The following is a 68,788-nucleotide window of genomic DNA, read 5'->3' on the forward strand; positions in this document are numbered from 1 at the left end:
AGAAGCGGCGCCGGAGCGCGCGGTCTCTTCCGTAACTTACGGAGGCACGTTGGGGGAAACGGCTTCCGGGGACGAAGGGCTGACAAAGGTGCACCTAGAGCTCCTGTGCATGCTGTCAGACACACTACTCCTCCACTACTCTGACTAGCAAGCCATGCTCTGCCATGGAGAGTTTGGAGGAAAAGAGACTTGAAAGCAGCGTTACTTACGTGACGCTCAGATGGCTCTCTCTCCACCCTCCCTTCTCAAAATGTTCCACTTGAGTTTTAAGAGTCCTCTTCAGGGATTTTTTTGCCCCCCCAACTCCCCTCCAACGTACTCCAGTTTAGTTTTAAAACTTAAGGGAGTTCCTGCCCTCCCCCCAAAAATATCCAGTTTTAGTTTTAGGAGTCCTCTTAAGGGATTTTTGTCTCAAAATATTTGGGTTGTAGTTTTAAGAATCACAGAATTGTCAGGGTTGGAAGGGGCCTCAAGGATCAGCCAGTTCCAACCCCCCTGCCATGGCCAGGGACACCTCACACTACAGCAGCTTGCTCACAGCCACATCCAGCCTGGCCTGAAAAACCTCCAGGCATGAGGCTTCCACCACCTCCCTGGGCAACCTCTGCCAGTCTCTCACCACCCTCATGGGGAAGAACTTCTTCCTAACATCCAATCTCAATCAACCCATTGCTAGTTTTTTTCCCCCCAGTCCTATCACTCCCTGACACCCTAAGAAGTCCCTCCCCAGCTTTCCTGTAGCCCCCTTCAGATACTGGAAGGCCACAAGAAGGTCTCCTCAGAGCCTTCTCTTCTCCAGACTGAACAACCCCACCCCTTTCAATCTGTTCTCATAGCAGAGCAGCTCCAGCCCTCTGCTCCTCCTCGTGGCCCTTCTCTGGACACCTTCCAGCACCTTCCTGTAATAGGGGCTCCAGAACTGGATGCAGTACTCCATGTGGGGTCTCAGCAGAGTGGAGCAGAGGGGGAGCATCCCCTCCCTCAACCTGCTGGCTTGCTGCAGCCCAGGCTCCTGCTTGCCTTTCTGGGCTGCAAGTGCACACTGCTGGCTCCTGTTGAGCTTCTCATCCAGCGGCACCCCCAGGGCTGCTGAAGAGTCCTCTTAAGGGAGTTTTGGGTTTGTTTGTTTTTTCCCTAAGAGGAGTTTCATGTCTCATGCAAAAACTGATAACAAATAAAAAAGAAAAGAACAGGAGAAAAAAAAAAAAAGAAGATCACATGCTAGGGGCATCTCTCCTGGGCAACAAAGTGAACTCGGATGGCAGCTCCTCTCAGAACTGTGCCACACTGATCTCTGCGACCCGAGCTCGCGGACTTTGTAGAGACAGAAGTCATGGAGTATGAGACCGGTTCTGAAAGCGGGCAAGCGGGCAAAAGGGAAGGTGAAAAAGCTTTGCAAACCTTCCAGACTTGTCCTTGCTGGGGAAGCAGCATAATAAAAACAAACAAAAGAGAGAAACAAACAAACAAAAAAAATTACACACAAACAAGTCACTCTTCAGCGCTACAAACCGGTTACATCGCAGTCAGCTAGGGCGCTGTTACCTACATCCAAGGGGAGGCGAGGGCCGGCTGGGTGTTGCTCTAAGCAACACTGGGTGGAGAGGAGTCTAACACTCACAAGCAACTCGGCAAGCACTTAACAGAGCTTGCCTCTGGTGCAAGGTGCTGGGTTGGGAGGTGGGACTTCTAAGAGGGTTTCCAAACTAAGTTCGGGGGGGGGAGGGGGGGGGGATAATGGAATAACAAAAGGAGTTAACAAGCATCACATGCAACTACGGGGGGGGGGAGGGGGAGAAAAGGAGAGAAACTCAGTGAAGTTTTACATACCTGAAAAAGAAACGGGAGCCAAGAAAAAAAAAAACAAAAGAGTCATTATTAGAAGTTTCTAACACCCCCTGGCAGCAGCATGTGGCCATCATGATGGTCTAGGCGTGAGGTCTACCCAGACAGGTTGGACTCGATGATCCTTGGGGGTCTCTTCCAACCTTAGTTATACTGTGAGACTGTGCTCGTGTGCTAACACCCACACTGGCTGGGGATTTTTTTTGACACACCCCCCCCCCCCCCCCCCCCCCCCAAATGCTAAATTTTATCTTTACAATTACAAGAGGAATTTATCAGCAACATGCACAGGATCAGCTAGCGACCAAATGGTTGCTTTGATTCTCAGCACGTGCCCCAGAGTTGAGTCTGTACACATTTTTAAAGCCTTTAACACAATTGCCAAGGCACAGATAATCACAGAAACATCCAGGTTGGAAAAGGCCCTCAAGATCACCAAGTCCAACCCAGAACTCTGCTCTGCAAGAATACAAAATTAACCAGGTTGGAAAAGAGCTTCAAATTCATGAAGTCCAACCTATCACCCAACAACATCCAATCAACTCACCCATGGCACCGGGTGCCTCATCCAGGCTGGTTTTAAACACTGCCAGGGATGGTGACTCCACCACCTCTCTGGGCAGCACATCCCAATGGCCAATCTCTCTTGCTGGGAAGAATTTCTTCCTCACATCCAGCCCAAACCTCCCCTGGTGCAGCTTGAGACTGTGTCCTCTTGTTCCATCACTACTTGCCTGGGAGAAGAGACCAATCCCCACCTGGATACAGCCTCCCTTCAGGGAGTTGTAGACAGCAATGAGGTCTCCCCTGAGCCTCCTCCTCTCCAGGCTAAGCAACCCCAGCTCCCTCAGCCTCTCCTCATAGGGCTGTGCTCCAGACCCCTCCCCAGCCTTGTTGCCCTTCTCTGGCCACGTTCCAGCAACTCAACATCTTTCCTAACCTGAGGAGCCCAGAACTGGACCCAGGACTCAAGGTGTGGCCTAACCAGTGCTGAGGTTCAGTTGGCCACCGAACCTTATCGCCGCCTTATACAAGCACCACCTTTAAATCCATCCAGGCTTGGGGACTCCACCACCTCCCTGGGCAGCACATTCCAATGCCTGAATTGTTAATGCTGTGAAGAGGTGGCAAAAAGCTAAACAAGGCACATTTCAAACTGAAGTCTTAATTAAGTGGGAGTCGTGGGCTCATCAGAATCTGTGTCAAGAGTGTTTCCATTTGCTGCTCTTGGCCACGCGTTATCTAACTTCATGGAAAGAAAGAGCACAAAGTAAGAAAACAGCTTCACAGACAGAGTGTATTTGGGGCCTGTTCCACTCCAGTTTGGTGGCTCTAATACAGGAGATGAGAAATCTGCCACAGTTAATACTTCCCATACTTTTCAGTCCAAATTCAAACACTGCTTCCACAAACAAGCCTCATTCTTCCTAGCAACATGGGTTTTTTTTTTCCTCTCCTATAAATCAGCTCTGAAACATTGACTAAATATCACAGAACCAACCAAGTTGGAAGAGACCTCCAAGATCATCAAGCCCAACCCATCACCCAACCCAATCTAATCAACTAGACCATGGCACTGAGTGCCTCATCCAGGCTCTTCTTAAACGTTTCTAGGGACATTGACCCCAGGCACCTCCCTGGGCAGCCCATGCTCTACCCAAGCCCTCAGGCACAAATCATCCACACAGCAGCAGACTAACACACACAGCCCTGCATGGCCCCAGGAACTCTGTTCCTAGAGATGATGAATATTATGCTCAACCTCACTGGCAATTCCTTCCATAACTATGAAACTTCAACAGAGAGCTTCTCTCCTTCCCATCTTTTGTTTACCAACACCACACTTCAGACAACTGCATTCTTCCTGCTAAATAAACTACACAAGATTGACCCACAGATAGGAAAGGAAACTGCTGTGAGATGTTAAAGGGATCCTTGATACTTTCCAACATTCTGAAGGGCTTGGGGGTGCAGGTGGATGAGAAGCCAGCAGTGAGCACTTGCAGCCCAGAGAGCCAAGCAGAGCCTGGGCTGCAGCAAGAGAAGTGTGGCCAGCAGGGCCGGGGAGGGGATTCTGCCCCTCTGCTCCACTCTGCTGAGACCCAAGCAAGGATGATCAGAGGGTTGGAGCACCTCTGCTATGAGGACAGAGCGAGAGAGTTTGGGCTATCCAGTCTGGAGAAGGGAAAGCTCCAAGACGACCTTCTTGTGGCCTTCCAGTATCTGAAGGAGGCTACAGGAAAGCTGGGGAGGGACTTTTTAGAGTGTCAGGGTGTGACAGGACTAGGGGGGAATGGAGCAAAACTAGAAATGGGTAGACTGAGATTGGATGTCAGGAAGAAGTTCTTCCCCATGAGGGTGGTGAGACACTGGCAGAGGTTGCCCAGGGAGGTGGTGGAAGCCTCATCCCTGAAGGTTTTTCAGGCCAGGCTGGATGTGGCTGTGAGCAAGCTGCTGTAGTGTGAGGTGTCCCTGGCCATGGCAGGGGGGTTGGAACTGGCTGATCCTTGAGATCCTTTCCAACCCTGACACTTCTGTGATTCTACCTTCTAAAAAGATGTCTAAGCCTACCTAAGTGAACTGAAGAAAAAGAGGACAACAGACACCACTGAATGAGCAGGTCAATGCCTTCACCTTCCCTGGCCCATATTCCACTGCAGCTCAGCTCCTTTCTAAGAACTGATGCTTGACTGCTAGCTGTTATTGCATCAATTCAATCTGCATCCATCCTGCTTCAGCATCACCGTGTCAAGAAGTCCACGTAGACTTAAATCTCTCCTAGAATGCCAAACAGACCTATGGAGCACAAGCTCCTCACAGTTTACTCAAGAAAGCACAGAAGGAGGAAAAATATCAACCTTAATCCTAGCACTTTAACCCAAGTGTGTGAAAGTGTGATAAGGCACATAACCACAATTTGGCACTGCAGACAGAACGAAGACATTGAGGCCAATGGTCTCAGAATGGAGATAAGAAAGGGAGCTTCTGCTTTAATTGTTGGATTAGTCACTAGAAAATCCCTTGTCAGGACTGTGATACTGGCACATATGTGATATTGACCCTATACCTTGGGGTGCAACACAAAAAAGATCCCTGTCAATGCTAGAGAGCTGGAGATGGCAAACAGAATTTTGGGTCAGACAAATGCAGCAGCAGCCCTCTCTCAAAACAGCCTCAGACACCACTTTTTCCTCCAAGTATAGGCTGCAAGAAGCTTTTGTAGTTTCTTATCTAGGAACACACACCAAACAAACCCCCCCACACACACACACAAAAACCCCCAAACAAAACAAAAACACCAACAAGACAAAACAAAACCCAAAACTCACAAAAAACCCCAACCCAACCAACCAACCAGGGACCCCAAAGAAACAAAAATCCAAAGGCAATGGAGCAGAAAGGTCACACTTTTTGAGCACTGGGAAGAAATTCAGGAGTTAAAACAAAAGCTCTTGCTAGTGCAGCATTCATGGAACACAGCTCTGAAGCTATGGGATTCCAGCTGCTTCAGCCTGGCAATCTTACACTGAAAGAATCTCCCAGCAGTGAGCTCTGAATTCTTTTGCACATAACTGAACAGCTGTCAAGCAGTTATGCAGAAAAAGATGCTGCAAAGCTACCATCAGAGGCTAACCTAAGACACTAAAAAAACCCTCCACCCTAACATTAAAAATCAAGCTACACTGCACTGCCTTCCACAGCACTTCAGAACTGGGATCCTGCTACAACAAGCTGTCACCTAAGTGAATATATACACAGAATCACAGAAACATTCAGGTTGGGAAAGACCCTCAGCATCACCAAGTCCAACCCAGAGCCCTACTCTACAAGGATCACCCCTAAACCACAGCCCCAAGCACCACATCCAAACCACCTTCAAACACATCCAGCCTTGGGGACTCCACCACCTCCCCAGGCAGCACATTCCAAGCCCTGACCACTCTTGCCATGAAAAAGTTCTTCCTCCTGTCCAGTCTGAAGCTGCCCTGCTGCAGCTTGAGGCTTTTCCCTCTTCTTCTATGGCTAATGACCTGTGAGAAGAGACCAGCACCAACCCCTCCACAACCTCCTTTCAGGGAGCTGTAGAGAGCCATGAGGCCTCCCCTCAGCCTCCTCTGCTTCAAACTAACCATCCCCAGCTCCTTCAGTTGCTCCTAACCAGATTTCTTCTCCAGACCCTTCCCAGCTTCCTTGCCCTCCCTCCAGCACCTCCACATCTCTTTTGTATTGAGGAGCCCAAACCCAGGCACAACACTCAAGATGTGGCCTCCCCAGAGCTGAGTACAAAGAGACAATCAACAAAAACCTGCTTGAGGTCTACATTTGTAAGGAGCCTCTAAAGCACAGCCCAGAATCTAGCAGAACTGTCTTTGGCCCAAAAGATGCCAACTTTAAGAAACACAGGAGAGATCTTTTGCTCCAGTACAATTACAGCTATCACCACAAAACCCAAAGCTTAACATTTTGTTTCTTACTTGAAGGCAGTGGATATTGGAGGACACACAAAGGAATCGATGAACAGAACTCCAACATACATTGAGCTGATATGACAGGAACCAAGGGATGGTTGCATTCAGGTACAAGCACTATCAAACCTGAACACCACAGCACAACCTACAGGGTACAAACTTGCACTTAGAACACTTGAACTTCACTCATGGCCTTTACATAAACCTGCCACAGGTCTTTGAGTAAGATCATTGGGAAGCATTACCTGAGTTATATGGTGTAGGATGATTAAAAAACCACCCAAATATGCTACAGTGTTATGGAAATGCCTTTTATCTCATGGCAGCATAGAAGTGTCAGGGTGGGAAGGGACCTCAAGGACCATACAGTTCCAACCCCCCTAGCATGGGCAGGGATACCTCACACTACAGCAGCTTGCTCACAGCCACATCCAGCCTGGCCTGAAAAACCTCCAGGGATGAAGCTTCCTCCACCACCCCCCCGGGGCAACCTCTTCCAGTCTCTCACCACCCTCATGGGGAACAACTTCTTCCTAACATCCAATCTCAATCTCCCCTCCTCTAGCTTGGATCTATCCCCCCCCAGTCCTACCACTCCCTGACACCCTCAAAAGTCCCTCTCTAGCTTTTTTTGTAGCCCCCCAACAGATACTGGAAGGCCCCAAGATCTCCTCAGAGCCTTCTCTTCTCCAGACTGAACAACCCCAACTCTCTCAGTCTGTCTCCAGAGCAGAGCAGCTCCAGCCCTCTGCTCATCCTCGTGGCCCTTCTCCAGACACCTTCCAGCACCTCCAGAGCCTTCCTGGAATAGAGGCTCCAGAACTGGACACAGAGCTCCAGCTGTGGTCTCAGCAGAGTGGAGCAGAGGGGCAGAATCCCCTCCCTGGCCCTGCTGGCCACACTTCTCTTGCTGCAGCCCAGGCTCTGCTTGGCTCTCTGGGCTGCAAGTGCTCCCTGCTGGCTCCTGTTGAGCTTCTCCTCCCCCAGCACCCCCAAGGCCTTTTCTTCAGGGCTGCTCTCAAGCCAGTCCCTGCCCAGCCTGTATCAGTGCTTGGGATTGCCTGTTGCCAGCTGCAGGACCTTGCACTTGGTCTTGTTGAACTTCTTTCTTTTTCTTGCTAAGCCCGGCCTATTTCAAACGATTAGCAGGGCTGTTTCCCACTTTGAGAGAAACAAGTCCTATATTTGTCCCCCAAAACCTCCCACATCAGCAGATAATCATGAAGCAAGTCATATTTTGTTTCAATTTAACATGGGCTTATTGCTTCTTGATGTACTGCTGCTGCAGACTCGAGATAACACACTGCTGAAGCACAGTTCCACTGGGCTGTGACAACACATCCTGGGAGCCCACCTTCAGCCAACAAATCACCTCACCTTCAGGTTTCACTTACAAGTGAAAAGCTGTGTGGCTTGAACCAATTAAATTGATGGGATCTTAACAACAGCCCAAAAGATGCCAGCTCCTGAGCTTGCAATTCCCACAACTAAATGGGAAAAGCTCCTGCACATTTACTACAGCACATTCTCCTGGCACACAAGGCAGGCAAGCACAGGAAAAGTGTTCTGCTGTCCTTCTAAGAGCTGCTGGTAGCAAGGACTTCACCCTAAAAAGGCATCTATAGGTTTAAATGCCTGGTCTGTGCTATGTATCCTAGAAATTACATTAATAGCTGGCAAAGAAACCTTCAGAGAGAGAGACAGGTTGATTATGGCCAGTAGATTTCTGCAGGATAAAGCATATTATTTGTTCTTTGTTTCTGGCATGCATTTAAAAGAAAAGAGATTGTCAAGTGACAACCTCCACTCATAAGAAGGAGAGAGAGGTGAATAATCAATAAAGACTTGATCTGAGTGGTAAATGTATAAGGAAATAGTTCCTTTTGCATTTTCCTTAACATGTATCATGAAGCCTACCTCCTACAACTGCTTTTTAGCTCTTATGGAAGCCTAAGTTTGTTGAACAAGCTGGACACAGAGAAGCTTTGAGAATGAAGCCTTTGGAAATTTATTGTATTAAACCAAAAACCAACTACCCTAACCACCTACCACCACCCCAACCCTCCTACCCACCAACCCTCCTACCCACCTACCCACCAACCCTCCTACCCACCAACCCTCCTACCCACCAACCACCTACCCACCAACCACCTACCCACCAACCACCTACCCACCAACCCACCAACCACCTACCCACCAACCCACCTACCAACCACCTACCCACCAACCCACCTACCAACCCACCTACCCACCAACCCACCTACCAACCCACCAACCCACCAACCCACCTACCCACCTACCCACCAACCCACCAACCACCTACCCACCAACCCACCTACCCACCTACCAACCACCTACCCACCAACCCACCTACCAACCACCTACCCACCAACCCACCTACCAACCCACCAACCCACCAACCCACCTACCCACCAACCCACCACCTACCCACCAACCCACCAACCACCAACCCACCAACCCACCAACCCACCTACCCACCAACCCACCACCAACCCACCAACCACCTACCCACCTCATGTTTAACATCTTTGTTGGTGACATGGGCAGTGCATTGAGTACACCCTCAGCAAGTTCACACCAAGCTGGAATGTGTCCCAGACAAGGGCCACAAGGATGAGCAGAGGGCTGGAGCACCTCTCCTATAAGGACAGACTGAGAGAGCTGGGGTTGTTCAGTCTGCAGAAGAGAAGGCTCCAAGGAGGTCTTGCTGTGGCCTTCCAGTATCTGAAGGGGGCTATAGGAAAGCTGGGGAGGGACTTTTTAGGGTGTCAGATAGTGATAGGACTGGGGGGAATGGAGCAGGCTGCTCAGGGAGGTGGTGGAAGCCTCATCCCTGGAGTTTTTAAAGCCAGGCTGGATGTGGCTCTGGGCAACTTGATGTGAGGTGTCCCTGCCCATAGCAGGGGAACTGGATGATCCTTGAGGTCCCTTCCAACCCTAACAATTCTATGATTCTAATCTTGATGTAGGTTGTTAATGAAAAGAATGACTGGAACCAGAGTTAAGACACACCCCAGTGAGAGCCAGCTGAACCACAGTCTGACCACAAGCTCTTGGTAAGAGTTCCCTAATATGGCTGTCCATCTGCCTTCATCATTACCATTTCATCCAGACTGCACTTCCTCAGATTGTTCATGAGAACAATCAGATGAGGTCACATCAACAACCTCGCTGAGGCCAGTGTGTAAAACATCCACCAAGCTGTCCAGAGATATATTCACACTGTCCTCTTGTGACCTATTCATCACATATGGGGCAGGTGAAAGACAAAGAACAAAAAAGCAAGGAAGAGAATTTTCACTGCCACAAAACTTTGCTTAAATGTAATTTATAAAGCAACATCTTACTAAAAGAGAGAAATGCCCAGCCTGTTCTCAATCCAAAATGGAAACTGTTACAGACTTTTTAGCTCTCTCTCCCCTGCACACAGTCCTACAAATCTCTTGCAACTAAAGCTGGATTTGTTTGGGTGACAAGGCAAACGAACAGTAACTGAGGGAGGTGGGGGGCAGGTGATCTGCAGTTCACAGGATCAGAGTATGGTAGGGGTTGGATGGGACCTCTAGAGATCTTCCAGTCCACCCCCCCAGCCAGAGCAGGAGCAGAGAATCCAGCACAGGTCACATAGGAACACATCCAGACAGGGATGGAAAGCCTCCAGAGAAGGAAATTCCACAACCTCTCTGGGCAGCCTCTTCCAGGGCTCTGGGACCCTCACAGTGAAGAAGTTCCTCCTCATGTTGAGGTGGAACCTCCTGTGCTGGAGTTTCCATCCAGTGCCCCTTGTCCTATCCCAGGGTGCAACTGAGCAGAGGCTGTCCCCTCCCTCTTGACCCCCAGCCCTCAGATACTGATAGACATTGATCAGATCCCATCTCAGTCTTCTCCTCTCCACACTAAACAGCCCCAGGGCTCTCAGCCTCTCCTCCCCAGGCAGGGCTCCAGTCCCTTCAGCATCCTTGCAGCCTTCCCTTGGACTCTCTCCAGCAGATCCCTGTCCCTCCTGAACTGGGGAGCCCAGAACTGGCTGCAATATTCCAGCTGAGCTCTCAGCAGGGCAGAGTAGAGTTGTAGGCAAAGAATCAATGCAAGACAATTCTGGGCATCTATCCACACACGATACAAAAGCATAAATCCAGCTGGCATTCCCTCCATATATTTTAGAAGATACAGAATTCACCAGGTTGGAAAAGACCTTTGAGACCATCAAGTCCAACCTATCACCCAATCCCATCTAATCAACTAAACCATGGCACTGACTGCCTCATCCAGGAGGGTTTTAAACACTTCCAGTGATGGTGACTCCACCACCTCCCTGGGCAGCACATCCCAATGGCCAATCTCTCCATCTGGGAAGAATTTCTTCCTCACATCCAGCCTAAACCTCCCCTGGTGCAGCTTGAGACTGTCCTCTCCTTCTGTCACTGGTACGCTGGAACAAGAGGCCAATCCCCACCTGGCTACAACCTCCCTTCAGGTAGTTGTGGAGAGCAATAAGGTCTCCCCTGAGCCTCCTCATCTCCATGTAACTGGATTTTTTTTAAGGTATTAAAAGTCTTATTCTTTACAAAATTAGTTGCTTTTCTGAGTTAAAAAGAAGCCAAAACACAAAGAAATGTGAGATGGCATCACTAGTTTGTGCTTGCTTCCTGAGCAAAGGAATTCATGTGTGGTTTTCCTTTTTCTTTTGCCATTGCCAGCAGTGACACAGTTAGTTTGTGGCTTCCTCCTCCTCCTCTTATCAGCTGCACAGGATTCTGAGCTGCTCTTCCAAGATCACAGCCACAAAGCAGAAGAACACATACTGTCATCTTAACCTTTAAAGCAGCGCTGGCATCTGTCAAGCACTGGCAGAAATACTGCTCCAGTGACCTGGGGACATTACCCTGCTTTCCAATACCAACCTTACATTTCAGAAGTAGGATTATTGGTGAGCTTTTCCTCAGAGCTCAAAGCTCAGTGTCAAAAGGGTGATCTAATCCAACATCCTCCCAAACTTCAGAGCTCTGCAGATTGGAAACTTCTCCCTGTTCCGTCAGCCACCTAAAATATCTTCAACTTTTTACCTCATGAAGCACTTCAGTGCCTGAGCAAAATGGATCAACTGGCTCTGTTAAACAGACCTGGCTTTTACCACCATCCCTTGCAATCATTTAGAGTTTGCCAAGAAGACCTGTCCAGTTTTGGAATTCTGGGGGCCTTTTTCTTCACCCCCAATCTCATAAGCAATGTAAAAAGCTGAGTTAAGACTGGACTTCAGCTCAGCTGTGGCTGATCTGACCAACTTGCCATCATTTTTCCAGAGGAGACTTGATGCAGCCCTCCTCCCTCCCTCCTCTTGCTATTTTAAGAGTATGTCCTTTAACTGCTGCAGAAGAGAAAATCAAGAGGAAAACAAGAAGTCCTCAGTCTTTAGAATGGTAAGAAAGTAACACAGAATCACAGAATTGTCAGAGTTGGAAAGGACCTCAAGGCTCAGCCAGCTCCAACCCCCCTGCCATGGCCAGGGACACCTCACACTACAGCAGCTTGCTCACAGCCACATCCAGCCTGGCCTGAAAAACCTCCAGGGATGAGGCTTCCACCACTTCCCTGGGCAATCTCTTCCAGTCTTTCACCACCCTCATGGGGAAGAACTTCTTCCTGACATCCAATCTCAATCTACCCATTGCTAGTTTTGCTCCATCCCCCCCAGTCCTATCCCCACCTGACACCCTCAAAAGTCTCTCACCAGCTTTCCTGTAGTCCACCTCAAATACTGGAAGGCCACAAGAAGGTCTCCTCAAAGCCTTCTCTTCTCCAGACTGAATAACCCCAACTCTCTCAGTCTGTCTTCATAGCAGAGCAGCTCCAGCCCTCTGGTCGTCCTCATGGCCCTTCTCTGGACACCTTCCAGCACATCCAGATCCTTGTAATAGGAGCTCCAGAACTGGACATCCTCACTACAGGTGAAAATCCAATATTCCCATTACTGCCTCTTTAAACAACTAACTGGCAATTAATCACCTTCTAAATGACTTTAAATCTAGCTTCTAGCTTCAGTAGGATTGGGACCACATTGTTCATTTGGAATGATAAAGATAAAGTCACCTAAAGCCCCTCCAAACACTTACTCTATTCCTTATCTATCACTTCAGTTTTGTGGCTCAAACCTAAGAACTGGCTGAAGATTCTCATTTTTCAGATGCTATGCAACCACCAAGAGTGAAACTCAAAAGAGTTTGTTTTGTTAATGATACCTTTAACAAAAAACCCTGCAAATGTACAGCCTGTGCTGTGAAGAATAGGGGGATATTGCTAGCAAAGTAATTAATGCCAAATAAGAGGCTCAGCATGTTTGAATAACACATGCTCTAAATAATTCAAACCCTTAATATTTATCCTTAGCAGATCTGTTGACAGTAGCACTGCTTCGACACTGGGGACTGAGCTGCTGGAGAGCAGGGGAGGGGAAAAGGACCTGGGGGTCCTGGTGGATGGGAGGTTGACCATGAGCCAACAATGTGCTCTGGTGGCCAAGAAGGCCAATGGCATCCTGGGGTGGGTTAGAAGGGCTGTGGTGAGTAGGTCTAGAGAGGACTCGATGATCTTTGAGGTCTCTTCCAACCTTGGTGATACTGTGGTTAATCTGCCCCTCTGCTCTGCCCTGGGGAGGCCACATCTGGAATATGGTGTCCAGTTCTGGGCCCCTCAGTTCAAGAAGGACCTCAGAGAACTGCTTGGAAGAGTCCAGCACAGAGCCACAAAGATGCTGAAGGCAGTGGAACATCTTCCTCTCAAGGGGAGCCTGAAGGAGCTGAGGGCTCTGGAGCTTGGAGAGGAGGAGCCTGAGAGGTGACCTCATTGTGTTGATAAAGATGCACAGGTTGCAGGGTGATGCCCAATGCCAGCACAAGGGGCAATGGTGGAAGTTGAGGCATAGGAAGTTTAATGGAAACAGGAGGAAGAATTCTTTCCCTGTGACAGAGCCCTGGAGCAGGCTGCCCAGGGGGGTTGTGGAGTCTCCCTCTCTGGATATACTCAAACCCCACCTGGATGTGTTGCTGTGTGACCTGTTCTAGGTGCTCCTGCTCTGGCAGGGGGGGTTGGACTGGATGAGCTTTTGAGGTCCCTTCCAGCCCCTAACATTCTGTGATTCCACATTCATCAAAATCCCACACTCTTGATTTGCTCTGCCTAAATCTACACTTCAGCTACTTAAGGATGAAACCTCTTACTGTAAAGACTTCCTGGTATCCAACAGCTTTCTAAACAAACAAAAGCCAGGCCCACAGAGAACAGAACAGAACCACTCCTAACAATACACTGCTCTGACAGCACTGGCAGCATTACACAAAGCTTACCAACACAGCCATGGTCTGCTCTGCAAGGTAACCACAGAACCCAAACATCACCTGAGCCAGGATGGCATGGAAAACAACCCAACAACATTTCCTGCTGTCTTGGATTCACAGAAGTTTAGCCACAGGCAAGTAATACAACTGAGGTCCATGGGAAACAGCCAGCCAGCTGCTAGGCTGGATCACTGAGGATGAATTCTTTAAAAGGAGATCTTTAAGAGTAAGGACTAAGGGTAAGTTCAGGACTAATCCTGGTCTTAAAAGCCAACCTTCAAATTAACAGCAACAAGAAACCCACCTCCACACGGACCCAACCTGATTTTGTCTCATCATCCAGGACCACCTTTCCATATCTTTCCACATCCCTCTGAGGCAAGACCTCCTACATCCACAGACTCCACTTAACAAACAAACACACTTGAGACTATTTCAGAAGACAACATCAGCACAGCAGGTCAGTAAGCAGGAAATGATGAACAGTTAATAAATATAAGCACACCACCATCAACACTGAACTTCATATAGGAAGGTGAAGTATCTAAAAGGAGTGAGGAACTTGGCTTTAATAACTCCTGCAATTCCTTGGGAAGCAGAATTGTCCTGCTTCGTGTCTAAGAGTCAAGAAAGATCTTAATCCTTTAAAACCTCCACTCCCTAGGCAGCATCTACAGCAATCTGCACAGCAGCTACAAATATTCACCTCTCACTTCCTCTTATTAAAACAAGTCTTAACCATTTCCTCTAACCACAATACCACAGATTGCTTGCTTCTCTCTGGCAACTCAAGTTTCGATACCATCTTCACTAGAGGAAGCTACGAGAACCTTGCACAGCACTTTTGGAGTGGGCTGAAGAGAGAGATTCACAACTAAAACACAGTAACCAAACCCGAGACTTCTGGGGCTCACCATTAAAGCATTACAGTTATCACTGCCTGCTTAGTCTGGAGAACAGAAGGCTGAGAGGGGATCTGATCAATGTCTGTCAATAGCTGAGGGGAGGTGTCAAGTGGAGGGGGCCAAGTTCTTTTGGGTGGTGCACAGCAATAAAGGAAGAAACAACAGGTTCAAGCTTGAACATAGAAGGTTTCACCTCAACACGAGGAGAAACTTCTTGCCAGTGAGGGTGACAGAGGCCTGGAGCAGGCTGCCCAGAGAGGTTGTGGAGTCTCCTTCTCTGGAGACTTTCCAAACCCCCACCTGGATGCATTCCTGTGCAGACTACCCTGGGTGATGCTGCTTTGGCAGGGGGGTTGGACTGGATGATCTCTGGAGGTCCCTTCCAACCTCTACTGTACTGTGATACTGTCAAGCAGGCCTAACTGCAGCTTAATGCAACACCTCTTTGACTCACAAATCACTGTATGAATACACAGAGCTGTGCCTGGGGCAGTTCCAGATTCACAGAAGTGTATGTGGCACAGTATGCAGCCACTTGGTCATGCCTCCTCCCTCCCTGTGTGCAAGACCTACGCAATTTTGGACTTGGTTCATGGCATATGCAGGCAAAAAACAGACAGCAGAGGTGTCACCTCTAGTGCTGGTGGCTCCCCTACCAAGAGCCTATCCACTTGCATCACTTCACTGACAGGAGCAATGGCAGAAGCCACCACCATATGGGCAAATGTGCTCAGGACTGCAGATTGCTGCTATCTCAAAGTGCCAGCAGAAACTGTGCCTGTAGGCACTGGACCATGTAATGCAAGCAAACGTCCCTAAACCATCATGCTGGTAACAAGACCAGAGCCCAGGGTCACAATGCTTAAGGCACAGCAACGCCTCAATAGCAGGTTGATCTTTTTCTGCCTCTTTTCCTGCCATCTCCCTCCAAAGCATGACCAATTGCCCTTGCCTGTTTTGCTCCTGATAGATCCCTCAAAGCCTAACAAGCACAGACACAAAGGACTCGCTCATTTTGATGCTGTTCCCTGCAAAGAGGGAGCTTCTGCCTGGCGTTACAAGTGTGATGTACACTGCTACGGTTGTTAAGCTGAGGCAATTTTGCACTGCACAAACCTGCTAACTGCAAGGGACTTGGTTTGTGTCTTGGGAAGACAGGGCACTTGCAATAGCTGAGTGATAATGTTTCATTTATTGCTGCTGGAAGATCTGCCCATCAACTACTGACACTGCTGTGGATCAGCACTGACTTCTACATGCTTCAGCCACTGGGTTGTTGGTTTTTTCTCCTGGAAACAATGTCTTAATTAAATCAACACTGCACTTGGTATAGCCAAGCAGCCCTTTTGCTTTTGGAGTACAGGCCTCCTATATGAGCAAATCAATTTGACCAAACACATCGTCAAGCTTGGATCTATTAGGCAGCAACACTCACAGAATCACAGAGGTTGGAAGACACCTTCAAGATCATCAAGTCCAAACTGTCACCCAACCCTAGCTAATCAACTAGACCATGGCACTGAGTGCCTCATCTTAAAACACCTCCAGGAAGTCAACCCCACCACTTCCCTGAGCAGCCCATCCCAATGGCCAATCTGTCCTGCTGGGAAGAACTTCTTCCTAAAATCAAGCCTAAACTTCCCCCTGCACAGCTTGAGACTGTGTCCTCTCCTTCTGTCACTGGTTGCCTGGGAGAAGAGACCAACCCCCATTTGGCTACAACTTCCCTTCAGGGGGTTGGAGAGAGCAAGAAGGTCTCCCCTGAGCCTCCTCTTCTCCAGGCTAAGCAACCCCAGCTCCCTCAGTCTCTCCCCAGCCTCGTGCTCCAGACCCCTCCCCAGCCTTGTTGCCCTTCTCTGGACAGAACCCGGGGTTCAGAAGTCAGAGTGATGAAGGAAGGACCTAAAACTCCCCAACTCCCTCTGCTCTGACTGCAGCCAGCCGAGCACAGCATGCGAATGACGCTGACATTTTAACGTGCTGAACCTGCTCGTTGCTTGAACATAGCAACTAACGCTTTCTCCTAAGAAAACCCTCACGGAAATAACTGCGTCCAAGGCAAAGCAATTAAAATCCTAACTGCCCTTCATTACTGCCCGTGGATCAAGCAGCCACACACGTGTGTTCAGATGCCGCTTGTCTATCGCACGTAAGGAAAATCGAGCTGCAAGGATGCACAAAGCACCCGGAGAGCAGGGGATGGTCATGAACTACGTTCTTCCGTGCAGCAAAGCGCAACGACTTCCTCCAGAGGAGAAATTCCCCGGAGTACGGAGGCGTAACGCATCCTTTCCCTCACCGCCGAGACCTGCAGCTTCCTGCCCCGCCGAACCCCCTCACCTCTGCCACACACCGATCGAATTCCGTTGGGGAAGGCGGGGTGCTGTTCCGCCACCCACGACAGCTTCAAACATCTGCTGCATCTCACGCTGGGAGCTGCTAAGCAACCGCGCGCCTCGAACTTATTGAAATTAAACTTACTAATTTTACCCCAAACCCTTCCCTCCGGTAGCGACAGGTTTCGCAACTCGGCGTGGGAAAGCCCGGGCTGAGCAGCCAGCTCGCTCCCGTGACTCACGCACGGCGGGGCGGGAGCGGCTCCGGGCGGCACCGGCTGCCGCGGGCGCGGGGGCCGCGCCGGGCCTAGGCCCCGCGGCTGGGGGGCCGGGGCCTGCGGGCGCCGCGCAGCACCGAGCCCGCCTCCCTCCCTCCCTCAGGCCCGCCCTCCAGGTAGCGAGGCGGTGGCCGCCGGGGACGCCCCGGCCCTATCCCGGCGGCCGGGCGCAGCGGCAGAGCTTGGGCGGGCCGGAGCGCCTGACCGCGGCGGCGGCGCGGCTCCTGCCACCTCCCCGCCCTACCTCTCGGGCCCCGCAGCTAGGCCGCAGCGCGACCGGCCGAGCCGCAAGCCGCGCAGAGGTGGCGATGGAGCGCCGGGCCGGCCTGCTGGCGGACAAGCGGGCGGCAGCGGCGGGGATCGCGCCGGGGTGGTTCCTTCCCCGCCCCCCCCCCCCCCCCGCCTCCCCGCCGGGGCCCCCGCACCTTCTTGATGTTGTAGAGCCGGGTGAGCATGCCGACGCCCCGGTCGTTCAGGATGGTGAGCTTCTCCGCCAGCTTCTGCTGGCTCGGCTGCAGCACCGACCGCGACATCTTGCCTGGCTGACTGTGCTCCGCGACCCCGGCCTGGGCCCCGCCGCTCGTAGCCCCGCCGTGGCGCGGCCGCCGAGCACCGGCGCTGCCGCTGCCTTCCGCCCGCTGCCGTCGCCGCCGGCCTCGCTCGCTGCTGCCTCCGCGGGGCGTGGCCTCGGCGGCGCGGTCACGTGGCGCGGCTCTCGGGCACCCCCTGCGGGCGGGCGGGCGCACAGGGCTGGCGGTGTCCCAGGCCGAGCCGCCGCTCCCCTCCCGGCTCCGCGCCGCTGGAAAGCGCCGGGTGGAAGCTTTCGGTCCCGGTTCGTACGGCGGTGAGGCTCTTTCAAGCTCGATTCTTTTGCTGTTGTTCATCGTAGAATGGTAGAGATTGGATGACAGTCTTGTGTAACATCTTTGCTGGCGACATGGACAGCGGCACTGAGGCACCCTCAGCACCAAGCTGTGTGGTGTGGCTGACAGTGGGAGGGAAGGATCCATCCAGAGGCACCTGGACAGGCTGCAGAGCTGAGCCCAAGCCAACCTCATGAGGTTCAACAAGACCAAATGCAAGGTCCTGCAGCTGGGTCAGGGCAATCCCAAGCACCAATACAGGCTGGGCAGGGACTGGCTTGAGAGCAGCCGTGAAGAAAAGGCCTTGGGGGTGCTGGGGGAGGAGAAGTTCAACAGGAGCCAGCAGTGAGCACTTGCAGCCCAGACAGCCAAGCAGAGCCTGGGCTGCAGCAAGAAAAGTGAGGCCAGCAGGGCCAGGGAGGGGATTCTCCCCCTCTGTTCCACTCTGCTGGGACCCCACCTGGAGCACTGTGTCCAGTTCTGGAGCCTCTGTTCTAGGAAGGATCTGGAAGTGCTGGAAGGTGTCCACAGAAGGGCCAGGAGGATGAGCAGAGGGCTGGAGCTGCTCTGCTCTGGAGACAGGCTGAGAGAGTTGGGGTTGTTCAGTGTGGAGAAGAGAAGGCTCTGCCCTGCTGAGACCTCACCTGGAATATTGCATCCAGTTCTGGGCTCCCCAGTTCGAGAGGGACAGGGATCTGCTGGAGAGAGTCCAAGGGAGGGTTCCCAAGGGTGCTGAAGGGCCTGGAGCCCTGCCTGATGAGGAGAGGCTGAGAGCCCTGGGGTTGTTTAGTCTGGAAAGGAAAAGACTGAGAGGGGTTCAAGAGGCAAGGGACAGTTGCACCTTGGGATAGGACAAGGGGCAATGGACGGAAACAGCACAGGAGGTTCTACCTCAACGTGAGGAGGAACTTCACTGTGAGGCTCACAGAGCCCTGGAGCAGGCTGCCCAGAGAGGCTGCGGAGTCTCCTTCTCCGGAGCCTTTCCAGCGCTGTCTGGATGTGTTCCTGTGTGACCTGTGCTGGATTCTATAGTCCTGCTCTGGCAGGGGGGTTGGATTTGATGATCTCCAGAGGTCCCTTCCAACCCCTACCATCCCCTGATCTGTGATCCTGTGGCATCAGCCCATCTCAGTCCTTCGGGGGGGGGGTTAATCTAACAGACTTTTCGACCGCAGAGGCATCCACGTGAGAAGCCGAACCGCAATCAAATTGCCGCTGACCTCGTTCTTCATTTCGGCAGCTGCAAGATAATTTCTGATTCAGAGTAGAACTGGGAAGCAAGCACTCAGAGTTCCAGTCTTGAGTCTGCTGTTGACTCATCCTTTGGCCTTTTATCAGAGGATTTTTTTTCCGTCCAAGAGCAGGGAAAACCTAGCAACAATGTGCTAATGATTAATTGGCTTAGACCCTGACCTTTCACTCCTGGAGTCTGTGGAGAGCATCAGAAATTCAAATGAGTCTTTAAATTCATCAGGCACAAAATGCTAGGCCAGCTCAGAGCACTTAGGGGCTTGGAGCACAAGCCCTATGAGGAGAGACTGAGGGAGCTGGGGTTGCTTAGTCCGGAGAGGAGGAGACTCAGGGGTGACCTTATTGCTCTCTACAACGACCTGAAGGGGGGTTGTAGTGAGGCGGAGGTTGGTCTCTTCTCCCAGGCAACCAGCACCAGAACAAGAGGACACAGTCTCAGGCTGCGTCAGGGGAGGTTTAGGCTGGAGGTTAGGAGGAAGTTTTAGACAGAGAGAGTGATTGCCCACTGGAATGGGCTGCCCAGGGAGGTGGTGGGGTCGCCGTCGCTGGGGGTGTTCAGGGCGAGGCTTGGCAGGATGCTTGGTGCCATGGGTTAGTTGATTGGGTGGTGTTGGATGATAGGTTGGACAAGATGATCTCGAAGGTCTCTTCCAACCTGCTTTATTCTATTCTATTCTATTCTATTCTATCTCCAGTGCTGGGTTTTTTTTTTCCACACAGAGCATCTTCCCTTGTTAGTTCTTACTTTCTTTTAATCCAGGTATCAAATATAATGCATCTAGTTGCAACAAAGATGTAGCTGCACTGCAAGATAAGACCAAAGACTGTTGCTGAAAGGCATGTGCCATATAGAATAGAATAGAATAGAATAAACCAGGTTGGAAGAGACCTTCAAGATCATGGTGTCCAACCTATCATCCAACACCACCTAATCAACTAACCCATGGCACCAAGCATCCTGTCAAGCCTCGCCCTGAACACCCCCAGCGACGGCGACCCCACCACCTCCTCGGGCAGCCCATTCCAATGCCTGCAGGTGAAACAGCCACAGCCAAAATGTTAAGGCTATGTTTAATGATTTTTCAGCCACAGTACTGCTGAAAGATTCTTTTTTATTCTGGTTCCTACCTGAAGGGAGGTTGTAGGCAGGTGGGGGTTGGTCTCTGCTCCCAGGCAACCAGCACCAGAACAAGAGGACACAGTCTCAAGCTGTGCCAGGGGAAGTTTAGGCTCAAGGTGAGGAGAAAGTTCTTTCCAGAAAGAGAGGTTGGCCATTGGGAATTAACCAGGTTGGAGAAGACCTTTGAGATCATCAGGTCCAACCTATAACCCAACACCATCCAGTCAACTAAACCATGCCACTGAGTGCCTCATCCAGGAGGGTTTTAAACACTTCCAGGGATGGTGACTCCACCAACTCCCTGGGCAGCACATCCCAATGGCCAATCTCTCTTTCTGGGAAGAATTTCTTCCTCACAGTATCACAGTATCACAGTAGTTAGGTCTGTTGGAACAGGTTGGACTTGATGATCCTTGGGGTCTCTTCCAACCTTAGTTACTGTGATACTGTGATACTGTGATACTCACATCCAGCCCAAACCTCCCCTGGTGCAGCTTGGAACACTGTCCTCTCCTTCTGTCACTGCTTGCCTGGGAGGAGAGACCAACCCCCTTTCAGGAAGTTGTAGACAGCAATGAGGTCTCCCCTGAGCCTCCTCTTCTCCAGGCTAAACAACCCCAGCTCCCTCAGCTTCTCCCCACAGGGCTGTGCCCCAGACCCCTCCCCAGCCTCTCCTCCAGGCTAAACAACCTCAGGTCCTTCTAGCTGAGGCTGTACATGGCTTGCAGCAGTTGCTCAGAGGCCTTTGAACTTTAAAAGAACGTGGACCTTGGCTAGGAAGGGCATAAAAGAGATGTGCATAGCCTCTTTGAAACAGCTGATGAATAGTATAGCAGCTCTCCTCCTACCAGTCTGAGAATGCATGAGGACACCTGCTCAGACTGGAGGGACAGGTACGATGAGCCTGCTCCAGAGCCTCTAGTCCCACACTATGCCAATGAGCCTCAATCAGTACAGGAGCAGCTCGAGGTAGTTTTAGGCTATGCCTTTAAAATGTTTTCACAGATCTTGAGCAGAAAGGTAGGAAAATGTAAATAAATCACCTTTGGGTGTAAACAGGAAAATAAAGAGAATTCTCTTCCCAGCAAGAGAGATTGGCCATTGGGATGTGCTGCCCAGGGAGGTGGTGGAGTCCCCATCCCTGGAGGTGTTCAAAAAAGGCTTGGATGTGGCACTTGGAGCCATGGTTTAGTAGCCATGAGGTGTTAGGTATTAGGGAAAAGGTTGGGCTTGATGATCTCTGAGGTCTTCTCCAACCTGGCTGGCTCTGTGATTCTCACCTACAGGTGAAAAAACCACAGCCAAATTTTTAAGTCTATAGTGAATTGTTTTTCAGCCACATTATTGCTGAAGGATTTGGTTCATTCTGGTTTCTCACCTAGGGGTGAAACAAAACCACAGCCAAATTGAGAGTCTTTATTTAATCATTTTTCAAGTTTCAAGCATGAACAGTCAACATAATTTATAATTGATACATAGTCAAGCAAGTGGAATCATGGAATCACAGAATTGTTGGTGCTGGAAGGGACCTCAAGGATCAGCCAGTTCCAACCCCCTGCCATGGGCAGGGACACCTCACACTACAGCAGCTTGCTCACAGCCACATCCAGCCTGGCCTGAAAAACCTCCAGGCATGAGGCTTCCACCACCTCCCTGGGCAACCTCTTCCAGTCTCTCACCACCCTCCTGGGGAACAACTTCTTCCTAATATCCAATCTCAATCTACCCATCTCTAGTTTTGCTCCATCCCTCCCAGTCCTATCCCTCCCTGACACCCTCAAAAGTCCCTCCCCAGCTTTCCTGTAGCCCCCTTCAGATACTGGAAGGCCACAAGAAGGTCCTCTTGGAGCCTTCTCTTCTCCAGACTGAACAACCCCAACTCTCTCAGTCTGTCTCCAGAGCAGAGCAGCTCCAGCCCTCTGCTCCTCCTCGTGGCCCTTCTCTGGACACCTTCCAGCACCTCCAGATCCTTTTTGTAACAGAGACAGTATGCCTAATAGGCTTGGCACCTCTGTGCTTTAGTCTTGTTGGGGGAAGGTTTTTGTGGGGGTGTTTCCTGTGTCTTATCTATGTATTAGGTGTTAAGGATTGGCAAGAGTGGTCAGGCCTGTGGATGTGCTGCCCAGGGAGGTGGTGGCGTCCCCAAGGCTGGATGTGTTTCAAGGTGGTTTGGATGTGGTGCTTGGAGCAATGGTTTGGGGGTGATCCTTGTAGAGTAGGGTTGGACTTGGTGATGCTGAGGCTCTTTTCCAACCTGAATGTTTCTGTGATTCTGATTCATGTGTTCTGTATTTTCCTGTATATCCTTGAATACAGTTTCTCTGTTTCTCTCCAATTCAATGAGAGCCTCTCTATTTTACTCCTTTTGTGAGTTAAAAGTATTTCTCTCTGCTCTTTAAACTAAGACATGCTGGAATCCCAATGCCAGCTGGTCAGACAGGACCCATCAAGCTGGTCCTGCACACATTAAAACTGGGGGGGGGGGTGGTGTTTCTGTTGGCCCCACATTGTCAGTATCTCCGTGTGCCTACAGAGTGTCCTTGGCAGGCACACACAAGCTTGTGTGCTCTGACCTACTTTCTTTAGCCTCTGTTACACTTCTCCTGCTCTAGATAAATGGGATAGCACTAGTAACCTCTCCCAGGTTTCTCTGTCTCCTTGATTCCCCTCCTTTCCCTCCTGAGAATCCAGGGGAATAGCAAGTCTCTCTTTGAAGGCAGCATAGCTTTGATGGTCCATCCACCAAAGCCTTTCCCCTTGAACTTACCCTGCATTTAGAGGAGGACATTTTTAGCCAAGGAACACCCTGTATCTAGGAGTCACATTTACCAGTCAGTGGGGATCTTGATTACTGATGACAGTAAAACCCATAGTAAAATTTTTCCCTTTTAAAGTCTGAGAGCAGTCTTAGAATGATGGAATGGTCTGGGCTGTGAAGGGACCTCCAAAGCTCATCCAGTCCAACCCCCTCTTGGGTATCCCCAACTAGATCAGGTTGCCCAGAGCCCTGTCTCCATCTCCAGAGATGAAGCCTCCACCACCTCCACACCTCTTCCAGTGTTCCACCACCCTCCTGGTGCAGAACTTCTTCCTCACATCCAATCTACATCTGCTCTGCTCTACTTTGAAGCCATTGCCCCTGGTCCTGTCCCTGCAGGCCTTTGCAAACAGTCTCTCTGCAGCCTTTTGTAGCCCCCTTCAGGTACTGGCAGCTTGCTCTTAGTTCTCCCTGGAGCCTTCTCTTCTCCAGGCTGAACACCCCCAGCTCCCTCAGCCTGTCCTCAGAGCAGAGCTGCTCCAACCCCCTGAGCATTTTTGTGGCCTAATGTTTTGGTTTGGTTTGGTTTTGCTAGATAAAAATGTGTGGAGAAAAGCCAGATAGTGGAGAAGGATGACACAAACATCACTCCCATTGTCAAACCTAGGAATTATGATCAAACAAGGGGGAAAACCATGGAAGAACTACTAGAGTTATCTTCCCCATTTTCACTTGTAGTGTTTTCTCCATCTGACAAAGAAAAATGACTCATTTGAGGGTATAAAAAGGCTACAACAGTTGTTTCACACACCACAGAAATACACAACTTCAACCAGAAATGGAACCAATGCTGTGATGGATGAAAGTCTCTCTCTGCTATGCAGTGTGAAAGTCTATGTGTGGAGAAGGGCAGCAGGACAGGATGAGGCTGTGAACACTGAGGATTGCTCACACTTGAAAGAACTGTAGCTCAGAATTAAACTTCACAGAATCACAGAATGGTAGAGGTTGGAAGGGACCTCCTGTGATAGGACACAGGGCAATGGATGGAAACTACAGCACAGGAGGTTCCACCTCAGCATGAGGAGGAACTTCTTCACTGTGAGGGTCACAGAGCACTGGAGCAGGCAGCCCAGAGAGGTTGTGGAGTCTCCTTCTCTGGAGCCTTCCCATCGCTGTCTGGATGTGTTCCTGTGTGACCTGTGCTGGATTCTCTGCTCCTGCTCTGGCAGAGGACTGGACTCAAAGATCTCCAGAGGTCTCTTCCCACCCCTAGCATCCTCAAATTCTGTGATCCAGAGATCATTGAGTCCAACCCCCCTGTCAATAGTGTCCTGTGATAGAACAAGGGGCAATGGGTATAAACCACAGCACAGGAAGTTCCACCTCAACATGAGGAGGAACTTCTTTACTGTAAGGGTGACAGAGTACTGGAAGAAGCTCCCCAGAGAGGTTGTGGAGTCTCCTTCTCTGGAGACTTTCCAGCCCTGTCTAGATGCATTCCTGTGTGATTTGCCCTAGGTGATCCTGCTCTGGCATGGGGGTTGGACTGGATGATCTCTAGAGGTCCCTTCCAATCCCTACCATTCTATGATTCTATGATTTCATGATTCCAGACACCAGCAGGCTAAAGAAATCCCATTTTGTTTCTAAAGTACATCAGGAAACCTCACCACATCCTCATGAACTTCATTTAGGCTCTGTGTGTCTACATGTCATAATGAATTCCACTGAAAAAGAATGAAAGAACTTCCAATCTAAAACTAGAGAAGGGCAGAGTGAGATTGGATGTGAGGAACAAGTTCTGCACCATGAGGGTGGTGGAACACTGGGACAGGTTGTTCAGGGAGGTGGTTGAGGCTCCATCCCTGGAGATATTGAAGGTGAGGCTGGTCAGGGCTGTGGGCAGCCTGATCTAGTTGGGGATGCCCAAGAGGGGGTCAGACTGGATGACCTAAGGGAGGTCACAGAATCACACAGAATCACAGAATCACCAAGGTTGGAAGAGACCTCAAAGATCATCAAGTCCAACCTGGCACCACAGACCTCATGACTAAACCATGGCACCAAGTGCCACATCCAATCCCCTCTTGAACACCTCCAGGTCCTTCCAGCCTGGACCATTCTATGAAACTAGATGTGGCAGTTTAGCCTGGATGCCTCCAAAATGAAGCCATGGAGCTGAGAGCTCCAGTGCCCAGAGTGCCCAGCCCAGGGGGTGGTCACAGGGCATAGTCTATTTCTACCCAGCAATCCTGCACCCTTATCAACCTGGCTGCAAAGTTATCTTTCTTCCCTCTCTGCCCCCATGGGAGAGAGACTCTCTCTTATTTGGTAATGATGGGGGAGTATCAGAGGCTAACTTTTATTTCCTGCACAATCATGGCCTGTTGAGGCCTAATGGCAGGGTGAAGAAAGGGGGGGAGGGGGCAGTTCAGGCCTGGCCAGCCCTGAAACCAGCCTAGCACTGGGGGGAGGGGGGGGGGGAGAAAGATCCCTGGGGTTTTGGGTGAACCTCAGGTGGGGAGAAGGGAAGTGTTGGGGCTTTTGGTAAAGGAACTGGTGTGTTAAGTTTAGTCTGGGGATTTCTTTGAATTGCTGTGCTCACCACTAGTGCTTTGCAGTTTTTGTAGCAGCTATGAACTGCTTTTCCATTTTAGCTTTCCATCACTCTCCAAACCATTTGTGTGTGAGCCTGATTCTTTTGCCCCTTTTGGACCAGCAGAGCAATCTGTCCCCCTCTCAACTAGGACACTAGATAAGCTTGCCATGCATGCTGCTGCAAATTGCACCATGAATATTTTATTAGGCCAGGGGGAAGCCACACAAAAGCAAAAGCTATAGGTAAGCTGTTACAACAATTCTGAAATAAACTTCTGGGCTTTTTTTTTTTACCTTCTTTGATTTTAACTTCCCAGGCTGTAGGCTTGGTCCTCTCTGCAAGAGAAACTTCTGAGGACTTCTGATCTAGAGCAGCTCCCATGTCTTTGAATGACCACTGAAATAAACCTGCAGAGAAACACGGTTGGGAGTTAGGTCAGTTGCATTTGTGCAGAAGTTGAAGGGCATAGAGTCATAGAATCAACCAGGTTGGAAAAGACCTCAGAGATCATCAGGTCCAACCTATTCCCTAACACCTAACACCTCAGGACAACTAAACCACGGCTCCAAGTGCCACATCCAAACCTTTTTTGAACAGCTCCAGGGACGATGGCTCCACCACCTCCCTGGGCAGCACATCCCAGTGGCCAATTGTTCTTTCTGTGAAGAACTTTCTCCTCAGCTGGAGCCTGGGACTCCTGGAGAAGAGAAAACTGAGTGCACACGGGAGTGGAATCCAGATCTTGCTTCTGTGACATGGACACAAGTAGTGCCAGACCTTCCTCACACCAACAGGTCCCCAGGAATACTGCCTGTGGCTCTGAAGTGTTTCAGCTTTGCATTCCACCCTGTTCCTTGGTGCTCATTATTCAGCATAATCTGTGACATGCTGTAAAAATGTACATTTTTAGATGGGTGAATCAGCCTGCACATTTGCATGGATTACTCACAAAGTGTGGGGAGAGCTGAAAGGAATGCCCTGATAAGTGTTTGTAGGGCATGGCTTTGCTTCTGGAGTAATTTCCCTTCACTATGAGGAAGAGATCATAGAATTGTCAGGGTTGGAAGGGACCTCAAGGATCAGCCAGTTCCAACCCCCCTGCCATGGCCAGGGATACCTCACACTAGAGCAGCTTGCTCACAGCCACATCCAGCCTGGCTGCAAACACCTCCAGGCAGGAGGCTTCCACCACCTCCCTGGGCAACCTCTGCCAGTGTCTCACCACCCTCATGGGGAAGAACTTCTTCCTAACATCCAATCTCAATCTACCCATTTCTAGTTCTGCTCCATTCCCCCCCAGTCCTATCCCTCCCTGACACCCTCAAAAGTCCCTCCCCAGCTTTCTTGTAGCCCCCTTCAGATACTGGAAGGCCACAAGAAGGTCTCCTCAGAGCCTTCTCTTCTCCAGACTGCACAACCCCAACTCTCTCAGTCTGTCTCCATAGCAGAGCAGCTCCAGCCCTCTGCTCATCCTCGTGGCCCTTCTCTGGACACCTTCCAGCACCTCCAGATCCTTCCTGGAATAAGGGCTCCAGAACTGGAGCCAGTGGAAATGGCAGTGGTTCAGGCTAAGCATTAGAAGAACAAGCAAACAATGCTGCTTGAAAGAAATGCATAAAATAAAGAGAAGCTGCCTACCCTTCAGGCCAGAAATAGAAGGTAGTGTTTGGAGGAGGTCCACAGACTTACTAATATTAGGAGCAACCACGCTGCCTCTAATTAATCACAGAATTGTCAGGGTTGGAAGGGACCTCAAGGATCAGCCAGTTCCAACCCCCCTGCCATGGCCAGGGACACCTCACACTGCAGCAGCTTGCTCACAGCCACCTCCAGCCTGGCCTGAAAAACCTCCAGGGATAAGACTTTATAGAAGCTACCAAGGTCAGAAGGGAGGATATCACAGCCTGAATCCCAGAAGAAGTGCCAGCAGCAAAGAGAACAACCAAACTCTGCTGCAAGAGATAAGGCTAAATGGAATAATGTTAACCTATCTGTTGTTATTATTCTGTACTCACCCCCTTACATTCTTTACCTTAGACTCAGAACTCACTGGAATTTTCCTGTTCACAATTAGTACCACAATTAGTACCCTGTAGGTATTCAAGGTGAGGCTGGAGAGGGCTGTGGGCAACCTGATCTCCTTGGGGATGTCCCTGCTGACTGCAGAGGGGCTTGGACTGGGTGAGCTTCGGAGGTCCCTGCCAACCCAGACCATGCCATGGCTCCCTGATTTCAGAGCCAACACACCAGTAAGGCTTCTCCGTGCAGTAGCGCCCCCTGGTGCTCACCGCGTCTGTAGCAGGGATGAACACCACCAGCATCACCGACACCGACTGCGGACCCTTCCCCAGAGCTTCAGGAGCAGCATGCAGTTGTAGGCAGCTTACAGTCCTGTCACAGCTGAGTCTTGCAAGCGCTTACACAGCATGCCGCAGACCCGTGTTGAGCAGGAGTGGGTTACAGAGCACACACGTCCTTGCTGTTCTAATGGCAGGCTTCTGGGTCTGGCCTGCAAGCAAATTCTGCTCAGGCCTTCCTTGCCAATTTCCTGAAGCAGAAGGCTCTCCACGTTCTTGCAGGATCCCCCACTGTTCCTGCTCTCTCACACAGGCAGCTGCAGCAAGCCAAGGAGGCTTGGAAAACAGCCAGGAAATGCTACGCAGTTGCTGGCTGCACCCCCAGAGCTAAAGCTCTCCCTTGCTTTCTTCTGACCAACTGCATCCAAGGGGGTGAGCTGACCTTCACACAAAAATGAATGAAGTTACCCCTCTGCTCAGCACTGGTTAGGCCACACCTTGAGTCCTGAGTCCAGTTCTGGGCCCCTCAGGTTAAGAAGGACATTGAGAGACTTGAAGGTGTCCAGAGAAGGGCAACGAGGCTGGGGAAGAGGTCTGGAGCACAGCCCTGTGAGGAGAGGCTGAGGGAGCTGGGGTTGCTTAGCCTGGAGAAGAGGAGGCTCAGGGGAGACCTCATTGCTGTCTACAACTACCTGAAGGGAGGTTGTAGCCAGGTGGGGGTTGGTCTCTTCTCCCAGGCAAGCAGCACCAGAACAAGAGGACACAGTCTCAAGCAGTGCCAGGGGAAGTTTAGGCTGGAGGTGAGGAGAAAGTTCTTCATAGAAAGAGTAATTGGCCATTGGGATGTGCTGCCCAGGGAGGTGGTGGAGTCCCCATCCCTGGAGGTGTTCAAAAAGGGCTTGGATGTGGCACTTGGAGCCATGGTTTAGTTGTCAGGAGGTGTTAGGTGTTAGGGAATAGGTTGAACTCTGAGGTCTTTTCCAACCTGGCTGATTCTATGATAACTGTTGCTTCTATGATAACTATGATAACTGGACTACTGTGAGCCAGCCTGCTTTCAGAGAGGCTACTGAATGCACACAGCTACAGCTCAGAAGGTTACATAACCTCCTGCTTGCACTGAACATTGTAATTCCTGCTGCACAAGAATTGTGTTTTGTCCTGGAGCCTTCTGTTTGGCACCTTTGTTACCTTGATCTCTGATCCATCACAGGCTGCCATGCTGCCCTAAGTATGGATTTACCTCTTGGCTGAGACATTGGCTTTTCTGGGCACCCTGCTTTTTCCCTCCCTCTTTTTTTTTCCAGGTGAATTTATGTCTAATTCCTGTTAGAATGTTGCCTCTGGCATTCCTAGAAATAACTTAACCCTCTTGCAGCTCCTAAGCCTGCTCTCTGCTTCTTAAACTGGCAAGGCATTAGGAAACCTCTTTACATGGAACCAATTTGTCTGTTTTCTCTCTGCTGCGTTCTGTGGAACGATCAGGTTGTTGGAGTTGTCACAACCTGCCAGCATAGTGTGAGAACATCAGAGGGGAAGGAGTGTAGCAATACATCCTTATCCTACAATCAGGAGGATGCAGTATTGCCATTTAACTTCACAAATCACAGCATCAGAGGATGTTAGAAGGGACCCAAAGAGATCATTGAGTCCAATCCCCTCCCCCCCTGCCAGAGCAGGACCATAGAATCCAGCACAGGACACACAGGAATGCATCCAGATGGGTCTTGAAAGTCTCCAGAGAAGGAGACTCCACAACCTCTCTGGGCAGCCTGTTCCAGGGCTCTGGGACCCTCACAGTGAAGAAGTTCCTCCTCATGTTGAGGTGGAACCTCCTGTGCTGGAGTTTCCATCCAGTGCCCCTTGTCCTATCCCAGGGTGCAACTGAGCAGAGCCTGTCCCCTCCCTCTTGACACCCAGCCTTCAGATATGGATAGACATTGATCAGATCCCCTCTCAGTCTTCTTCTCTCCACACTAAACAGCCCCAGGGCTCTCAGCCTCTCCTCCCCAGGCAGGGCTCCAGTCCCTTCAGCATCCTTGCAGCCCTCCCTTGGACTCTCTCCAGCAGATCCCTGTCCCTCTTGAACTAGGGAGCCCAGAACTGGATGCAATATTCCAGGTGAAGTCTCAGCAGGGCAGAGTAGAGGGGGAGGAGAACCTCCCTGGATGTACTGGACACACTCCTTCTAATGCACCCCAGGATCCCCTTGGCCTTCTTGGCCCCCAGGGCACATTGCTGTCCCCTGCAGAACTTGTTGTCCACCAGCACTGCCAGCTCCTTCTCCACAGGGCTGCTCTCCAGCAGATCCCCTCCCAACCTGTCCTGCTGCAGTTTCTTCTTCCTTCCCAGCTGCAGGACTCTGCACTTACCCTTGTTGACCATCATTAGGTTCCTCTCTGCCAAACTCTCCATACTTGGGATCTCCAGATGTCACACACTTATGTGCCAGCTGTGTAGCACTCAAAACTCTGTAAAGAGTACGTGAAAACACAGACACTCAATGGCTTGGGAACAACCTCACCTTGCCTCCTTTTTCTTCCTGTTTTCCCTCTTTGGTGAACAGGAGAAGCTGATTTTGTTTAACCTTTTGTTATCAGCTCAGTGACTGTGGAGGGGGAAGAAGGCTTTGATTCTGGCAGTTTCTGTTTAACTGGTTACTTCCCCCTGGTTCCCAGGAAGCAAATCCCCAATTATTGTCAGGCAAGACACCGCTGTGTGATTTGTTTTTCAAAGCAGCAGCACTTACTTCAAACCCCAGCAGCTTTTGAGATGCTTTAGTTATACTTCCTGTGTTCTTCACTGGCAGACCCACAGCACACAGACAAGAAAGAATAACAAATATATTCAAATATTGAAGCCCTCAAAGCCTTAGATGAGCACCAAACTCTCTCCTGGGCTTGTAAGCACTAAAGGAAAAGCACAGGCAAATCTCTTGTGAATGCAGCCCAGACCACTCTGGGCTCTCTGGGGCAGACACATTCAGTGCTGCCATTCAGCCAGACCTGGACAGGCTGAGAGCTGGGCAGGGAGAAATGGAATGGAATTCAACAAGGGCAAGGGGAGAGTCTGGCACCTGGGAAAGAACAACCCCAGGGAGCAGGAGAGGTTGGGGACTGAGCTGCTGGAGAGCAGGGAAGGGGAAAAGAACCTGGGGGTCCTGGTGGATGGGAGGTTGACCATGAGCCAGCAATGTGCTCTGGTGGCCAAGAAGGCCAATGGCATCCTGGGGGGGATTAGAAGGGCTGTGGTGAGTAGGTCCAGAGAGGTTCTCCTCCCTCTCTTCTCTGCCCTTGTGAGGCCACATCTGGAATATGGTGTCCAGTTCTGGGCCCCTCAGTTCAGGAAGAACCTCAGGGAAGTGCTTGAAAGAATCCAGCAGAGAGCCACAAAGATGCTGGTGGCAGTGGAACATCTTCCTCATGGGGAGAGCCTGAGGGAGCTGAGGGCTCTGGAGCTTGGAGAGGAGGAGCCTGAGAGGTGACCTCAGTGCTGTTGCTAAAGCTGTGCAGGGTGAGTGCCCAGAGGCTGGAGCCAGGCTCTGCTGGGGGATGCCCAATGCCAGCACCAGGGGCAGTGGTGGAAGCTGAGGCAGAGGAAGTTCCATGGAAACAGGAGGAAGAATTTTTCCCCTGTGAGGGTGACAGAAGCCTGGAGCAGGCTGCCCAGGGGAGTTGTGGATTCTCCATCTCTGGAGATATTCCCAACCCACCTGGATGTGTTCCTGTGTGACCTGCTCTAGGTGATGCTGCTCGGGCAGAGGGGGTTGGACTGGATGAGCTTTGGAGGTCCCGTCCAGCCCCTGACATGGATTCTGTGATTCAGAGGGCTCAACAGGGCAGCGTGCAGGGAGAAGCCGCGGTGCTCAGCACCCAGGACGGCCGGGTGGAGTCCGCGCTCCCTCAGCGTATCCGGGAGCAGCGTCCCACTCCCTGCCGCCATGGTCGTCCTCAGGGATGCCGCCGGGCGCCTGCGCGCCCAGGCTCGGCCTCCGGGGGTGTGGCGGGCAGCGGGCGCGGGAGTGCCGCTGAAGGCGGGGCCGGGGCCGCCGGGCAGGAGGGGCCGGGGCCGGGCGCTGTGTCGGTGGCGCCGTCGGTGGCGGGGCTGAGCGGCGGTGCCCGGGCCATGCACTCCCTCACCCAGGAGATCCGCAACTTCTCCAGGGCCAACCTGCGGAAGCAGCGCACCCGGGTGACGACGCTGACCGGCCGCAGGGTCATCGAGACCTGGCGCGGCGCCTGCCTGCAGGTGGAGGAGGCGGAGGCGGCGCCCGGCGGCAGCGGCTATGTGCAGGACCTCAGCGCCGACCTGCAGGTCGGCGTCGTGAAGCCTTGGTTGCTTCTGGGTGAGTGGGGCCTGGGGGCGGCGGGAAGCCGTGGCAGGCCCCGGGGGGTGGCGGTGGAGGCATGGGGTGCGGGGGGGGCTGCCCGCCGGGCAAGCGCCTGCTGGGGTAGCGGGTTTGGGAGAGTCCCTGAGCGGCAGGGCTGAGGGCGCGGAGCTGCCTGGGGGGAAAGGGCTCAGCGTGGCAACCGGCTCCGCTTTCTCGTCAGGGTCGCAGGATGCTGCTCACGACCTGGAGACGATGAAAAAGTATAAGGTAACTTTGCACGGAAATGAGAATGCATCTCGCACAGTGCCTGCTCGTGGATCTCTTCCTCTCCCTCGCCCTCTCCCTCGGGAACTTTAGGCTGCAGGTGGGGAGGAAGTTCTTCCCAGAAAGAGTAATTGGCCATTGGAACGTGCTGCCCAGGGAGGTGGTGGAGTCCCCATCCCTGGAGGTGTTCCACTTGGAGCCATGGTTTAGTTGTCAGGAGGTGTTAGGTAACAGGTTGGACCTGATGATCTTCTGAGGTCTTTTCCAACCTGGTTGATTCGGTGTGGCCAGAAGTGGTCTCGTCTGCCAAGTGCAGGTGTAATTTACTCTGAAACCCTTAGGACAAGGGGCAGTGGATGTAAACTACAGCACAGGAGGTTCTACCTCAACGTGAGGAGGAACTTCTTCACTGTGAGGCTCCCAGAGCCCTGGAGCAGGCTGCCCAGAGAGGTTGTGGAGTCTCCTTCTCTGGAGCCTTTCCAGCCCTGTCTGGATGTGTTCCTGTGTGACCTGTGCTGGATTCTCTGGTCCTGCTCTGGCAGGGGGGTTGGACTTGATGATCTTTGGAGGTTCCTTCCAACCCCTAACATCCTTTGTGCTGTGATCCTTCTGCTCCAGTAAAGGGCACTGGGGACTCAGTAGAAGGGACATTAAGCTGATGGGTTGATATTTAGGGATCGTTGGGCAGGCTGTGCTCTTGTTCCTATAACTCCTCATTTATTTTCCATCAAAACTTCCTTTTCTGTTGAAAACCCTTAGTTTGGCCTGTGCTTGGTTGAGCATAGATCTTTTAATTTCCTCTTTAATAAAAAATAAAGAAACCCCCCTGGTTTTTTTATCATAATAGATTTCAACAGGGCAGCAAAACTTTGCTTGAAGGGGAGCATGCCACAGCCAGCCTAGGCATGCAAAATGAAGCTTTGTGTGTGTATGCCTAAAGAACAATCCACATTTGCTTGCTGTCTTCAGAAAATGCCTTTTTATCCCCTCCCCCCCTTTGATTTTTTGTTGGCATAGGTTACTCATGTTCTAAATGTTGCCTATGGAGTCCAAAATGCCTTCCTGGATGACTTCATATATAAGACCATTTCAATCCTGGACCTTCCAGACACAGACATTACCTCCTATTTCCCAGAATGTTTTGAATTTATTGAGAAAGCCAAGATCCAGGTACAGTATGTCAATAATTAATGCTACTGGTTATCCTGCTTGGATTATTTATTACCCTGTTTAAAGCAGCATCCTTTTTAATCAGAGGGATGGGTGGTACCAGAGAGGTCGTTTTGCCTTTTAACTTTTTGAATTCTAAAACAACTTCTGAGCATTCCTAGAGATGTGGCACTGCTGGTGGCCTCAGCTCCCTCTGGTACAGATGTGGTTGTTTTCTTTTAGAATGACTACCTAGTTTTAGGGAAATGTTTCATTAATGCAGCTGGACCTATGGTTGACTTTCCATACAGAAGTCCCATTGTGAGCCCAAGTCACCATGCCTGATGGAAGGATGCTTCTTTACTTGCTCTAATTTATCTCCATCAGGGGTGTTGTCTTGAATCAGCAGAAAGCCAAACAGGGCTATTACAAACCTGTGTGGTTTGTTAGCAGCTGTCCACCATTCTTGAGTCCTGTGTCCAGTTCTGGGCCCCTCAGTTTGAGAAGGACATTGAGACACTAAAATGTGTCCAGAGAAGGGCAACAAGGCTGGGGAGAGGCCTTGAGCACAGCCCTGTGAGGAGAGGCTGAGGGAGCTGGGGTTGCTTAGCCTGGAGAAGAGGAGGCTCAGGGGTGACCTTGTTGCTCTCTACAACTACCTGAAGGGAGGTTGTAGCCAGGAAGGGCTTGGTCTCTTCTCCCAGGCAACCAGCACCAGAACAAGAGGACACAGTCTCAAGCTGCACCAGGGGAAGTTTAGGCTGGAGGTGAGGAGAAAGTTCTTCCCTGAGAGAGTTGTTAGCCATTGGGATGTGCTGCCCAGGGAGGTGGTGGAGTCCCCATCCCTGGAGGTGTTCAAGAGGGGACTGGATGTGGCACTTCGTGCCATGATCTAGTCATGAGGTCTGTGGTGACAGGCTGGACTCGATGATCTTTGAGGTCTCTTCCAACCTTAGTGATACTGTGATACAGGAAAGCTGGGGAGCTAAGAATTCCTCCCTGGAAAGATTAAGATTTTAGATGTTTTATAATTAGATATTAAACAGAAAGATCAAAAGGAAAATAAATCCCTAATTCACAGTACCATGGTGTGGCAGGGGTCACTTGGCATGTCATGGAAAACCTGCCTGCCAGTTTGGAGCCCAGAAGAAATGGTGAGCTCTGATCAGTATCAGAATTTGTACCATGGTGTCTACAGACTTAAGCAGTTAAAGATTTAGAGATGTAGCAAGCACCAGCTGGCAGCGGTGTCCCCAAGAGCGAAGGCTCTACCTGGGTTCTCAAACTCAAGGGCTCTCATGTTCTGTCATTAAGTGAAGCATCTCTTTGTGGTTACTTAAACAGAACAGCACTTAGAATCATAGAATTGAAAGGGTTGGAAGGGACCTCAAGGATCAGCCAGTTCCAACCCCCCTGCCATACCCAGGGACACCTCACACTACAGCAGCTTCCTCACAGCCACCTCCAGCCTGGCCTGAAAAACCTCCAGGGATGAGGCTTCCACCACCTCCCTGGGCAACCTCTTCCAGTGTCTCACCACCCTCATGGGGAACAACTTCTTCCTAACATCCAATCTCAATCTCCCTACTTCTAATCTTGCTCCAACCCCCACATCTCGACCTACCCAGCTCTAGTTTTGCTCCATCCCCCCAGTCCTGTCACTCCCTGACACCCTAAAAAGTCCCTCACCAGTTTTCCTGTAGCCCTCTTCAGATGCTGGAAGGCCACAAGAAGATCTCCTCAGAGCCTTCTCCTCTCCACACTGCACAACCCCAACTCTCTCAGTCTGTCTTCATAGCAGAGCAGCTCCAGCCCTCTGCTCCTCCTCGTGGCCCTTCTCTGGACACCTTCCAGCACCTCCAGATCCTTCCTGGAACAGAGGCTCCTGAACTGGACACAGAGCTCCAGGTGGGGTCTCAGCAGAGTGGAGCAGAGGGGCAGAATCCTCTCCCTGGCCCTGCTGGCCACACTTCTCTTGCTGCAGCCCAGGATACAATTGGCTTCTTAAATACAATTTATCCCCAGTTCTTTTAACGCTATTTGGACAAAGCAAATGAAGTGATTCAAACCATCTGTCTTCACATATGGACATCACACACTTCATGAGCAGACCCTGGAGAACATCTATTCTACCAATCACCTGCTCTTTCACACACCTCTCCCCTTAGAAAAGTACTAATATTGCTGAAAAGGTTTTCAAGAAAGCTCCTTAGCTTAAAACACAGTAACTGGAACACAAAACAGCAGAGGCAGAAAGCAACACTAGGCAGTTATGAAGGGCAAGTCTCATCTAGAAATGAAGTGGAAACTGTAACTAGAAACCTTGAAAAGGTCATTAACTGACAATGTGTATCATATAGCTCCTAAATGATAAATGAGAGAAGGAAAGAACAGTGTGACATAAAGAAAGACAGGGCAAGATTATCTTCTTTTGTCCCCATCAACATAAATAATGAATATGCTAGATACAGGCTGCATCAAAAGAAGTGTGGCCAGCAGGTGATTCTCCCCCTCAGCTCCACTCTGCTGAGACCCCAACCTGGAGCACTGTGTCCAGTTCTGGAGCCTCTATTCCAGGAAGGATCTGGAGGTGCTGGAAGGTGTCCAGAGAAGGGCCACGAGGATGAGCAGAGGGCTGGAGCTGCTCTGCTCTGGAGACAGGCTGAGGGAGTTGGGGTTGTTCAGTCTGGACAAGAGAAGGCTCTGAGGAGACCTTCTTGTGGCCTTCCAGTATCTGAAAAGGGCTACAAGAAAGCTGGGGAGGGACTTTTGAGGGTGTCAGGGAGTGATAGGACTGGGGGAAATGGAGCAAAAGTAGCAAGGGATAGACTGAAATTGGATGTTAGGAAGAAGTTGTTCCCCATGAGGGTGGTGAGAGGCTGGCAGAGGTTGCCCAGGGAGGTAGTGGAAGCCTCATGCCTGGAGGCTTTTCAGGCCAGGCTGGATGTGGCTGTGACCAACCTGCTCTAGTATGAGGTGTCCCTGCCCAAGGCAGGGGCTTGGAACTAGATTATCTTTGATGTCCCTTCCAACCCTGCCAATTCTATGATTCTATGGTGGAGTAAGGTGCAATTAGATTTGGTTGTCAAGTCATGGGGTTGCTACCCAAGCAATGGCTGTCAAAAATCACACATTAAGCCTGAATTTAACAAGCAGGAGTCAGGGATGGTCTTGGGTTACAAGCAGGGCTTCCAAGAAACCCCACCCCCTGTTTGCTAAGTTATTTCTTTTCCTGGGTTTTGTGAGAAGTTAAATTCACTGTTTGGCTCCACAACTATCACTGCATTCTCTGACAGCCTTGGTACCTAACTGCATGCAGCTTCACTGCTCAATGTGCTGCATCTTCAATGGACAATTGAGGTTTTCCTCGAGCCTTCTTCTCCAGACTGAACAACCCCAACCCTCTCAGTCTGTCCTCACAGGAGAGGTGTTCCAACTCTCTGATCATCCTCATGACCCCTCTTTGTCACTAGAATCACCAAGGTTGGAAGAGACCCCAAGGATCATCAAGTCCAACCTGCTTCCCCAGAATCTTCCCTGAGGAACTCCAGACTATGCAAAAAGCAGGCCACTGAAACTGCAAAGTGTTCTAAAACCTACCCCTCTGTGCCTAGCTGTGTGCTGCCTTGGTATGTCTTTACAGAACCACAGAAACATTCAGGTTGGAAAAGAGCCTCAGCATCACCAAGTCCAGCCCAGCACCCTGCTCTGCAAGGATCACCCCTAAACCACAGCCCCAGGCACCACATCCAAACCTCCTTGAAACACATCCAGCCTTGGGCACTCCACCACCTCCCTGGGCAGCACATTCCAAGCCCTGACCACTCTTGATGGGGAAAAAATTCCTCCTCCTGTCCAGTCTGAAGCTGCCCTGCTGCAGCTTGAGGCTCTTCCCTCTTCTTCTATGGCTAATGACCTGTGAGAAGAGACCAGCACCAAGCTCTCCACAACCTCCTTTCAGGGAGCTGTAGAGAGCCAGGAGGTCTGCCCTCAGCCTCCTCTGCTTCACACTAACCATCCCCAGCTCCTTCAGTTGCTCTTCATCAGATTTCTTCTCCAGGCCCTTCCCAGCTTCCTTGCCCTCCTCTGCCCTGGCTCCAGCCTCTCCACATCTCTCTTGTCTTGAGGTGCCCCAAACTGGACACAGCACTCGAGGTGTGGCCTGCCCAGAGCTGAGTGCCAGGGGACAATCCCCTCCCTGCTGCTGCTGGACACAGCATTGCTGATCCCAGCCAGGAGGCCTTTGGCTTTCTTGGCCAGCTGGGCACACTGCTGGCTCCTCTTCAGCTGCTTGTCCCTTAGCACCCCTAGGTCCCTTTCTGCCAGGCAGCTTTCCAGCCACATTAACCTGGTAACAACAGTCAAGTTTCTTTCCATGTTGCAAATAAAATCTATTTGAGAATTAGCACCCACTTAGATCAGATGTCTTAGTGTCCCATACCTCTGTGATTTGTTTTTTTGCATGAGGAGGCTGCTTCCAAGCTCCTGGGGGAAGGGACAGAGGATGTCCCTGCTGACTGCAGTGAGGTCAGACTGGATGACCTTTGGAGCTCCTTTCCAGCCTGGACCATTCTATGATTCTGTGATTCTATGAATGATTTTTAGGGCCACGAGGATGAGCAGAGGGCTGCAGCGCCTCTCCTATGAGGACAGACTGAAAGAGTTGGGGCTGTTCAGTCTGGAGAAAAGAAAGCTCTGAGGTGACCTCATTGTGGCCTTCCAGGATCTGAAGGGGGCTACAAGAAGGCTGGGGAGGGACTGCTCAGGATCTCAGGGAGTGATAGGACTAGCGGGGAATGGAATGAAGCTGGAGGTGGGGAGATTCAGGCTGGAGGCGAGGAGGAAGTTCTTTACCATGAGAGTGGTGAAGCCCTGGAATGGGTTGTCCAGGGAGGTGGTTGAGGCCCCAGCCCTGGAGGTGTTTGAGCCCAGGCTGGATGAGGCTCTGGCCAGGGTGATCTAGTGTGGGGTGTCCCTGCCCATGGCGGGGGGGTTGGAACTGGATGATCACTTAGTGAAGGTACTTTTTAGCCTGGAGAAGAGGAGGCTCAGGGGAGACCTTCTTGCTGTCTACAACTGCCTGAAGGGAGGTTGTAGCCAGGTGGGGCTTGGTCTCTTCTCCCAAGCACCCAGCACCAGAACAAGAGGACACAGTCTCAAGCTGTGGCAGGGGAGGTTTAGACTAGATGTTAGGAAGAAATTCTTCCCAGCAAGAGAGATTGGCCATTGGAATGTGCTGCCCAGGGAGGTGGTGGAGTCACCATCCCTGGAGGTGTTCAGGAAGAGACTGGATGGGGTGCTTGGTGCCATGGTTTAGTTGATTAGATGGTGTTGGGTGATGGGTTGGACTGGATGATCTCAAAGGTCTCTTCCAACCTGGTCTATCCTATCCTATCCTATCCTATCCTATCCTATCCTATCCTATCCTATCCTATCCTATCCTATCCTATCCTATCCTATCCTATTCCTATTCTATCCTACTCCTATTCTATTCTATTCTATTCTATTCTATTCTATTCTATTCTATTCTATTCTATTCTATTCTATTCTATTCTATTCTATTCTATTCTATCCTATCCTACTCCTATTCTATTCTATTCTATTCTATTCTATCCTATCCTATCCTATCCTATCCTATCCTATCCTATCCTATCCTATCCTACTCCTATTCTATTCTATCCTATCCTATCCTATCCTATCCTATCCTATCCTATCCTATCCTATCCTATCCTACTCTATTCTATCCTATCCTACTCTATTCTATCCTATCCTACTCTACCCTATCCTACCCTATCCTACCCTATCCTACCCTATCCTTGTGGGCCCTTCCAACCCTGTCTGATCCTACGACTCCATGTAGGTGCCTGCTTGGTGCTCAGCAAGGAGCTTCCAAGAAGTCTTAATAGATTTATTTGTTTTCATATCAGGTTTCTAATACTTGTCGCTGGCTACTTCATGAACACCTCAACTGATGTCCTCTTTGTGTCTTGAAGGGTGGAGTGGTGCTGGTCCACTGCAACGCAGGGGTCTCCCGTGCAGCAGCAGTAGTCGTTGGCTTTCTAATGCACTCAGAAGGACTGAGTTTCGCCAGAGCCTTTTCCTTGGTGAAAACCGCCAGGCCTGCGGCGTGCCCAAACCCTGGCTTCATGGAGCAGCTGCACCGGTACCAGGAACGGAATATAAAGGCAAATGGAAGCATAAATGATCATGACTGAGCCAAAGGGAGGAGTGGAACAATCTGCTTTGACTCTGCAGTGACAGATGTTGGATGTGCTTCAGTCGGTCGTGTTGCTGCCCCCTTTGCCAGGTGCATTTTGAAGTCTTTTGTGTATTGATTTTTTTCCCCTTCCCCTCCCTTCCTCCTTTCCTCCCTCCCTTCCTCCTTTCCTCCCTCCCTTCCTCCTTTCCTCCCTCCCTTCCTCCTTTCCTCCCTCCCTTCCTCCTTTCCTCCCTCCCTTCCTCCTTTCCTCCCTCCCTTCCTCCTTTCCTCCCTCCCTTCCTCCTTTCCTCCCTCCCTTCCTCCTTTCCTCCCTCCCTTCCTCCTTTCCTCCCTCCCTTCCTCCTTTCCTCCCTCCCTTCCTCCTTTCCTCCCTCCCTTCCTCCTTTCCTCCCTCCCTTCCTCCTTTCCTCCCTCCCTTCCTCCTTTCCTCCCTCCCTTCCTCCTTTCCTCCCTCCCTTCCTCCTTTCCTCCCTCCCTTCCTCCTTTCCTCCCTCCCTTCCTCCTTTCCTCCCTCCCTTCCTCCTTTCCTCCCTCCCTTCCTCCTTTCCTCCCTCCCTTCCTCCTTTCCTCCCTCCCTCCCTCCTTTCCTCCCTCCCTCCCTCCTTTCCTCCCTCCCTCCCTCCTTTCCTCCCTCCCTCCCTCCTTTCCTCCCTCCCTCCCTCCTTTCCTCCCTCCCTCCCTCCTTTCCTCCCTCCCTCCCTCCTTTCCTCCCTCCCTCCCTCCTTTCCTCCCTCCCTCCCTCCTTTCCTCCCTCCCTCCCTCCTTTCCTCCCTCCCTCCCTCCTTTCCTCCCTCCCTCCCTCCTTTCCTCCCTCCCTCCCTCCTTTCCTCCCTCCCTCCCTCCTTTCCTCCCTCCTTCTCTCCCTTCCTCCTTTCCTCCCTCCCTCCTTCTCTCCCTTCCTCCTTTCCTCCCTCCCTCTCTCCCTTCCTCCTTTCCTCCCTCCCTCCCTCCCTCCCTCTCTCCCTTCCTCCTTTCCTCCCTCCCTCCCTCTCTCCCTTCCTCCTTTCCTCCCTCCCTCCCTCCCAGCCTGCAGTCTCAAGGCCAAATGCTCCACCTACTTAGGAGAGGCTTTTGCCCCAAGAACAAGCTCCTCCTAGAGTGCTCAGATGAAATTCGACTTTCCTTGGAGTAACAGAAAAAAACTCAACCCCAAATGCTGTTTTGTTTTGTGTTTTGTTGTAATGAACCATCAGAAAATGCAGGCAGGAGAGAAAGGAAATCAAATAACTTAGGTGGCCCTGTTTAATACTACACCAAATCTCTGCACTCTGGTTGGGTTGTAAAATCCAGGCAATAAAAGAGCTCATCTAATGAAATACCTTGGTATTGGATTTTAAATTCCTTCTGCATCAAAAGAGGATTTTATTGAACCTTGTGGACTAGCCATCTGCAGGCCTCCCCCTGGGGACAGTGACTCCACCACCTCCTTGGGCAGCCTATTCCAGTGCTTAACAATCTTTTCAATTAAGAAATTTTTGCTGTTGACCAAACTAAAGCTCTCATGGCACAACTTGGGACCCTTTCCTCTTGTCCTATCGTTATTTGATGTCATAGAACCATAGAATGGCCTGGGCCAGAAGGGACTTCCAAAGGTCATCCAGAATGACCTCCCCACAGTCAGCAGGGACATCCCCAACTAGAACAGGTTGCCCACAGCCCTCTCCAGCCTCACCTTGAATATCTCCCAGGGAAGGGTCTCCAACCACCTCCCTGGGAAACCTGTTCCAGTGTTCCACCACCCTCATGGTGCAGAACTTCTTCCTAACATCCAATTTAAATCTGCTCTGCTCTACTTTGAAGCCATTGCCCCTGGTCCTGTCCCTGCAGGCCTTTGCAAACAGTCTCTCTGCAGCCTTCATGTAGGCCTCCTCCAGGTTCTGGAAGGATGCTAATAAGTCTTCCTACAGCCTTTTCTTCTCCAGGCTGAACACCCCCAGCTCCCTCAGCCTGTCTTCATAGCAGAAATGCTCCAACCCTCTGATTATTCCCATGGCCCTCCTCTGGACCTGCTCCATCAGGTCCATGTCCTTTCTGTGTTGAGGGCTCCAGACCTGCACACAGCACTGCAGGGGAGGTCTCAGCAGAGCAGAGCAGAGGGGCAGAATCCCCTCTCTGGCTCTGCTGGCAATGCTGCTTTGGATGCAGCCCAGGCTGCCCTTGGCCTTCTGTGCTGCAAGCTCACACTGCCTGCTCCTGTCCAGCTTCTCATCCACCAGCACCCCAAGCTCCATTCCACATCAGGTATAAAGAAGCAGCATCAGAGGACAGGTAACTGTGATCTTGGCAGATTTCAGGATGGAATTATTGTCTTAAGGTGGCATGTTTTTTTTGATGTGGCCTTCATGCCAATGCTCAAGGGTTTGCTATAGGAATATGCAATGAAATAAAAAGGAACACTGTGCTTGAACAAATGTTGTGCTCAAGTGATTGGAAAGGTTTGCTTTCAGGAAGTGATGGAGTGTTTTCTCCTTGCACCACGAGTTTGAACTGCCCCATGTTACAGTGAGTGAACCACACTGAGCCAGCATGTGCCCAGATGGCCAAAAAGGCCACCTGCATCCTGGCAGTGGTGTGACCAGCAGAACCAGGACAGTGATCATGGAAACAGAGAATTGTCAGGGTTGGAAGGGACCTCAAGGATCAGCCAGTTCCAACACCCTGCCTTGGGCAGGGACACCTCACACTAGAGCAGGTTGCTCACAACCACATCCAGCCTGGCCTGAAAAACCTCCAGGCATGAGGCTTCCACCACCTCCCTGGGCAACCTCTGCCAGTCTCTCATCACCCTCATGGGGAAGAACTTCTTCCTAACATCCAATCTTAATCTCCCTACTTCTAGTCTTGCTCCAACCCCCCCATCTCGATCTACCCAGCTCTAGTTTTGCTCCATCCCCCCAGTCCTATCCCTACCTGACACCCTAAAAAGTCCCTCACCAGTTTTCCTGTAGCCCCCTTCAGATACTGGAAGGCCACAAGAAGATCTCAGAGCCTTCTCTTCTCCAGACTGAACAACCCCAACTGTCTCAGTCTGTCTCCATAGCAGCAGAGCTCCAGCCCTCTGCTCATCCTTGTGGCCCTTCTCTGGATACCTTCCAGCACCTCCAGATCCTTCCTGGAATAGAGGCTCCAGAACTGGACACAGTGCTCCAGGTGGGCTCTCAGCAGAGCAGAGCAGAGGGGGAGAATCCCCTCCCTGGCCCTGCAGCCTGGGATGTGATGTGATGAATATGCCTCTCTACTCAGCACTGTTGAGGCTGAATCTTGAATGCTGGATTCAGTTTCAGGCTTATAACTGCAAGGGGGACATTGAGTTCTTGGAGTGTGTCCAGAGAAGGGTAATAAAGATAGTGAAGGGTCTGCAGAGCAGGTCTTATGAGGAGGGGCTGAGGGAACTGAGGTTGTTCAGTCTGTAAGAGGCTGAGGAAAGACCTTGCTCTCTAGGGTTCCCTAAAGAGGGGTCAGAGAGAGGTGGGTATTGATTTCTTCTCCCAGATAACTAGCAATGAGAGGATATGACAGCCAGCTGCACCAGGTGACATTTGTGTATTAGGAAACAATTCTTCTACTGGTCAGGCACTGGAGCAGGCTGCCCAGTGAGTTGGTGGAGTCACTGTCCCTGAGGTGTTCAATAAAATGTGTGGCCATGGCACTTTAGGATGTGGTCTAATGGCCATTAGAGTCTTAGGTGGATGACTGGACTCAATGATGTTGGAGGTCTTTTCCAAGCAAAACAATCCTTTGACTCCAAGGTATTTTTTTCTCCTCTTGGTAAGGTCCCTGTTATAAATGACAAAGCCAATTAAAATTGGATTAAAAACAATTTCATTTTGAAAAGAGCAATTTAAGGCAGTAAGAGGCAAGCAAACAGCTCTGGGTGTGTGGGAGGAGAGGCTGAGGGAGCTGGGATTGATTAGCCTGGAGAAGAGGAGGCTCGGGGGAGACCTTCTTGCAGTCTACAACTCCCTGAAGGGAGGTTGTAGCCAGGTGGGGGTTGGTCTCTTAAGCAACCAGCACCAGAACAAGAGGACACAGTCTCAAGCTGTGCCAGGGGAAGTTTAGGCTGGAGGTGAGGAGAAAGTTCTTCCCAGAGAGAGTTGTTAGCCATTGGAATGTGCTGCCCAGGGAGGTGGTGGAGTCACCATCCCTGGAGGTGTTCAAGAGGGGATTGGATGTGGCACTTGGTGGTGCCAGGTTGGACTTGATGATCTTTGAGGCCTCTTCCAACCTTGGTGATTCTGTGTGAAGTCAGCATTCTACCAATGTGCACACTAAGCAGGAGTTCCTCTTTAACTATTCTATTCCTAACACATATTCATACAAAAAGGTGTGTCTAATCAAATAAAATAGGCATCCTGGTTGTTGTTCTAGTGATATAATCCTTTAGTTGATCAACAGCACCTCTCACACTGGCTGGTTACACACAGGGTCCTTGTGATTGCTATTGTATTAGCTCCATTGTTGCAAGCATTACTCCCACCTCCTGTTCCCACATTTCTTGCCAACAGTTGACTCTTCTCCTTGCACATCCTTGAGCAACTTATTATTGTTCCATAGGGTATTTCTTCACACAAGCTGTTAGCTTCCCTAGTATTTCACTCTACTCTTCAGGCTTCTGCATGGCTGTAATAAAGCAAACAAAATACAAACAATAATCAGGCTTCTGCATGGATATAATAAAGCAAACAAAGTAATAACAGCAAAGGCAAATAATATAATCAAGAACATTTGGTAATAAAAGAAACCATCCCTGTCTCACTTTTTAGTTCCATGTTCTTGTTTAGCTCATCCATGCTTCTGCCTCAGAGTTCCTGCTTTAGAGTTTAACTTCATCAAAATCATCTGATTGACACGAAGTATTACTCCCCTCATCACAGTCCCCATTGAGTGTGCCTGTGAAGGGCAGACAGAGCAGGGTGTTTGTGTCTTGAAATGTATCTGTTTGGCCTCAAGCACCTGAGCACGCTGTGTTGTGTTTCAGCATCTTTGTTCAGGATGTGGAGATGCCAAAGTTTGGTTGGTTGGTTTTGTTTGGGTGGGGATTTTTTTGTGTGTGGAAGCGGCATTTGGCAGACAGTGTGGACCAGGTTGGTCTGAATCTCATCCTGGGCTGCATCCAAAGCAGAGTTGCCAGCAGAGCCAGAGAGGTGATTCTGACACTGTGCTCCGCTCTGCTCTGCTGAGACCTCACCTGCAGTGCTGTGTGCAGGTGTGGAGCCCTCCACACAGGAAGGACACGGACCTGATGGAGAGGGTCCAGAGGAGGGCCATGAAAATGATCAAGGGGTTGGAGCAGCTCTGCTCTGAGGACAGGCTGAGGGAGCTGGGGGTGTTCAGCCTGCAGAAGAGAAGGCTCCAGGGAGACCTAAGAGCAACCTGCCAGGACCTGAAGGAGGCTACAAGGTGGCTGCAGAGAGACTGTTTGCAAAGGCCTGCAGGGACAGGACCAGGGACAATGGCTTCAGATTAGAGCAGATTTAGATTGGATGTGAGGAAGAAGTTCTGCACCATGAGGGTGGTGAAACACTGCGACAGGTTGCCCAGGGAGGTCTTTGAGGCCCCATCCGTGGAGCTATTCAAGGTGAGGCTGGAGAGGGCTGTGGGCAGCCTGTTCTAGACGGGCATGTCCCTTGGTGAGTGCGGGGCGGTCAGACTGCATGAGCTCTGCAGGTGCCGTCCAACCCAGGCCGTTCTGTGATTCTATGACGTCTGCATTCCACACGCAGGCTCCGGCGCTCGCTGCCGGGCCGCGCCTGACGGCCGGGCCACGCCTGACGGCCGGGCCGGGAGCCGCGCCAGGAGCCGGGCCCGGGGCCGCCCCCGGCCGAGGTCACACCCCCTGGCCAGCCGCCCTGCGCGGAATGTGCGGGGCGGGGCGGCTCGGAAGTGACGGCAGGAGGATGTTCCGTCCCGTTTGAAAGCGCCCGGCGGAGGCACCCGTGGTGTTTTCCCGCCGCCCGGGCCGGCTTAGCCGCCTTCTTCACCGCCTTCGCCATGGAGCCGCCGCCCGCAGGTGAGCTGAGCCGCGGCGCCGGCCCTGCCCCGGCGCTGCCGCCCGGCCCCGCGCGCCCGGCGGGTCGCGTGCGGGCCCCCGCGCAGCCTGCGGCGGAGCCTGAGAGGTAGCTGCGGGGCGGCCAAGGCTGCGCCGCGCTCCTGGCCGCCGGCTCTGCCCGCGCCCCGCTGCGCGGCGGAGCGGCAGGAGGACGGGTCTGACCCACCCCCCTCCCCACCTGCTGCCGCCGCGGGGAAGCGGGAGGAAAGTCCGAAGGGTGCCGGCCTGGAATAGGTCATGGGAGGGACTGTGCTGAAGTGAGGGACTTCCCCCGGCGGGGAAGCGAAAGGCCGGGAGGCTCCCACTCGGGTGTTGTGTAATAGAGGAACCGTAGAGTAAAGCGCTCCGAAGCTTGGGAAGGGGACGAGGCTGCCGGGGTGCTGCGGTGCTCAGGCGTGAGCGGGAACCGTGAGCGGAACCGGCGCGCAGCCTGGCCGCGGTGCGGGGGCTTTCGGGTCAGCAAACGCCTCCAGTGCGAGCCCGTGGCTGGCATCAAGGCTCGACATCCAACCGTGATGCGAGCCGGGTATTTTAAGGACCCACGTCTCAGCGTGACAGTTCGTGTGGCTGCAAAAAACACCTCTGCGGGGTTGTGATAAACTTTGCTTACTATGCTGGCCATGGGCCAAGGCCAGAGCTTACAGCATCAGAGGGTTTGGGCTTGGAAGGGACCTCTGGAGATCTTCCAGGCCAACCTCCCTGCCGGAGCAGGACCATAGAGTCCAGCCCAGGTCACACAGGAACACATCCAGATGGGGCTGGAATGGCTCCAGAGGAGACTCCACAACCTCTCTGGAGAGCCTGTTCCAGGGCTCTGGGACCCTTATAGTGAAGAAGTTCCTCCTCATGTTGAGGTGGAGCCTTCTGTGCTGTAGTTTCCATCCATTGCCCCTTGTCCTTTCCAGGGGTGCAACTGAGCAGAGGCTGTCCCTGACCCTTCCTTTCCTGACCCCCAGCCCTCAGATATGTATAGACATTTATTAAACCTCCTCTCCACACTAAACAGCCCCAGGGCTCTCAGCCTCTCCTCACCAGGCAGGGCTCCAGTCCCTTCAGCATCCTTGGGAGCCCTCCCTTGGACTCCCTCCAGCAGATCCCTGTCCCTCTTGAACTGGGGAGCCCAGAACTGGCTGCAATATTCCAGGTGTGGTCTCATCAGGGCAGAGTAGAGGGGGAGGAGACCCTCCCTGGATCTGCTGGACACACTCCCAGCAGCTCGGGTTTGTATAGTTGTTGACTAAGAACTTTGTAACTTTGAATGTGTTATGTTGTGTTTGTTGAACAGAGCTATTGTTTAAGACATGAAAAGGCCTTGATGGCTTCCATGTTGTTACATCTTTGTGCCCATTCACACAGGAGCAGAGCCGATGACCCTTGGCTCCCCGACGTCTCCCAAACCAGGAGCCAGTGCTCAGTTCCTCCCTGGATTCCTGATGGGTGATTTACCTGCCCCTATGACTCCTCAGTCCCGTGGCATAAGTGGCCCTTCAGCTAGTGTTATGGAAATGAGATCTCCACTGCTTGCAGGTCAGAATCCATTCAATGCTGAAAAGTTGTCCTCAAGAAGGGTAAATGATGTTTTTCTTCTTGCTCTACGTTGCTGTTGCAGACTTGAATTCTTGGGAGTTCTATTGCTTTTGATAAATGAATTCAGCTCATGAAATGGGTGATGAACCCAAGTGGAGAGTTTGGCTGGGTTAAGAACTGGCTGGCTGGCCAGTCCCAGAGAGGGGTGGTGAATGGTGCCACAGCCAGCTGGCAGCCGGGCACCAGTGGTGTGCCCCAGGGATCAGTGCTGTGCCCAATCCTGTTCAGTATCTTTACTGATGATCTGGATGAGGGGATTGAGGCCATCATCAGTAAGTTTGCAGATCACACCAAGCTGGGAGCAAGAGTTGATCTGTTAGAGGGGAGGAGGGCTCTGCAGGGGGACCTTGACAGGCTGGGCAGATGGGCAGAGGCCAAGAGCATGAGGTTTAGCGAGTCTGAGTGCTGGGTTCTACAGGTTGGCCACAACAACCCCATGGTGTGCTACAGGCTGGGGACAGAGTGGCTGGAGGGTGGCCAGGCAGAGAGGGACCTGGGGGTACTGGTGCAGAGCAGCTGAACATGAGCCAGCAGTGTGCCCAGGTGGCCAAGAAGGTGGCCTGGGGCAGGAATAGTGTGGCCAGCAGGAGCAGGGAGGTCATTGTGCCCTGTGCTCAGCACTGGTTAGGCCATTTCTTGAGTCCTGTGTCCAGTTCTGGGCTCCTCAGTTAAAGAAAGAGGTTGAGATGCTCGAAGGTGTCCAGAGAAGGGCAATGAGGCTGGGGAGGAGAGGCTGAAGGTTGATGTTTAGCCTGGAGGAGGTTCAGGGGAGACCTTCTTGCTCTCTACCACTACCTGAAGGGAGGTTGTAGTCAGGTTGGGGCTGGTCTCTTCTCCCAGGCAACCAGTGGCAGGAGAGGACACAGTCTCAAGCTGCATCAGGGGAGGTTTGTTCTAGATATGAGGAAGAAATTCTTCCCAGCAAGAGAGATTGGCCATTGGGATGTGCTGCCTGGGGAGGTGGTGGAGTCACCATCCCTGCAAGTGTCTAAAACCAGCCTGGATGAGGCTCTCAGTGCCATGGTTTAGTTGATTAGGTGGTGTTGGGTGATAGGTTGCACCTGATGATCTCAAAGGTGTTTTCCAACCTGGTTAATTCTGTATTCTGTGAACTTACCCTCACAAAGCATTCAGAGATCTGTCAAGAGCTTGCAGTCAGTTCAGTTCTCCTGCTGGGAGCCTCAAGGAGTTTACAGAATGGGAGAGCATCTGGTCTAACTTCACCTTGTCCAAATGCAAGCTAGTCCCTGCTCCCCAGAGCTTCCATTTGTGATTAATGTGAGATTGCATAGGAAGGGAGGGGATTTGGAGAGGGGGAGCTCGACAGCATGTGCAGTTTCTGTGTGGTTTTCAGGTCTGGGTCTTTGGCAGGTGAATGTCAAGTCTGAAAAGCTTCTGCATCTCTGCCATGGGGAATTTAGTGTCTGAAGCAGCAAATACACTACTAACCTGTCTTAAAAGTAGGAAGGGGTGGCTGTGCTCAGCACAGGTGTGAACACCACTGGGCTGATAAGAGGTAGAACAGCTTTAGGTGATGCTTGTGCATGAAGGTGGCTTCTGACACACATGATTTTCAAAGGTAGGACATTGAAACCTGAAGCAGTTTGGCAGGCCAGGTGGCTTTGCAAACCCTCAGTGGAACAGCTGGATGACAGTGCTGGAAGGTGCCCAGAGAAGGGCCCATGAGGATGAGCAGAGGGCTGGAGCCCCTCTTCTATGGAGGCAGACTGAGAGAGTTGAGGCTGTTCAGTCTGGAGAAGAGAAGGCTCCGAGGAGACCTTGTTGTGGCCTTCCAATATCTGCAGGGGGCTACAGGAAAGCTGGGGAGGGACTTTTGAGGGTGTCAGGGAGTGATAGGACTGGGGGGAATGGAGCAAAAAGTGGGGAGATTCTGACTGTCAGGAAGAAGCTCTTCCCCATGAGGGTGATGAGACACTGGCAGAGGTTGCCCAGGGAGGTGGTGGAAGCCTCGTCCCTGGAGGTTTCTCAGGCCAGGCTGGAGGTGGCTGTGAGCAAGCTGCTGTAGTGTGAGGTGTCCCTGCCCGTGCTTGGAACTGGCTGACCCTCGAGGTCTCTTCTAACCCTGCCAGTTCTGTGACTTCACTGTTGAACATTCAAGAACAAGTAGCAGTGGAGTGAAATGAACAAGTTTTTCTCATGCTCTTGATGTGTTCCTTTCAATTGCAGGAGGATCTCCCCCGCAGCCAGTGGTCCCTACGCACAAAGATAAAGGCGGTGCTCCACCGGTTAGAAGCATATATGATGAGTTGTCTAGCCCTGGCCTTGGGTCACCTCTAACCTCAAGAAGACCAGTGAGTGGCTTAGATACTCTCTTGTTCTTAGCAGAAGGTGTGAGGTAGCTTAGAGCTTCAGTGAGTTCTTTAACTCAGCTGTATAAGCTGCTGAGGCCAGATGACTGCTGAGTCTTGATGTCTCGCTGCCCCTTAAGCTGGGTGGTTGGTGTGCCTGTTCCTGTGTAGTTGAAAGGACAACAGGTCTAGGGAGGCTGGCTGGCCCCTCTGCTCTGCCCTGCTGAGGCCTCACTTGGAATATTGCAGCCAGTTCTGGGCTCCCCAGTCCAAGAGGGACAGGGATCTGCTGGAGAGAGTCCAAGGCAGGGCTGCAAGGATGCTGAAGGGACTGCAGCACTGCCTGGTGAGGAGAGGCTGAGAGCCCTGGGGCTGTTTAGTGTGGAGAGGAGAAGACTGAGAGGGGATCTGATCAATGTCTATCAATAGCTGGGGGTCAAGAGGGAGGGGGCAGGCTCTGCTCAGTTGCACCCTGTGATGGGACAAGGGGCACTGGATGGAAACTGCAGCACAGGAGGTTCCACCTAAACATGAAGGGGAACTTCTTCACTGTGAGGGTGACAGAGGCCTGGAGCAGGCTGCCCAGAGAGGTTGTGGAGTCTCCTTCTCTGGAGCCTTTCCATCCCTGTCTGGATGTGTTCCTGTGTGACCTGTGCTGGATTCTCTGCTCCTGCTCTGGCAGGGGGGTTGGACTGGAAGATCTCCAGAGGTCCCTTCCAATATGCTTTGCCTGATGCTGAAGTCACCTGCCAATGACCTCTCCTGACCCAAGAAGTGTGTCCCTGCAGGTGTAATTTGTTGCTTGTTGTGTTTTCACTCCAGGCCAGCTTTTCTCTAACACAGAGCCCATTGGTTGGAACTCTGCCCTCGACTCCTGGAGCAGGTAGATGTCCTTGTCAAAATGTGTCATCTGCTTTCCTTCACACCCCCAAATCCTCAGCCACTCTTCAAGCTGCATCAGCTCCTTGCTTGTTTGTGCAGGGGCTAGCTTTTCCAGTAGGAAATGCTTGTCCACTGGGGCTGGATTCCATTCAGCTTGTTACTTAGCACAGGGGTGGCTGTGCTTGAGTGAAGCAGCTGAGATTGGTGGGGTGCCTCCCACCTTCATTCAGTTTCTGTTCTTGTGTATGACTCTGTGGCTCCTGGCTGAGCTAAATTCCTGTTTGGCTTCTGTATTAAGCTGCTGTTTTGCAGAGGTGAAGAGGAAAGCTTAGGTCTTTCAGCCATAAAAACTCAGTGGCTTACTTGCAGATGGGACTCTTGGCTTGCCAAACTTTTTGTCTCCACCAAACTCTCCCATCTGCAAGTGAAATGGTTGATGGTAAAATGAGGCCTTTACTGTAGCCTCTTAGGCTCATCTGCCTTGCAAAGGCAATTTGTTCACCAATGCCTTTTCAATTTAACAGCTTCAGGTGCCTTTAGTCCTGCAAGCATTGGACAGCCTAGGAAGACTGCACTGTCTCCTGCTCAGCTAGATCCCTTTTATACTCAAGGTGATTCCCTGACCTCAGAAGATCAGCTTGATGACACATGGGTAACAGTATTTGGGTATGTGGATTTCCCAGGTATTTGGAACAACACAGAATTGCCAGGGGTGGAAGGGACCTCCAGGGTCAGCCAGGTCCAACCCCCTGCCATGGCCAGGGACACCTCACACTACAGCAGCTTGCTCACAGCCACATCCAGCCTGGCTGCAAAAACCTCCAGGGATGAGGCTTCCACCACCTCCCTGGGCAACCTCTGCCAGTCTCTCACCACCCTCATGGGGAAGAACTTCTTCCTAACATCCAATCTCAATCTACCCACTTCTAGTTTTGCTTCATTCCCCCCAGTCCTATCACTCCCTGACACCCTCAAAAGTCCCTCCCCAGGTTTCCTGTAGCCCCCTGCAGATACTTGAAGGCCACAAGAAGGTCTCCTCAGAGCCTTCTCCTCTCCAGACTGCACAACCCCAACTCTCTCAGTCTGTCTCCAGAGCAGAGCAGCTCCAGCCCTCTGCTCATCCTCGTGGCCCTTCTCTGGACACCTTCCAGCCCCTCCAGATCCTTCCTGGAATAGAGGCTCCAGAACTGGCTGTGGTCTCAGCAGAGTGGAGCAGAGGGGCAGAATCCCCTCCCTGGCCCTGCTGGCCACACTTCTCTTGCTGCAGCCCAGGCTCTGCTTGGCTCTCTGGGCTGCAAGTGCTCACTGCTGGCTCCTGTTGAGCTTCTCATGCCCCAGCACCCCCAAGGCCTTTTCTTCAGGGCTGCTCTCCAGCCAGTCCCTGCCCAGCCTGTATCAGTGCTTGGGTTTGCCCTGACCCAGATGGTCAAGTCTTTGCACTGTATGGAGAGAAGTACTTGGATGTTGCTGTTGCCTGGCATTCCTAAGGGTCAGCAGGAAACACAACTGTGGTTAAAGCCTCAAAATGCATGGATTTTAGTGAAGCTGTTTAACTTAAGCTGCATGTTAACTTTTTCCCAAGTTAGAGAGGCAGCACTCTGTCATTGAAGTGTGTAGTGAAGTAAAGATGCCTCAAAGATCATATTCTCCTCCCCTTCTACTCTGCCCTGGTGAGGCCACACCTGGAATATTGCATCCAGCTCTGGGCTCCCCAGTTCAGGAGGGACAGGGATCTGCTGGAGAGAGTCCAAGGGAGGGCTGCAAGGATGCTGAAGGGACTGGAGCCCTGCCTGGAGAGGAGAGGCTGAGAGCCCTGGGACTGTTTAGTGTGGAGAGGAGAAGACTGAGAGGGATCTGATCAATCCATATCTGAAGGCTGGGTGTCAAGAGAGATGGGACAGGCTCTGCTTACTTGCACCCTGGGATAGGACAAGGGGCACTGGATGGAAACTGCAGCACAGGAGGTTCCACCTCAACATGAGGAAGAACTCCTTCACTGTGAGGGTCCCAGAGCACTGGAAGAGGCTGCCCAGAGAGGATGTGGAGTCTCCTCTGGAGCCTTGGATGCATTCCTGTGCCACCTGCGCTAGATTCTATGGTTCTGCTCTGGCAGGGGACTTGGCCTGGAAGATCTCCAGAGGTCCAGGTCCCTCCCAACCCTTAACATCCTGTGATACTCCTTAAATCATGCTTCTAATGTGGCATTAGCAGACTGGGCTGTGGGATCTCTTAAAAACCCTTCTTGGGGCTGTGTTTTAGCCCCAGACTTCCTCAGCTGCTCGTTACAACTGGCTTGTTTTCTGCCTTGCAGGTTTCCTCAGGCATCAGCTTCCTACATTCTCCTGCAGTTTGCTCAGTATGGAAACATATTAAAGCATGTGGTAGGTCATGGTCTTGAGGCATCCTTGTGGCTCAGGCTTTCAGGGGCTGCATTTCACCCTTGTCCCTTGCCCTCATGCAGATGTCCAACACGGGGAACTGGATGCACCTCCGGTACCAGTCGAAGCTGCAAGCCCGCAAGGCCTTGAGCAAAGATGGGAAGATTTTTGGTGAATCTATCATGATTGGGGTCAAGCCATGCATAGAGAAAGTAAGTTAACAGCTGCCCTCTCTTTAGCTCCAAGGCACTCTCCTTTGGGGCTTCCTCTATGGTTTTGTTTCCCTTGGAATTGTCAGGGTTGGAAGGGACCTCAAGGATCAGCCAGTTCCGACCCCCCTGCCATGGCCAGGGACACCTCACACTGCAGCAGCTTGCTCACAGCCACATCCAGCCTGGCCTGAAAAACCTCCAGGGATGAGGCTGCCACCACCTCCCTGGGCAACCTCTGCCAGTCTCTCACCACCCTCAAGTGAGGGTGATGCTGGAGTAAGGAAAGCTTTCAAATGTGAACTGTTCTGAGGGGTCAGCCCTGAGAAGCTGAACTTGCTGTTGCTTCAGCTCTTATCAGTTTGGTGGTTTTCTTACACTGACTAAACTTCAGAAGCAAAGCTTTGCCTCTCTGTGGGCTTCTGATGGGAGGGCTTCCAGCCTCCCCTTATTTTCTGTACTCTTTTGGTGCCCTGTCTGTATCAGTCACTGACTTGCCAGTAAGCTGAGCCTTTGCAAACGGTGATCTGAGATGTTGTTGTTGGCAGCTGTCTGATCTTTATTGCTTTTGGATTCTTGTGGTGAAGATTGGCCACTTTCAAACAGGTGTAAATAAACCCCTGGCTGCTCACCTGTGGGATTTGGAGGTGAGGGAGCTTTCTGGAGGCTAATCCTCTGAGGGTTTGGCATTAGCCTGTGAAACCTCTTCCTTGCAGTGGCAAAAACTGATGTGGTGAATTTATGCTGCCAGCACTTAAGCTTCAGATTTCAAGCTAGCTGTTAGTTAGCTAGCTTCCCCTCCTGCTGAGCAGTGAGTCAGCTGCCACCCACACTGCACACCAGTCCTGGCCTGTGTTCTGGATGGCTGCCCTCTGAATTTCTGCTCTCTTCAGGCTGCTTAAATGCTGTGCTCCACTGAGTCTGCCTGCAGCAGATCTGATCCCCCCCCTCCCCCAGGCTGGTGGTTGTTGTTTCCCACCCTGTTTCCTCTGGGTTCTCCTGGACCTTGGGGTTCCCACCAAGCCCCTTGCATTGACTCTTCCATTTTGCATGCATTTTATTCCTCAACTGATGCTTCCAAAATGCAGCCTGAGATTCCTTTTCTGGCATTTGCTGAAGAGGGCTGACTGAAACTCTGTGGCAAGCTGAATCTGAGCTAAAAGCCACATAGAATCACATAGAATAAACCAGGTTGGAAGAGACCTTCAAGATCATCGTGTCCAACCCATCAACCAATCCAACACCACCTAATCAACTAACCCATGGCACCAAGCACCCCTTCAAGTCTCCTCCTGAACACCTTCAGTGGTGGTGACTCCACCACCTCCCCAGGCAGCCCATCCCAATGGGCAATCACTCTCTCTGTGTAGAACTTCCTCCTAACCTCCAGCCTAAACCTCCCCTGGCGCAGCCTGAGACTGTGTCCTCTTGTTCTGGTGCTGGCTGCCTGGGAGAAGAGACCAAGCTCTGCCTGTCTACAACCTCCCTTCAGGTAGTTGTAGAGAGAATAAGGTCACCCCTGAGTCTCCTCCAGGCTAGGCAACCCCAGCTCCCTCAGCCTCTCCTCACAGGGCTGTGTTCCAAACCCCTCCCCAGCTTTGTTGCCCTTCTCTGGACACCTTCCAGCAAGTCAACCTCCTTCCTAAACTGAGGGGCCCAGAACTGGACACAGGACTCAAGGTGTGGCCTAACCAGTGCAGTGTACAGGGGCACAATGACCTCCCTGCTCCTGCTGGCCACACTGTTCCTGATGCAGGCCAGGATGCCATTGGCCCTCCTGGCTGCCTGAGCACACTGCAGGCTCATGTTCAGCCTACCATCCACCAGCACCCCCAGGTCCCTCTCTGCCTGGCTGCTCTCAGCCACTCTGCCCCCAGCCTGTAGCTCTGCCTGGGGTTGCTGTGGCCAATGTGCAGCACCTGGCACTTGGATGTGTTCAATCTCCTGCCCTTGGCCTCTGCCCATCTGTCCAGCCTGTCCAGGTCCCTCTGCAGAGCCTCTCCACCCTCCAGCAGATCAACTCCTGCCCCCAGCTTGGTGTCAGCTGCAAACTTACTGCTGATGGACTCAATGCCCTCCTCCAGCTCATCAATGAAGATGTTAAAGAAGACACCACAAGTGGGTGTTGCTGTTTAGAGCAGGACAGATTGCTCTGATTCCCCTGGGGTAACAGCAGACTGCCTCACACACAGGAGTGGAGGATTGCAAAGTTTAAATGGCAGATCTACTGACAAGCTCCAATCCTGCAATGGGAACAGTGGATGGTGGTGAGCATAGCAAAGCATATCAAATAAGAAGGAATGCATGGCCTGGGGTTGACACAGGAGCTCAATAAGCCACAAAGCTTCACCCAAACCTTGCCCATTGGCACCACAAGGGCTATCAGGCTTTGGCCACCTTTGTGTTGTCCCTGCTCCTCCAGGCAGGAGGGTAAATCAGAGTCCCCAGGGTAGGTTCCAGTCTGTTTGTTGTAGCCCCCCAGTCTAGGAGGAAGCCTAATCTGACATGCAGAGCCTTTTGTAGTGCCTCCCTGCTGTTGCAGAAGTTGTTTGGCATCAGAGGAGCATTAGTCTGGGATCCCTGAAAGTTCTGTTCTGTTACTGACAGCTTCCATGGCCTGGAATGGAAGACACTGAGGTGCTGGGTATGTCCAGGGAAGAGCAATGGAGCTGGTAAAGGGTGCAGAGCACAAGTCTTGTGAGGAGAGGCTGAGGGAGCTGGGGTTGCTTAGCCTGCAGAAGAGGAGGCTCAGGGGAGACCTCATTGCTCTCCACAACTCCCTGAAGGGAGGTTGGAGCCAGGAGAGGGTTGGTCTCTTCTCCCAGGCAACCAGCACCAGAACAAGAGGACACAGTCTCAAGCTGTGCCAGGGGAGGTTTAGGCTGGAGGTGAGGAGAAAGTTCTTCCCAGAGAGAGTTGTTGGCCATTGGGATGTGCTGCCCAGGGAGGTGGTGGAGTCCCCATCCCTGGAGGTGTTCAAGAGGGGATTGGATGTGGCACTTGGGGCCATGGTTTAGTAGCTTGGACTTGATGATCCTTGAGGTCTTTTCCAACTTTACTGATTCTATGATTCTTCCTCCAAATCAGACCCAAAGCCAGTACTCCCTTTCTCCCCACCTGGGGTTTAACATCTGCCCCAGGGGTCTGTCTTCCTCCCCATTGCTAGCCTGGAGTCAGGCTGGCCAGGTCTGAGACTGCTTCCCCTTAGTCCCTGGCATTAGACCTAAACAGGCCAGGATTACACAGTAAAAATCAGTCAGGCCTTGAAGGCCATAGATAGCCCTGGACCCATCCTCCTCTCACAGTATTATCTGTGATTACAGCATCCCTGGGAGCTCACTGCATCCAGGGAGGAGAAAGGGAAGAAAGAGAAAGCCAATAACTTTGCAGTCAGCTTGGCAGAGATGCAGCATTTAGGGGAGGAAATACAAAGATTACTCTTCCAGTACCACCTCCTGGACACCACACCTTCTGGAGCTCTGCTTTGTGGTTCCTTTTGGGAGGCATCCAGCTCAAACTAGGACAGCTGGTAAAGGCTTGTCCTGTGTCAGAGCATCCAAACAGGTTGGAAGGGGCCTCCAAGATCATCAAGTCCAGGAGCAGGTCAAATATTTGAGGTGTATTTCCCAAACTCCTTATGGTGCTTAGTGCAGCAAAAGTTAACTGCCTGCAGGTGTTCTAATTCATTTCCTCTCTGCTGTTTGAGCTCTGGCTGAAATTTAGTACATGGAGTGAAGAGACTGAAAGCTTCCCCTGCTCTGCAGTGCCATAAGCCAACTTCAAAATGATTGCAAGTGAGGAAGAACCCCTTGCTGGTGCTGTGTGCTGACAGGCAAATCTACCTGTGGCCTTTGCTCACTTTGAGCTGTGGACATGCTGCACCAAAGAGCTTCAGGCAATAGGTAACTCACCAGAGGTGGGAAGACTGCCCCTTGAGGTTGGTTGATGTGATGATGTTCACCCTGTTTTTCAGAGTGTGATGGAAAACTCTGAGAGGAGCTCTACACCCTCAGCATCGACAGTTTTCACCCCTCCTCCCAAGGCCCTTGGCACACCAGTGCTGGCTGCAAATAGCACAGCCAGGATTTCTACCATGAGGCCTCTTGCCACAGCATACAAAGCTTCCACCAGTGACTACCAGGTATGTGAACAGGAGCAAGTGTGTGGTGTTTTTTGGGGCTGTCTCCCCTTAGCTGTCTGAGGCTTGCTCAGACCAGCTCAGTTTGGGATGGAAGCTAAAGGAAGCTCTGGTTACAAGCAAACTGAAGTCTGGAAAGATGAAGTGCAATGGGTATGTACAAAATATGCAGCATAGGTCCAATATAGGTATAGGTACAACTGACAAGCACCACAGGTGGATCCAGGGGGACTGTTCACCTCCTTCCCCTGACCTCACACAGCAGTCAAAACAGAGATGCCATGGGAGAGAGGGAGAGAAGTTGCAAGCAGAAGGGACAGGAGAAGAGAGCAAGAGCTGTTTGTGCTTCTGCTCTATGTCCCCCTCAGCAAGCCAATGGATTCTGTGGACCTTGGCATTATTTCCCTCCTGCATCCAAGGGTGCTTTATTTCACTTCCAGTCTTTGCAGCCAGGCTAAAGCTCCCCCTGTAGAAGGGCTGTGCCTAGGCTGGCTTCAGTGTGACTTTAGCCTACATCTGTGTTACCCTGTCAGGCCTTTCAGATGTGCTTCAAGTACCAACTCAGTCTGTTCAGCCTCTGACAGAAGGCTGGAAAGAGAAAGAGGTGTTGCTAATGGCTCTTCACTCTTCCAGAGGTTAAGGGCTGGCTTTGAGAAGTCTTTCCCAAAGCACCTTGTCAGAATACAGCAGAACAGAAACTGCCTGGTGGAAAATGAATTCACTTCAACTGATTCTCTTTCCTCTCCTCCTGTTTTTGCCCTCCCTCCCCCCTCTGCCTTCTAGGTGGTTTCTGACAGACAGACTCCTAGGAAAGATGAAAGCATTGTATCCAAAGCAATGGACTATGTGTTTGGCTGGTAATGAACCGAGAAGTAGTGACACACTGAGCTGGGCAGGGCTTGAAACACACTACTGGCATCTGTGGTTAGTTGTATAACTACTGGTGTGGCAGCAGCATTTTAACTGATCTCTCACCTACTATGCCTTCAGTTAATTCAGCAGACATGTAGCTTGCACTTTTAAGTGGTGGCCATGTACAGGTGGTTTTAAAAGCTGAGTAAGTCTCAATGCAAGTGTTTTGGTTCCCCCCCATCACCCTCCCCATCACCCCCACACTGTGTTCCGTTTGCATGCCTGTGGGGACGCTCTCTACTTCCCTTCAGTGAACTGCTTCCCAGTGAGCTGGAAGTGCTTGAGCTCCCAGCTTGCCTTGACTGATGCCTTCAATTTCATTGTTTAGGTTATTTTTCTGGGAAGAGGATGGGCTGCTTGCAGGAGGAACACTCAATGCAGTTTGCCCTCGGGGACCGCTCTTTCTCTATGTGACTCTGCTTTTATTCATTGCATCCCTTGTCCTTTCCCCCATTGCTTTCTCTGGTATCTTCTAGGAGCCCTTTTAACTCTGTCAATAAAGCTGAAGTAAAGCTTGGGGTTTTATTTTCCCTACTTTGCCTGATTTTCTTGGTTTGGGTTGGGTTTTGGGTTAGCTAGGTGGAGCTCTGCTAGGAGAACCCATGTGCAGTGCTCTTCACTGACAGCCACGATGCTCCCTGATGCTTTAGGCAAGAGCTAGCAGCAGAGCAAATGCTGCTGATTCTTTTCACTGAGGTAAGTGCCAGCCAGCTAAAGACTAAATGTCATCTCCATGGGTGTTTTGTAGCAGGGTGCACTGAACAACAGCTCAGAATGCTGCAGTTTGCTGCCTGCTCAGTGTTGAGCTGCCCAGACAAATGCAGTCTTGGTGCCCAGAGCTGCCTTCACTTCAAGGCTCTTCTAAGACTTTTGCTCTTTTCCTAAGGTATTGGCTAAATTATGGTTGTGTAATAATAAAGTGGACTCCCCACTCTCTTCTTGGAGCTGGTGAGAGTCTCAAGGCTGTCATGGAAGCTCCAAGACATTGAGATGGTCAGGGGGGAAGAAATGGGTTTTTGTTACAGGCTCCTAAAGGTTTGCACAGGGTCAGAAAGTGATGGACATGGAAGCATGGAAAAGTAGACTCACAGATTGAATTGGGTTGGAAGGGAGCCTCAGAGTGAGCAGGGACACTTCCCATGAGATGAGGCTGCCCAGGGCCACCTTCTTTCTGCCAAACAGAGAGGGACCTGGGGGTGCTGATTGACAGCTGCCCAAACACGAGCCAGCAGTGTGCCCAGCTGGCCAAGAAGGCCAATGGCATCCTGGCCTGCATCAGGAACAGTGTGGCCAGCAGGAGCAGGGAAGTCATTGTGCCCCTGGGCTCTGCACTGGTTAGGCCACACCTTGAGTCCTGTGTCCAGTTCTGGGCCCCTCAGTTTAGGAAGGACATTGAGAGACTTGAAGGTGTCCAGAGAAGGGCAATGAGGCTGGGGAGAGGCCTTGAGCACAGCCCTGTGAGGAGAGGCTGAGGGAGCTGGGGTTGCTTAGCCTGGAGAAGAGGAGGCTCAGGGGAGACCTCATTGCTCTCTACAACTCCCTGAAGGGAGGCTGTAGCCAGGTGGGGGTTGTGTGATCTAGTTGGGGATGTCCCTGCTGACTGCAGAGGGGGTTGGGCTAGTGATAGGACTGGGAGAATGGAGCAAAACTAAAAATGGTTAGATTGAGACTGGATGTTAGGAAGAAGTTGTTTGCCAGGAGGGTGTTGAGACACTGGAAGAGGTTGCTCACCCATGGCACTGCCTCATCCAGTCTCTTTTTAAACACTTCCAGGGGTGGTGACTCCACCACCTCCCTGGGCAGCACATTCCAAGGGCCAACCTCTTTCTGTGAAGATTTTTCTTCCTGACATTCACTCTAAACCTCCCCTGGCACAGTTTGAGACTGGTTCCTCTTGTTCTGGTGCTGATTGCCTGGGAGAAGAGACCAACCTTCAGGCAACCTTCAGGGAGGTGTAGACAGCTGTAAGAGGAAGCTCAAGGGAGACCTTCTCCATGTGAAACAATCCCAGTTCCAACCCCCCTGCCATGGGCAGGGACACCTCACACTAGAGCAGGTTGCTCAGAGCCACATCCAGCCTGGCCTTAAAAACCTCCCAGGATGAGGCCTCCAGCACCTCCCTGGGCAGTATCAGTGACTGAGATACCAGGCAGGATGTGGCTGGACACATTAAGAAGCTTGTTTGCAAGCACTAACCTATTGCATGCTTTGCTTGAGAGCATGGCAGTAGAAAGGTGCTGCCCCCCTGTGGTTACATGTCAGCACAGCAGTTCCATAGGAACGTGTGCCGTGTCCTCGCTGCTGAGTGCTGCCACCCTGTGGTTGCTTGTCAGCACTGCAGTTCATAAGAGAGATGTTGCCTCCTCGCTGCTGAGTGCTGCCACCCTGTGGTCACTTGTAAGTACTGCAGTTCTATAGGGACGTGTGCTTCCCCCCTCACCTCTCAGAGCGGCCACCTTGTGGTTACTTCTCAGCACTGCAGTTCTTTAGTGATGTGTAACCCCCATATGCTGCCACCCTGTGGTTACTTCTCAGCACTGCAGTTCTTTAGTGATGTGTAACCCCCATATGCTGCCACCCTGTGGTTACTTCTCAGCACTGCAGTTCTTTAGTGATGTGTAACCCCCATATGCTGCCACCCTGTGGTTACTTCTCAGCACTGCAGATCTCTAGGGATATGTGCCATCCTTTCATTGCTCAGTGCTGCCACCCTGTGGTTACTTGTCAGCACTGCAGTTCTCTAAGGACATGTGCTGCCCCCTCATTGCTCCGTGCTGCCACCCTGTGGTTACTTGTCAACACTGCAGTTCTCTAGGGATCTGTGCCACCCCCTCACTGCTCAGTGTGGCCAGCCTGGGATTACTTGTGACCACTGGTCTGCTTTATGGATGTGGGCCACCTCCCCCCCCCCCCCCCCCAGTGCTGCCACCCTGTGGTTACATCTCAGACATGCTGTGCTCTAGGGGCATGTGCTGCCCCCTCAGTTCTGCCACCCTGTGATTGCTGGTCAGCACTGCAGTTCCATAGAGCTGTGTGCCACCCCCTCACTGCTCAGTGCTGCTGCCATGTGGTTGCTTGTCAGCACTTCAGTTGCCTAGAGAAGCGTACCTCACCTCCTCATCACTGCTCAGTGTTGACAATCTGTGCTTTCCTGTCAGCACTGCAGTTCTTCAGGGACATGTGCTGCCTTCTTGTGGCTCAGTGCTGCCCCCCTGTGGGTATGTATTTGCAATGCAGTTCTACAGAGAAGTGTGCTGAACCCTCACTGCTAAGTGCTGCCTGTCATTACTTGTCAGCTCTACAGTTCTCTAGGTGCATGTGCTGCTCCCTCCCTGCTCAGTGCTACCACCTCGTGGTTGCTTGCCAGCACTGCAGTTCTGTAGGGGCCTGTGCCTCCCCCTCACTGCTCAGTGCTGCCACCCTGTGGTTCCTTGCCAGCATTGCTTAGAATTAACTTGCAAGTTTTGGGGTCTGGTTAAGTCTTTGGTGTGGTCAAGATCAGCCTGCAGGATTGTGGTCTTCAATGGAAGCCAGAGCAGGAAGGATGAAGCCTTGGCTGGAGACAAGGGATGTCATGGGGAAAAAGCAAGGCCAGTCAGGCAAATCACAGGCCTGAAGCCAGCTAACAACTGTGACATGCTCTTAAGGCTCCTGTTGGGGGTGGGAGGCGACTGAGCCTCCAGGAGCCACCGGGGCAGCCACTGTGGCATTCCTTGATCTCTTCAGACGTGAGCCCTGGTCACAAAGCAGGGGGGTAAAAACCACCCAAAGCTTGCTTATTTCAGCATTTTTATTAAACAGTGCAGTTGTACACCAGGCTCTGGTGCTCCCCTGAGCAGGCTAAGGATCCTGGGAGGCGATGCTGCTGTGCCACCAGGCTGCACAAACCCTTGCCCGTGCAGAAGCAGGGACCAGGAGAAGCGCAGCGTCCCCCTCCTGCCATCACCCCAGCCAAGCTAGGAGGTAACCAAGAGCAGGCCTCAGGTATTACAGGATCCTACCCCCCCAAACTGATCAGCAAAGCCCTGCTCTCAAGGCTGTTGCTTCCTCATTTCTGGCCACTTCCTTCCATGTGTTCTTCAGGCCCCACGAGTGATGGGGGATGGCCGCTGATGAGTCTGCACCAGCGGGAGGCTTCTGACAGGTTTGAAGCTGAGCTCCTCTCTGCCTCAGGCTGTCTTCTGCTGAGCTTCCAGGAACAGGATGGCAGGAGGAGGCTGGGCTCTGAGGGAACAGGCACCCTCCTAGGAGTGGAGCAGCCCTTCCACGAGGTGCTTAAGGGAATGTGCCACTGTGGCCGAGCTGCTTGTGTTCAGGCACATGTGAGCCAGCCCTGCTCCTCCTGCCTTGCTACCACTGATGAAGGAGTGTGCTGGCTGGGAGGGCACCTGCTCCTGGGTGGCCTGAGACACTGAGAGGGCCTTTCAAAGAGCAAAACACAGCCTGAGGAGCTGCCCTGAAACAGTACAGAGCAGCAGGGCTGCAGCAGGGCCTGCCCCTGTGCTCAGTGCTCACACTCAGCACTGACGAAGGGTCTTAGGGGGTCAGCTCCCTAAGGGCTGCAAACCAGCACAGCATCCCCTGAGGGTGGACAAACTGATTCCCCCCCTTGCAGGCAGCTGCTCTGCTTGTTGAACCTGGGGCAGCTTTTGCAGTTGTGTGGATGGGTGGCTGTACACCAAACTACAACAGCCAGGAGCAAGGCAAACAAGTGACTCAAATGATCCAGGGCTGAGAAAAGCTTCTAAACCAAAGCCTGTAAACAACACCTACACAGGCTAAGAGGTGAACCACTGCCACAGCTCAGTGCAGTGCAGTTCTTTTCCCATGCTGCTGGTGGCCTGGCACCACCTCACACCTCTGATGTTCAAACAGCATTTTCAACAGAGCTGGCAACAAAACCACCTTTGGAAGCTGACCAGAGGAGCCCACAGCAGCAAGCATGCTCAGCTCACTTCCAGACTGGAGTTTCCCATGAGCCTTTTGCAGGGTTTAACATAGGACAGCAAATAAGCACAAAAGCCAGTGGGTTCTTTATCTGTCACTGGGAGGGGGGGGGAAAGGCAGGGAAGAGCTTGAGCTGAGCCTTTGCCTTGCAAGCAGCCAGGTGGAAATTCAGGAGGAGGCTTTGAGGTGGCAGTTCCAGCTGTGCCATGAAAAGAACACAGCAGGCTTCACCATCACCACATCCACTCCATGTGGACCAGCTCAGCTACTGAACTGCCTCATATGCAACACTTAGAAGCAGCCTGCAGGGCAACAGGATCAGGTTTGCATCTGTTGTTTAACCAAAGACATCTAAATTGAGGCTTGTCTCTGTTGCACCCTGGGACAGGACAAGGGGCAGTGGACATAGACTACAGCACAGGAGCTCCCCCCTCAACATGAGGAGGAACTACTTCACTGTGAGGGTCCCAGAGCACTGGAAGAGGCTGTCCAGAGAGGTTGTGGAGTCTCCTTCTCTGGAGCCTTTCCAGCCCTGCCTGTGTGTGACCTGTGCTGGATTCTCTGCTCCTGCTCTGGCAGGAGGGTGGGACTGGATGATCTCTGGAGGTCCCTTCCAACCCCTAACAGCTTGTGTGACCCTGTGACATTCCTGCCACTGTTTTGCCAGCACACAAACCCAAACAAACAGCAGCAAGATTAAATGGCTCAGTGGAAAACTCTCTGCCAGCAAATGGGGCACAGAAAACAGCAACATTCCACAGCCACCACCAAAACACTGTACCCTTCCTCCTTGCCCCCACCTGCAGCCCTGTGTTAAAGGGACACCAGCAACACCTGCATGCTGTCTTGTGAGCTGAAAGGATGCAATGAGAGGCCTAGAAATGTTAAGAGAACTCAGCATGCCCTGGTGGGGGGCAGGGGGGGGTTGGGTTTATGTTCAGTTAGGTGAACAACAAAGAGGGTTGGAAGAAGGAGAAAGCAGCTCTGAAGCTCTTTTCCAAAGCCTGGAAGGAAAAGGGCAGGAAACTGCCAGACTCAGAGTTCAAAAGCAGGGAACTTTGCCTTGGTTGGTACCAGCAGGTCAGCAAGGAAGTAAATTGTTCCAGCCATTCCTGGGGAGAGGAAAACACAGAGTGCTTCAGACAGAATCCCTTTGGGCACTCCTGGTTCATCAGTTGCCCTGGGAGTTAATGAGCCAAAATGTTCTCTGGGGAATCTAAGTAACTTCCAAGGTTTCCCAGGCACTGCAGTGGGATAAAAGCAGCCTGAAGTTAGGGTTGAAGTCATATGGGAAAACTCAGGATGGCTCTTCCCCACTCCAGCTCCCTCCTTTGCCCTTCCCCTGGGGATATGCTGAACAAAGCCTGGGCCCCTGTGTCACTGCTGCCTCAGACCCTCCTTGAGGGGACTGCCCTTGCTCCTTGGCCTACAGCAAAGCCAAGGAAGAACACCAGCTGAGGAAGTGGCTCCTTCAGCAACACCTGCTGCTGGCCACAGAGTGCCACAGGAGCTAACAAGGCCTACAAAAGCTGCTCCTTGCTCACCTTTGGAATGGAACTGGAAAGCCCATGAAGGGCTTCAGGCCTTACAAACCCACAGGAAAGAGACAGACCACCTGAGAAGCCAGGCTACAGATCAGCAAAAGGCAGGCTTTGGCCTCCAGCCATGAAGGAATTCCCCTGGAGGCCTGTGTGCAGGAGGCCCAAGAGGATGAGATGCTCCAGCTGAGGCAGCAGCCTGTGCTGTGGGAACGAGTAACCAACAGTGCATCCAATCTTCTTCCCATCCTCTCCACTGAGTTTTGCAAAGGCTTCAGTGGGGGGCAGGCATGTGCTCTCCCCTGGGGCTGGACTGGCTCAGAGCCAGGGGCAAAACACAAGCCTAGAGATGGAGGTTACCTTCAAAGAGAGAGAAGGGAGTGTCTGGAGTCCGGCACCCGTGCTGGCCGTAGCTCAAACACCACTCTGCAAACTGAGGAAAGAGAGGAAAGTGTCCTGGGTTTGGTAAAGGCAGGCCTGAGAAGAACCCCAACCACTTTCATCCTTGCATTAGCCCTTGCAGAGCAAGGCCTCTGCAGGCTAGTCCTGCTCTCCAGGCTGTCAAACAAGTCCTGCACCAGCAGGGTGGTGGAACACTGGGACAGGTTGCTCAGGGGGGTGGTGGAGGCCCTGTCCCTGGAGATGGCTTGACCTGAAGGGGGCTACAGGAAGGCTGCAGAGAGACTGTTTGCCAAGGCCTGCAGGGACAGGAGCAGGGGCAATGGCTTCAAAGCAGAGCAGAGCAGATTGAGATTGGATGTGAGGAACAAGTTCTGCACCATGAGGGTGGTGGAACACTGGAAGAGGTTGCCCAGGGAGGTGGTTGAGGCTCCATCCCTGGAGATAGTCAAGGTGAGGCTGGAGAGGGCTGTGAGCAACCTGATCTAGTTGAGGGTGTCCCTGCTGACTGTAGGGGGGTTGGACTGGATGAGCTTTGGAGGTCCCTTCCAGCCCAGCCCACTTAACAGCAACTGCTGAAGGACTGTGCTGGTGGAGACAGTCAGTTCTAGCTGCAGCTCTGCCACATTACCAATTGACTTTCAAAGTCAAGGGTGGTGACATAAAAGGCAGAAGTGAATCATGCCCAATGCCTTCCCCATGCAGGCTCTTACCTTGCAGGCCCTGTAGAGGTATTTCATGTTCTGAGTGAGGTTGTAGAGCACTAGGAAGCCATAAGCATTGCCTGCTGTCCCATGGCACAGCCCATAGCCTTTCTTCAGTAAGCCATACTGCCAGATGACTTCTGCACACTGCAGGGCATCATTCAGGTACTGTGGCTCCCCAAAGACCTGCAGAGACACCAAATACAGCCCCTTGCTGAGGGGATTTCCTCTGCACAAAGAGCATCCACCATTAGCTTCTCTCCTGCTGAAATCTTACTGCTGAGACTTTGCTGTCCAGTTTGAAGGAGGATCAGAGGATGTTAGAGGTTGGAAGGGACCTCCAAAGATCCTCAAGTCCTGCCAGAGCAGGACCATGGAATCCAGCACAGGGCACACAGGAACACATCCAGACAGGGATGGAAAGGCTCCAGAGAAGGAGACTCCACAACCTCTCTGGGCAGTCTCTTCCAGGGCTCTGGGAGCCTCACAGTGCAGAAGTTCCTCCTCATGTTGAGGTGGAACCTCCTGTGCTGCAGATTCCATCCACTGCCCCTTGTCCTATCCCAGGGCACAGTGAGCTGAGCCTGTTCCGGTCCCTTCCTTCCTGACCCCCAGCCCTCAAGATATTGACAGCTACTGATCAGATCCCCTCTCAGTCTTCTCCTCTCCAGACTAACCAGCCCCAGGGCTCCCAGGATGGGTCTGAGGTGCTGAATGGAGCTGCCAGCCCAAGGCTTTGCACACAGCCAGCTGCCACCACCACCACCCAGCTGCAACCCCCCTGTCGGCCAGCGGTGCCTGCGGCTTGCTGTCACTGCACCAAGCCACCCTGCTCTCTCAAGTGTGTGTGGGGGTGGGGGTGGGTGTCAACAGAATCTTCTTCATTTTGGGGTCCCCTTGGCAAGATTTGTGGTACCTTGTAGGCCTGGACAAGCATGTAGACAACCCCAGGTGCCCCATGGCACCAGTGGACGAGCAGGTCCCTGGTGTCGCCAAGGCAGGGAGGGAAGTTGCCGGAGGGGAACTTGAGGCTGCAGACGTAGTCCACGCTGGCTTTGACTGTGCTGTGCAGCTTCACTTGGCTCACCCCAAGGCCAGGCTAGGAGAGGGAAGGCATTAAAAGCAGAATTCCCATGCTATCTGCCCCTCACAGGCCCAAGAGCTGCCTGACAGGTGGAAGCAAAGCCAGCTGTGACGGCCTTCCCTGCCGCTCCTTGCAAAGGATTTCTTCAGCCCAGGCTGGTCACCTCACAGACACCCACTTGGGCCCAGGCTTCCCTGCCCTTTGGCAGGGACTTCACAGGCTCTCAGGATGTTAATGGTTGGAGGGGACCTCTGGAGATCATCAAGTCCAACCCTAAACCATGTCCCCAAGCACCACATCCAAAACACCTTCAAACACATCCAGCCTTGGGGACTCCACCACCTCCCTGGGCAGCACATTCCAAGCCCTGACCACTCTTGATGGGAAAAAATTCTTCCTCCTGTCCAGTCTGAAGCTGCCCTGCTGCAGCTTGAGGCTCTTCCCTCTTCTTCTAGGGCTAATGACCTGTGAGAAGAGACCAGCACCAAGCTCTCCACAACCTCCTTTCAGGGAGCTGTAGAGAGCCAGGAGGTCTCCCCTCAGCCTCCTCTGCTTCACACTAACCATCCCCAGCTCCTTCAGTTGCTCTCCATCAGATTTCTTCTCCAGGCCCTTCCCAGCTTCCTTGCCCTCCTCTGCCTTGGCTCCAGCACCTCCACATCCCTCTTTTCTTGAGGTGCCCAAAACTGGACCCTGCCCAGCCTATACTGGTGCCTGGGATTGCCCCAAGCCAGGATGCAGCACCAGATGCATCACCAAGAGCCAACTCAAAGGAGTAAGAAAGAGCTGCTGAAGACAGCCCATCTCCTGTGCCCCTTACCTGCATCAGGTAGTAGTAAATCCCAGCCAAGCCATGGGCTGCCCCTACATAGTACTCCTGGTACCACTCATACATCAGAGGGCTCTTCCCTGTGAAGTTCCTCCTTTTGGCCAAGCTCTCTCCTGAGGCCACAACTGCTTCACAGACCTGTGGAGAGCAATAAGCACAAGGAAGGGAAATGCTGCTCTCTTGGCCATAGAACAAGAGTTGTTTCTCTGCCCAAGCAGGAGTAGAGAGTGAAATATATGGCAGTTCAGGACTGCCTGTGGATCTGCATGGATGGGATGGTGCTCTGTCCCTGTGCAAGAAGGGCAGCAGGGATACCAGGATGTTGCTTCTCTTGTTGCCAAGGTTCTCTAGATCTAGCTTTGATTTTCACAGAATCACAGAAACATTCAGGTTGGAAAAGGCCCTCAGCATCACCAAGTCCAGCCCAGAGCCCTACTCTGCAAGGATCAGCCCTAAACCACAGCCCCAAGCACCACATCCAAACCACCTTCAAACACATCCAGCCTTGGGGACTCCACCACCTCCCTGGGCAGCACATTCCAAGCCCTGACCACTCTGGATGGGAAAAAATTCTTCCTCTCCAGTCTGAAGCTGCCCTGCTGCAGCTTGAGGCTCTTCCCTCTTGTTCTGTGGCTAATGACTTGTGAGAAGAGACCAGCACCAAGCTCTCTACAATGTCCTTTTAGGTAGTTATAGACAACAGTAAGGTCTCCCCTCAGCCTCCTCTGCTTCACACTAACCATCCCCAGCTCCTTCAGTCTCTCTCCATCAGATTCCTTCT

The 68,788-nt window shown here is 51.9% G+C and overlaps 4 protein-coding genes across 8 annotated transcripts in view; 2 read left to right on the top strand and 2 right to left on the bottom strand.

Moving 5' to 3' along the window:
* Nucleotides 1-17,832, bottom strand: part of NCKAP1 (NCK associated protein 1) — a 92,443-nt gene extending 74,611 nt beyond the window's left edge. For 2 of the 4 annotated variants that reach the window (XM_054177038.1, XM_054177036.1), the window contains exons 1-2: nucleotides 17,614-17,832; nucleotides 1,402-1,419 (exon numbers count right to left, since the gene is read on the bottom strand). In XM_054177038.1, coding sequence (XP_054033013.1) covers nucleotides 1,402-1,419; nucleotides 17,614-17,721 — 126 coding nt within the window. In that variant the 5' untranslated portion in view covers nucleotides 17,722-17,832. The remainder of the gene's footprint in view (nucleotides 1-1,401; nucleotides 1,420-17,613) is intronic. The other 2 variants (XM_054177040.1, XM_054177039.1) reach the window with 1 other exon arrangement.
* A 14,280-nt stretch (nucleotides 17,833-32,112) lies between these two features.
* DUSP19 (dual specificity phosphatase 19) lies at nucleotides 32,113-40,154 on the top strand. Its single transcript, XM_054177047.1, has 4 exons — nucleotides 32,113-32,424; nucleotides 32,630-32,676; nucleotides 33,691-33,843; nucleotides 39,816-40,154. Exons 1-4 carry the CDS (start codon nucleotides 32,205-32,207, stop codon nucleotides 40,035-40,037), a joined length of 642 nt encoding a protein of 213 aa, XP_054033022.1. The 5' UTR covers nucleotides 32,113-32,204; the 3' UTR covers nucleotides 40,038-40,154.
* On the top strand, nucleotides 33,741-58,672 carry NUP35 (nucleoporin 35). Of its 2 annotated transcripts, none has more exons than XM_054177045.1 (9): nucleotides 33,741-33,843; nucleotides 47,448-47,618; nucleotides 49,866-49,990; nucleotides 50,810-50,870; nucleotides 51,394-51,535; nucleotides 53,181-53,250; nucleotides 53,331-53,459; nucleotides 57,430-57,597; nucleotides 58,378-58,672. In XM_054177045.1, exons 2-9 carry the CDS (start codon nucleotides 47,459-47,461, stop codon nucleotides 58,453-58,455), a joined length of 933 nt encoding a protein of 310 aa, XP_054033020.1. In that variant the 5' UTR covers nucleotides 33,741-33,843; nucleotides 47,448-47,458; the 3' UTR covers nucleotides 58,456-58,672. The 2 variants fall into 2 exon arrangements, with proteins under 2 accessions (XP_054033020.1, XP_054033021.1); XM_054177046.1 differs by lacking the exon at nucleotides 33,741-33,843 and adding an exon at nucleotides 45,918-46,052.
* Nucleotides 58,673-63,781: 5,109 nt separating this feature from the next.
* The window catches only part of LANCL1 (LanC like glutathione S-transferase 1), a 19,770-nt gene continuing 14,763 nt past the window's right edge, over nucleotides 63,782-68,788 (bottom strand). Inside the window, exons 5-9 of the mRNA XM_054177042.1 lie at nucleotides 67,999-68,145; nucleotides 67,011-67,193; nucleotides 66,104-66,280; nucleotides 65,352-65,424; nucleotides 63,782-64,565 (exon numbers count right to left, since the gene is read on the bottom strand). Of these exons, the coding sequence (XP_054033017.1) occupies nucleotides 64,489-64,565; nucleotides 65,352-65,424; nucleotides 66,104-66,280; nucleotides 67,011-67,193; nucleotides 67,999-68,145 (657 nt within the window). The 3' untranslated portion in view covers nucleotides 63,782-64,488. The remainder of the gene's footprint in view (nucleotides 64,566-65,351; nucleotides 65,425-66,103; nucleotides 66,281-67,010; nucleotides 67,194-67,998; nucleotides 68,146-68,788) is intronic.

The sequence above is a fragment of the Dryobates pubescens genome, chromosome 37 (assembly GCF_014839835.1).
Source record: "Dryobates pubescens isolate bDryPub1 chromosome 37, bDryPub1.pri, whole genome shotgun sequence".
In the NCBI taxonomy this organism is placed as follows: Eukaryota; Metazoa; Chordata; class Aves; order Piciformes; family Picidae; genus Dryobates; species Dryobates pubescens.

What these genes read in the sequence shown, in the direction of transcription:
- DUSP19 (XM_054177047.1), top strand. Translation starts at nt 32,205, where the DNA reads ATGCACTCCCTCACCCAGGAGATCCGCAACTTCTCCAGGGCCAACCTG. An exon ending in AGACGATGAAAAAGTATAAG is followed by an intron (nt 32,677 to 33,690) that starts GTAACTTTGCAC and finishes TTGTTGGCATAG; the next exon opens with GTTACTCATGTTCTAAATGT. An exon ending in TTGAGAAAGCCAAGATCCAG is followed by an intron (nt 33,844 to 39,815) that starts GTACAGTATGTC and finishes TGTGTCTTGAAG; the next exon opens with GGTGGAGTGGTGCTGGTCCA.
- NUP35 (XM_054177046.1), top strand. An exon ending in GAAACATATTAAAGCATGTG is followed by an intron (nt 53,251 to 53,330) that starts GTAGGTCATGGT and finishes GCCCTCATGCAG; the next exon opens with ATGTCCAACACGGGGAACTG. An exon ending in CTTCCACCAGTGACTACCAG is followed by an intron (nt 57,598 to 58,377) that starts GTATGTGAACAG and finishes TCTGCCTTCTAG; the next exon opens with GTGGTTTCTGACAGACAGAC.